The sequence below is a fragment of the Heteronotia binoei genome, chromosome 16 (assembly GCF_032191835.1).
Source record: "Heteronotia binoei isolate CCM8104 ecotype False Entrance Well chromosome 16, APGP_CSIRO_Hbin_v1, whole genome shotgun sequence".
Lineage (NCBI taxonomy): Eukaryota > Metazoa > Chordata > Lepidosauria > Squamata > Gekkonidae > Heteronotia > Heteronotia binoei.
Window position 1 is genome coordinate 55,703,372 of NC_083238.1, and position 71,361 is coordinate 55,774,732.

Sequence of the window (71,361 nt, forward strand, 5' to 3'; positions counted from 1 at the left end):
AGTGTAGATGACTGGGGAAGGCAATGGCAAACCGCCCCATAAAAAGTCTGCCGTGAAAACGCTGTGAAAGCAGCGTCACCCCAGAGTCGGAAACGACTGGTGCTTGCACAGGGGACTACCTTTACCTTTTTACGTTCACTTCATTGCCATAATACTATTTTCTTCTTTGATAATAGTATATATGTTTATATTGAATGGCTGATTTGTTTAAATACAGAAATTGTTTCCACAACTTTATTTCTACACGAATTCTGACCTCTCTCCATGAAAAGACATATTTTTTCATATGTAGTCAGTGTGTGTGTGATCCATCTGCTTTTTGCACACTGCTTAAAATCTGCCTGTATCTATATATCTATACGGTATTATATGTCTTATTGGATTTTCTTTTAATATATGTATGTAAGTATTCTTTCCCAGTTGTTGCACAAGAATGTAGGAGTGTATTGAGGGAAAAACCTCTCTAGGGCAGGGCAGGGCAGGGCGGGCGGGGAATGTATCCCCATGGCTGTTTTCCCCATTCCTTTGGATCCATTAGAATGGATGCAAATAATTCAGGGAGATAAGGGGTGCTTAACTCTTTCCTAGCCAGATTCAGGTGGGTAGCCATGCTGGTCTATGACAAAAGGTTACAATGCTTGGGGCTCTATAGCTTGGAGAATGAGGGGTGACATGATAGAGGTTTACAAGATTATGCATGGGATGGAGACAGCAGAGAAAGAAGTACTTTTCTCCCTTTCTTACAATACAAGAACTTATGGGCATTCAATGAAATTGCTGAGCAGTCAGGTTAAAATGGATAAAAGGAATTCCTTCTTCACCCAAAGGGTGATTAACATGTAGAATTCACTGCCACAAGAGGTGGCGGCGGCTACAAGCATAGCCAGCTTTAAGAGGGGATTGGATAAAAATATGGAGCAGAGGTCCATCAGTGGCTATGTGTGTGTGTGTGTATACACACACATATATTGGCCACTGTGTGACACAGAGTGTTGGACTGGATGGGCCATTGGCCTGATCCAACATGGCTTCTCTTATGTTCTTATAGTCTGAGGCAGCAGAACACAGTTGGAGTCTACTTGGCTCCTTTAAGATCAAGAAAGTTTAATTTTGGATATAAGTCCGTATAGTCAAAGCGATGGTATTCCCAGTAGTAATGTATGGCTGTGAGAGCTGGACCATAAGGCCGAGCGCAGAAGAATAGATGCTTTTGAGCTGTGGTGCTGGAGAAGACTCCCAAGAGTCTCTTGGACTGCAAGAAGAGCCAATCAGTTAGTCCTAAGGGAAATCAACCTTGACTGTTCCCTGGAAGGTCAGATGTTGAAGCTTAAGCTCAAATCCTTTGGCCCCCAAATGAGAAGGGAGCACTCGCTGGAGAAGACCCTGATGCTGGGACAGACAAGGCAAAAGAAGAAGGGGACAGCAAAAGTTGAGATGGCTGGACAGCGTGTAACAAATACGAATTTGAGCAGACTTCAGAGGATGGTGGAAGACAGGAGGGCCTGGCGTGACTTTGTCCATGGGGTCGCAGAGTCAGACTCGACTGTGTGACTGAACAACAACAAAACTAAGCTTTTGTGCGTGTGCACATTGCCTCAGTATTGGAAGACGTTTGGGGCCTGGAAGAGCCAGTTTGGTGTGGTGGTTAAATGCATGCTCTTATCTGGGAGAACCGGGTTTGATTCCCCACTCCTCCACTTGCAGCTGCTGGAATGGCCTTGGGTCAGCCATAGCTCTGGCAGAGTTGTCCTTGAAAGGGCAGCTTCTGGGAGAGCTCTCTCAGCCCCACCCACCTCACAGGGTGTCTATTGTGGGGGGAGAAGATATGGGAAATTGTGAGCCGCTCTGAATCTCTGATTCAGAGAGAAGGGCGCAGTATAAATATGCAATTCTTCTTCTACTGTGTACAATTCATTTGGAGTACTGTATACAATCCTGGTCAGCAGTGCACCTGAAAAAGGTGTTATAGCATTGGAAAAGTGCAGAAAAGGGCAACTAGAACGCCATCCATTTACTTTTCTTGCTCCCTCCCTTCCTCCCTCAGACTCTCAAACATCTGACATTCATAGAACAAAGTCAGAGTCCAGTAGCACCTTTAAGACCAACAAACTTTATTCACAAGGTAAGCTTTCGTGTGCATGCACATTTCATCAAACAATGAGATGAAGACAATCAGATATTCATGTTTTTGCAGCTCTTGACGTTTATTCTCCGTGGCTCTGAAGTTAAGCAAGTTTAGCCACCCCAGTTGTGATTAGGGTTGCCAATCCCCAGGTGGGGGCAGGGGATCCCCCGGTTTGGAGGCCCTCCCCCCGCTTCAGGGTCATCAGAAAGTGGAGGGGAGAGAAATGTCTGCTGGGCATGCCATTATTCCCTATGGAGACTGATTCCCATAGGGAATAATAGATAATTGATTAGCAGGTATATGGGACTCTGGGGGAGCTGTGCTTTGAGCTAGAGGCACCAAATTTGCAGCATAGCATCCCGTGCCTCTCCTCAAAACACCCTCCAAGTTTCAAAACGATTGGTCCAGGGGGTCCAATTCTATGAGCTCCCAAAGAAGGCACCCCTATCCTTCATTATTTCCAATGGAGGGAAGGCATTTAAAAGGTTACAGTCCTTTGAATGTGAGGGCCAGAACTCCCTTTGGAGTTCAATCATGCTTGTCACATGCTTGCTCCTGGCTCCACCCCCAAAGTCCCCATATATTTCTTGAATTGGACTTGGCAACCCAATGCCTTGCAGCTGTCAAACATCTTGACATTTATTCTCTGTGGCTCTTAAGAAGACGACGACATTGGATTTATATCCCACCCTCCACTCTGAATCTAAGACCGGCTCACAATCTCCTTTACCTTCCTCCCCCACAACAGACACCCTGTGAGGTGGGAGGGGCTGAGAGGGCTCTCACAGCAGCTGCCCTTTCAAGGACAGAGACTCAGAGCAGCCTACAATCTCCTTTATCTTCCTCATCCACAACAGACACCCTGTGAGGTGGGTGAGGCTGAGTGGGCTCTCACAGCAGCTGCCCTTTCAAGGACAGAGTCTCAGAACAGCCTACAATCTCCTTTACCTTCCTCCCCCACAACAGGCACCCTGTGAGGTGGGTGAGGCTGAGAGGGCTCTCACAGCAGCTGTCCTTTCAAGGACAGAAACTCAGAGCAGTCTACAATCTCCTTTACCTTCCTCCCCCACAACAGACACCCTGTGAGGTGGGTGAGGCTGAGTGGGCTCTCACAGCAGCTGCCCTTTCAAGGACAGAGTCTCAGAACAGCCTACAATCTCCTTTACCTTCCTCCCGCACAACAGGCACCCTGTGAGGCGGGTGGGGCTGAGAGGACTCTCACAGCAGCTGCCCTTTCAAGGACAGAGTCTCAGAACAGCCTACAATCTCCTTTCCCTTCCTCTCCCACAACAGACACCCTGTGAGGTGGGTGGGGCTGAGAGGGCTCTCCCAGCAGCTGGCCTTTCAAGGACAGAGTCTCAGAGCAGTCTACAATCTCTTTTCCCTTCCTCCCCCACAACAGACACCCTGTCAGGTGGGTGGGGCTGAGAGGGCTCTCCCAGCAGCTGGCCTTTCAAGGACAGAGTCTCAGAGCAGTCTACAATCTCCTTTACCTTCCTCCCCCACAACAGACACCCTGTGAGGTGGGTGGGGCTGGAGAGGGCTCTCCCAGCAGCTGGCCTTTCAAGGCCAACCTCTGCCAGAGCTGTGGCTGACCCAAGGCCATTCAGCAGCTGCAAGTGGAGGAGTGAGGAATCAAACCCACTTCTTCCAGCTAAGAGTCGGCGCACTTAACCACTACAGCAGGGGTAGCCAAACTTGCTTAACATAAGAGCCACTATAAACGTCAGATGTTGAGAGCCACAAGACACGAATGTCAGATGTTTGAAAGCTGCAAGGCAGGAAGGAAGGCAGGCAGGAAGGAAACTGCCGAGGGGAGGGAGAGGTGTAAAGAAAGCAACTGTAACTTTAAATGTATCCTCCAAGCTGCTGGCTGGCTTGGCTTGGAAGTGATTTAAAGCGACAGGTGCCTTCTCCAAGCCAGCTGATGGGGTGGGGGCTTTGAGAGCTACACAATATGCGAAAGATCTACGTGTGGCTCCCAAGCCATAGTTCGGCCCAGGGGTCATTTTGTAGAAAAACAGGTGGTGGAGCTCATCCCGGATTGTTATGCAGCTGCACCTGCCCTTCAATGGACAAGGAGGGGGAACTCTCACAAGGAGAAGGTGGAACTCTCAGGAAGGTTCCGGAGCGGCGCTCCTGTGAGCTCCCACTGAATCTGAGGCCTGGCTCGGCCACCCCTGCGCTACACCAAACGGGCTCTCGTGCTGTTAAGTTAAGCAAGTTTAGCCACCCCTGCTGTGATCCATGCAAAAGTTCTTCTTCTTCTTCTTCCCTCCCTCCGTCCCATTCTCTCTGTCTCTCTCTCCAGTTTTCATGCAGGGAAAAGCAACCCGGGGCGGGAAGATCACCGCGCCCGCCCCCAGCCCAGAGGCGGTCCCCGCAGGAGGCCGCGCCGGCCTCGCCCACCCGCCCGCCCTTTCCCCCATGAAGTCATGAGCGAGCGATGCCATTCGGCGCATAAAGGGGCGAGCGCCGAGGGGAGGCGCTCCCAATCGGAGAGGCTGCAGCGGCGCAGGCAGGAGGGCAGGAGGGAGTCCGCGCACAGCCGCGGGCCGGGAGGTGGCAGGAAAGCGGCCAGGCTCTCCGCCGCGAGGGCCCTGGGGCAGAGTTGCTGCGTGGCCGGCCCGGAGGGCGCCCCTTCGCGCTTGCCAAGCTGGACCCCATGGGCGAAGATGCGGCGCAGGCGGAGAGGGGCGCCGGGCCCGAGGGCGCGCTGGACGGCGGCAGCCCCAGCCCAGTGCCGTCGGGCAGCCGGAGTCCCAGCCTGCAGCCGGTGGCTCCCGCGGGCGCGCCGTCGGCGGGCGAAGGCGGGGCGGCGCAAGTGAACGCCATCACGGTGCTGACCCTGCTGGACAAGCTGGTGCACATGCTGGAGGGGGTGCAGGAGAAGCAGCAGCGCATGGAGGGGCGGCAGCAGGAGCTGGAGGCGGCCGTCAAGGGGGTGCAGGGCGACCTGGGCAAGCTGTGCAAGAGCCACGCCTCCACCAGCAACACGGTGGCCAAGCTGCTGGAGAAGTCGCGCAAGGTCAGCGCGCACACGCGCGAGGTGCGCGACCGCATGGACCGCCAGTGCGCCCAGGTCAAGCGGCTGGAGCACAACCACGCGCAGCTGCTGCGCCGCAACCACTTCAAGGTGCTCATCTTCCAGGTGGGTCAGGGCGCAGGGGGCACCGCGCCCCCGTCCACGGTGGCCAAACCCAAGTCCAGAAATGGCGGGGGGCTTCGGGGGGGGAGCCAGGCGCAGGCCTGGGACGCGCGGGATCGAACTCCAAAGGGAGTGCCGGCCATCACCTTGAAAGGGACCGCGCGCCTTTTAAATGCTTTCCCTCCACTGGAAATAATGAAAGCTACAGGCACCTTGGGGGTGGCGCCGGGAGACTTTGGGGGTGGCGCCGGGAGACTTTGGGGGGTGGAGCCGGGAGACTCTGGGGTGGAGCCAGGAGACTGGGGGTGGAGCCAGCAACAAGGTTGTGACAAGCATCATTGAACTCCAAAGGGAGTTCTGGCCTTCACCTTGAAAGGGACCGCACTCCTTTTAAATGCGTTCCCTCCACTGGAAATAATGAAGGCTACAGGCACCTTTGGGGGGGGGGCGCTGGACTTTGGGGGTGGAGCCAGGATACTTTGAGGTTGGCGCCGGGAGACTTTGGGGGTGGAGCCAGGAGGCTCTGGGGGTGGAGCCAGGTGCAGGGGACGGAGCCAGGAGTAAGGTTGTGACGAGCATCATTGAATTCCACAGGGAGTTCTGGCTCTCACCTTGAAAGGGACCGCATTCCTTTTAAATGCCTTCCTTCCATTGAAAATAATGGATGGAGCACCTTCTTTTGGGGCTCACAGAACTGGACCCCCCTGGTCCAATCCTTTTGAAACTTGGAGGGTCTTTTGAGGAGAGGCTCTGGATGCTATGCTGAAAATTTAGTTCCTCTAGCTCAAAAAGCAGCCCCCCTAGATACCCACAGATCAATTCTCCATTATATCCTATGGGAATCGATCTCCATAGGGAATAATGGAGTGCCCAGCAGACATTTCCCTCCTTCCCGCTTTCTGATGACCCTGAAGTGGGAGGAGGGCCTCCAAACCGGGGGATCCCCTGCCCCCACCTGAGGAATGGCAACCCTATCCCCACCCCTGGATGGAGGGGTGGGGCCTGGAGAGGTCTACTTGGGAGCAAGCCCCTTGCTGTGGGATTGGGGCTGGGGCTCCCAAAAACAGAGGTGTCTGCTGCGTGTGTGAGGCTGTGGCTGCAAAATAGTCAAGAGTCTAGTAGCATCTTTTGGGGGCAGGACCTCACAGGAGCGCAGCTCTGGAACCTCCAAATTGTGCCCTTTCTTTCTCCCCCCCCCCCCCAAAAAAAAATACTTGCTTCTGGGCTCCATTGTTGAAACCCCCTGGGAGAATTTTGCTGAACTCTTAAGATTGGACAAACTTTCTAATATTCCCCTTTCCTGCCCCCCCCCAAAGAAAATGGGGAAATAACCAAAACAAATAAAGCAGACCCGGGGAAATCTTCATCATGCGAATGTGGTCATGTAAGAGAAAGTAATTTAAAAAGTATGGTGGGAGGAAGGTTATTATGACAGTTATAATTCAAGACGCATTTTTAAGTAGACACTGAGCTGATAGAATTGAGTCCGACTTCCGGTGATGTCAGGGCGCGTGGCACCTGCAAATGAGTTAACGAGCCCTGGCACCTCTTCTTCTACAAAACGACCACCCGTTTAAGACTACCGTTTGTCATAGCATGCTTTTGAGAAACACAGCTCTCTTTTGGCAGATGAAGAGAGCTGTGCTTCTCAGAAGCTTACGTCACAATAAAATCTGTTGACATTTGTTGAGGTGCTACTCGACTCTTTACTTTCTCAGGAAACCAGGATTGCAGCTTTGCTCTCCTGACTTAGATCCAGGTGGGCGGCCGTGCTGGCCCGAGAAGCCGCAAGAACAAAACTGGAGTCCAGTGGGCACTTTTAAGACCAGCAAGGTTTAATTCTGGGTCTAAGCTTCCCTACACGTGCACACTTCTTTAGGTGGGTAGCCTTGTTGGTCTGAAGCGGCGGAACAAAGTTTTTGAGTCACGGGGCACTTTTAAAACCAGCAAAGTTTAATTTGGGTGTAAGCTTTTGGGTGCGTGCTCACTTCTTCAGATACTGATGGAGCGGGCACGCGCACAAAAGTTTGTGCCCGTAATTAAATGTCGCTGGTCTTCAGGGTTCCCCTGGATTCAAAACTTTGCTCTCCCAACTTAGATCCAGCAGGAGTCAAGTGGCACCTTTTAAGACCAAGAAAGTTTTATTTAGAACGTCGGCTTTCGTGTGCTAGAAGCTCACTTCATCAGACAAAAGTGTGGTATGGCCAGCAGTCTTACGTGTAGAGAAAGCAGGCAGTGAGTTAGTATTGCAGAATCATGGAAATGTTTTTTTAGCAGATTAAAAGAGTCACAAGTTGGGGCCTGGTGTTTGTTAGTTTATGTTAACTGGGCTGAAACAACAACAATTAAATTGGAACAGCAGGTCCATGTACTAAACCCATTGCGTATCCTGGGTGTGAAGTGCAATAAATAAGAGTTGTTGTAATGTTAAAAAAGGTAAAGGTAGTCCCCTGTGCAAGCACCAGTCGTTTCCGACTCTGGGGTGACGTTGCTTTCACGTTTTCACGGCAGACTTTTTACGGGGTGGTTTGCCATTGCCTTCCCCAGTCCTCTACACTCCCCCCCCCCCCCAGCAAGCTTAATGTTAGCTCTGGGTTAAAATGAGGGCATAGGTTTCTCAGAGGTTTGATGTAAGCATATAACACACATATAAACATGATTTTAGTTTTCCATTAGTCTCCCAACTTAGTTAGAGGTTGCATTGACCGAGCACTTCCCCCACTGCACGTATCTGTTTATTGCATTTTTATGACGCAGTTTGCAAACATGCCCTCTTTATCCGTTCTGTATTTATTTCTTGACATTTATTCTGTGAGGCAGGTTTGGCCACCCCTGTGCTAGTCCAGCACTCGTAACTGCTGCACTGTGCTAAATCTGTCTTACGTGTTCATTGCGTTTCTGTGGCCCCTTTAAGACCAACAAAGTTGTGCATGCGCGCTTCCTTCAGACTTTTCGTGCGCACACCCGAAAGCTGATGCCCAAAGCTAAATCTGTGCTGCTCTTCAAGGGGCTGCTGGACTTAGACTTCGTTCTCTTGCTTCAGACCAACACTTGCGACCCGCCTGAATCTGTTTGCTTCTTTGTGTTTGTCAAATGCATTTAGACCAGGGGTGGCCGGACTTGCTTAACATTAGAGCCACATGATAGAATAAATGTCAGATGTTTGAGAGCCGGAAGGAAGGAAGGAAATCTTAGCCGTCCTGAGCCCGCTAGGGGAGGGCGGGATATACGTAAATGCAATAAATAAATAAGGAAGGGAGAGGAAGGAAGGAAAATAGGTGGAGGGGAGGGAGAGAGAGAGGTGGGAAGAAAGCTACTTTAAATACATTCTCCAAGCCGCTGGCTGGCTTGACTTGGAAAAGCGATTTAAAGAGAGAAATGCCTTATGTAAGTCGGCCAACGGTGCAACAGGGGCTTCAAGAGCCGCAGGATATGCGTGAGAGAGCCACACTTTGGCCAGCCCTGATTTAAACAGATCCTGGCTCCTTTGCATTATCTCCAGGAATACTCATTGTGTGTATATCCCACTTTTCTTCTCTGGCATGTGAGCTTCCTTAAAAGGTTTCCTCTTCAGGCGCTGAGCAGACCCAGCCCTCTCTGCCTTGGCAAGATCCCCAGCCGGCACCCTCCGGCCATCTCCCGAGATCTTCCCCTTACAGATCTCTGGCCTTAATTGAGACATCTATACTCTGGAGTAGTTTGGGAAGCCACGTTCCTTTCTCCAGAGCCTCCAGGCTGTGCTTGTAAGCTTATTTACTTCTTCTCTTTCCCCTGCTGAAATGGCCTTGGGTCAGCCATAGCGCTTGTAGGAGTTGTCCTTGAAAGGGCAGCTTCTGGGAGAGCTTTCTCGGCCCCACCCACCTCACAAGGTGTCTGTTGTGAGGGAGGAAGGGAAACAAGATTGTAGGCCGCTCTGAGACTCTGTCTCTGAAAGGGCAGCTTCTGGGAGAGCTCTCTCAGCCCCACCCACCTCACAAGGTGTCTGTTGTGGGGGAGGAAGGGAAACAAGATTGTAGGCCGCTCTGAGACTTTGTCCTTGAAAGGGCAGCTTCTGGGGGAGCTCTCTCAGCCCCACCCACCTCACAGGGTGTCTGTTGTGGGGGAAGAAGATATAGGAGATTGTGAGCCGCTCTGAGTCTCTGATTCAGAGAGGGCAGGGTATAAATCTGCAATTCTTCTTCTTCCTCCCACCCACACGCAACATGCCCAAGAATCCACTATAAATTTCTTATAAAAACCCCCAAAACCAAGGGCCTGTGCCAACGGTCTTGAAGGGCAGGAAACCATTTCATAAGGGATTTCCATGGCGTAGGCTGTGGTTACTCTGCACATGCACAGAGGCACTCCAGATTGCCTTACAGATAAGCAGGGCATTTTTTTAGTAGCAGGGACTCCTTTGCATATTAGACCGCACACCCCTGATGTAGCCAATCCTCTTGGAGCTCACAGAAGGCCCTGTAAGAAGAGCCCTGGAAGCTCTTAAAGGATTGGCTACACTGAAGGGCGTGGCCTAATATACAAAGGAGTTCCTGCTACAAAAAAGCCCTGCAGATAATCAAGTACCCACCTAGAAAGGAAAATGGAATCTAGAATCTGGCTTCCTTGTGAGCCATCCCTCGGGAGTCCACCCCTTTCCCAGGGTCTGGACGCAGTGTTCCCTCTAAGCTGAGTTAGCGTGAGCTGGCTAACCATTTCGTAGCCTCCAGCTCACACATTTTTGTCTCAGCTCCGGGAAAAAGGCCCTAGAGCCAGCTAACCGATGCAGCAGCTCACCACTTTAATGTCACTCGCCACTTGAATGCCAGCAGCTCCCAAAGCAGAATTTTTGCTCACAAGACTCCACAGCTCAGAGGCAACGTTGGTCTGGAGCTAACCTAAGCGGGTCTACTTGGAAGTAGTTCTATTCTGCCTCAAGTGTTGGAAAGAAAACCGGGATATTTTAAAAAAAATATTCATCGAGGCTTATATGCTTGAAAGTGTTCTTACGGGAAGCTGCTAGATCCCGTCTCCTCCTTGCCACGAAAAAAATCAGCTAGGGGTGGGTTGTCACAGAATACGAATCCGTGCTCCAAAATTCCACCAAGTCAACAGAAGTTTGCATTTTTCCACTGCGGAAAGATCTGTTCATGGCTGGCACCGGAGGCCCGAACTTAACTCCTGCTGAATTGTAACTCGTTTCATTTCAACAAACGATCACTCCTCTTCACACGGTTTGTTTTAGGAAGTCAGATATGATGTACAAAGTGCTGACTTTAACTGATCCTTCGGTGTGATGAACTTCCAAGTTGGGTTTAGATGTTCCAACAGCTCTTGGCATGACGTTCAGTAGGTCGTGAGGGGTTACTTTGTTTTGAAAACGTCTTATTTGGGATGGTTCGCTGTGGTTTCCTGTCACGTGGAAACAGCGCCCAAGGGGCATGGTTGTCGTTCTTAAAAGTGTCTCATTCTTGATTCCACCGTCTATTTGTTCCAAATTTTCAAGCCATTGAAATCAGCAAAGTCAGGCTTTCTCTCATGGGAAGGAAAGTCCCTGAAAACGCTGTGGGGCTTACTCTAAGTTACCGTAAGTAGGGTAGGAAGGGTTAGTTAGTCACTATATCTTTGGTCCTATAAAGTCCAGGAAAGGGCAGCTAGAATGATTAAAGGGTTGGGACACTTCCCTTTTAAGAAAGTTTAAAACGCTTGGGGCTCTTTCACTTGGAGACACTTCGATTGTGGGGTGACGTGATAAGTTTACAAGATTATGCATGGGATAGAGAAGGCAGAGAAAGAAATACTTTTCTCCCTTGCTCGCAATACAAGAACTCGTAGGCATTCAATGAAATTGCTGAGCAGTTGGGTTAGAATGGATCAAAGGAAGTCCTTCTTCACCCAAAGGGAATTCACCGCCACAGGAGGTGGTGGTGGCTACAAGCATAGACAGCTTCAAGAGGGGAATGGATACGGAGCAGAGTTCCATCAGTGGCTCTTAGCCACAGCCTATTGTTGGAACTCTCTGTCTGGGGGAATGATGCTCTGTATTCTCGGTGCTTTGGGGGCACAGTGGGAGGGCTTCTAGCCGCACTGGTGAACCTCCTGATGGCACTTGGGTTTTTTGACCACTGTGTGACACAGTGTTGGGCTGGGTGGGCCATTGGCCTGATCCAACATGGCTTCTCTTCTGTTCTCTTATCTTTACTCTGTGCTCCCAAGAAGTTAAAGATGGTACACCCTGGTTTCCCCTCCCCTGTTTTCTGCTCACAGCTGCTCTGGGAGGTGGGGTACGTGGAGAGCATGTGACTGGTTACACAGGAAGCTAAGTGGTAGAGCAGAGATTCCAGGAAGGGTCTTCCAGAGTCTACTCCTGTGCTTTAATCACCACCCCAAGCTGGTGCAGATGTTTCAGGGTGGCTAGCTCAATGGCAAACCACCCCGGAAAGTCTGCCATGAAAGCGTTGTGAAAGCAATGTCACCCCAGAGTCGAAAACGACTAGTGCTTGCGCAGGGGACTACTTTTGCCTTTAGCTCCAGAGTGGGAAATTCCTGGAGATTTTGGAGGTGGAGTCTGGGGAAGAGGGCCAGGTTTGGGGAGGGGAGATCAACTGCATTTCTGGGAGATCTCTGAGCCCTACCTGGAAGTTATGAGTCCTGAGGTACTTACCAGGCCAATCTTAAGTAGAGTTACCCCTCTCTGAACCCATTGAAGAAGAAGTCGATATTGGATTTATATCCTGCCTTCCACTCTGAATCTCAAAGTCTCAGAGCAGCTCACAATCTCCTTTACCTCCCTCCCCCACAACAGACACCCTGTGAGGTGGGTGGGGCTGAGAGAGCTCTCCCAGAAGCTGCCCTTTCAAGGATAGCTCTGCGAGAGCCATGGCTAACCCAAGGCCATTCCAGCAGCTGCAAGCGGAGGAGTAGGGGAATCAAACCCGGTTCTCCCAGATAAGAGTCCGCACACTTTACCAGTACACCAAACTGGTTCTATGAGGTCGGTGGGGCTGAGACACCCTGTGAGGTGGGTGGGGCTGAGAGAGCTCTCACAGCAGCTCCCCTTTCAAGGACAGCTCTGCGAGAGCCATGGCTGACCCAAGGCCATTCCAGCAGCTGCCAGTGGAGGAGTGGGGGAATCAAACCTGGTTCTCCCAGATAAGAGTCCATACACTTAGCCACTACACCCAACTGGCTCTCTTTAATGGACTTCAAAGGGCACGGTTCTACTTAGGACTGAGTTGTAGCTCCATAGCCTGGACTTAAAGCCTGTCCTTTCCTTTTTGACTTACCTAAATGATAATGCTTTAACGACTGACTGGCCACAAGCAGTAATCACAATGAAACAGCTGTATATTATCCCGTGTTCTGTTTAATAGCAGCTGGCAAAAAATTGGCAACTAACAATATGATCCTATTATCTGGCTCCAGCAATAACATCTGAATTTTCCCTTTTTAATGCTGGTGTTTTTCTTTTAAAAAGCAATAAAAATCACATGCTGTTTTTAAAGTATTCCTAAAAACAGACCTCTTGCCTGGATTGTTGTTCCTAAGGATATTATTTTGGGGCCCCGGGCGATAAAAGCAAAGGTTCGATGCGGCCAAGAACATTTTGATACATTTCCCCTCCCTAGAGTCGTGCCCTCTTCAACAGCACTTTCTTTGTTTCTCAGAGTGCAGGGAAAGTAAAGGAAAGGTCCCCTGCTCAAGCACCAGTCATTTCTGACTCTGGGGTGATGTTGCTTTCACAATGTTTTCACGGCAGACTTTTTACGGGGTGGTTTGCCATTGCCTTCCCCAGTCATCTACACTTTCCTCCCAGCAAGCTGGGTCCTCATTTGACCAACCTCGGAAGGATGGAAGGCTGAGTCAACCTCGAGCTGGCTACCTGAAAAACCCAGCTTCCGCCGGGGATCGAACGCAGGTCATGAGCAGAATGCAGGGAGTTCAGCACAGTTGGGGTTGGATCCCACCAGCTCTGCCGCTGGTGGAAAAGGGAGGAGGGAGTCCCCTTTGACTCTCTCCCCTCAAATGCTAGACAGGAAGGGCTGCCAGGTCTGGGTTGGAAAAATGCATGGAGACTTTGGGGGTGGAGTCAGGAGAAGGCGGGGTTTGGAGAGGGGAGGGGCCTCAGCAGGGTACGATGCCATTTTCTCCAGGGGTAGACAACCACAAGTACTGGAATCACGGGAGTAACAAATCCGTAATATCAAACAAATGCTCCATGCTAACCAATTGTTATGTCTGTTGAACAGTATTCAGTTCTTTTGCATAGTAGGCCACACCCCCTGACACCATTGTTCCACACAGGGCTTTTTTGTAGGAAAAGCCCAGCAGGACCTCATTTGCATATTAGGCCACACCCCCTGACACCATTGTTCCACACAGGGCTTTTTTGTAGGAAAAGCCCAGCAGGATCTTATTTGCATATTAGGCCACACACCCCTGACATCACCATTGTTCCACACACGGCTTTTTTGTGCATGCAAAAGATTTCAGAAAAGCCCTTAAGTGTTATTTCTTCTCCCCTCCAACTGTTTCCTAGAGATGCTGTCAAGATCGGCATCTGGTCACTTCAGAAATAATTCCTTTGAAGTGTTGTTAGGGCAACAGTGCAATCCTGCAACAAGTTACTCTTGACGTAAGGCCGTTCAGATGAGGGGGCGTAGACTGGAGTAACTCCACACAGGACGGCCATGTTGCTTTTGAGCTTGGTGGAGTTTTTCAAATTCAGCTGCTGCTGCTGTGACAACCCTTATTTTAAAGTTGTGCAAACAACACGACTCTGTGGGGTAAACACTTGCAAGAGCCCGTTCAATCCTGCATTTAGGAAACGCGTATTAAGAAGAGAGGTTGAAAGTTTTAACTGTCCCTGGAATGAATACTTATAAACAAGGGTTTTTAAGAACATAAGAGGAGCCATGTTGGATCAGGCCAATGGCCCATCCAGTCCAACACTCTGTGTCACAGCAGCCAAAAAACCCAGGTGCCATCAGGAGGTCCATCAGCGGGGTCATGACACTAGAAGCCCTCCCACTGTGCCCCCCCCCCGAAGCACCAAGAATACAGAGCATCACTGCCCCAGTTAGAGAGTTCCAACAATACGCTGTGGCTAATAGCCACTGATGGACCTCTGCCCCATCTGTTTATCCAACCCCCTCTTGAAGCTGTCTGTGCTTGCAGCCGCCGCCACCTCCTGTGGCAGTGAATTCCATGTGTTAATCACCCTCTGGGTGAAGGACTTCCTTTTATCCATTCTAATCCGACTGCTCAGCAATTTCATCGAATGCCCACGAGTTCTCGTATTGTGAGAAAGGGAGAAAAGTACTTCTTTCTCTACCTTCTGTATCCCATGCATAATCTTGTAAAACTCTATCATGTCACCCCTCAGTCGACGTTTTTCCAAGCTAAAGAGCCCCAAGCATCCATCAGTGGCTATTAGCCACAGCGTATTGTTGGAACTCTCTGTCTGGGGCAAGTGATGCTCTGTATTCTTGGTGCTTGTGGGGGGAGGGGCAGCAGTGGGAGGACTTCTAGCATCCTGGCCCCACTGATGAACTTCCTGATGCCACCTGGGTTTTTTGGCCAATGTGTGACACAGAGTGTTGGACTGGATGGGCCACTGGCCTGATCCAACATGGCTTCTCTTATGTTCTTATGTGACACAGAGTGTTGGAGTGGATGGGCCACTGGCCTGATCCAACATGGCTTCTCTTATGTTCTTATGTGCAGAATACAGGAGAAATCCCAAGTCTTTTGGTCAAGATGTACGGAAGGGAGGGAAACCAGAAAGCTGATGTGACACATCGTCGGTGCATTGAAAGCCAGTTTGGTGTGGTGCGCAGACTCTTATCTGGGAGAACCAGGTTTGATTCCCCACTCCTCCACTTGCAGCTGCTGGAGCGACCTTGGGTCAGTCATCACTCTCGCAGAGCCGTTCTGCTCCAAAGCAGTTCTCTTGGAGCCCTCTCAGCCTCGCTTGCCTCACAGGGTGTCTGTTGTGGGGAGGGAGAGGGAAAGGAGATTGTAAGCCGCTCCAAGCGAAGGGTGGGGTATGAATCTGATCTTCTCTTCTTCAGTCCTAAACACAGATACTCAGAAGTCCCCTCAAGTTAGGGTTGCGAGCTCTGGATTATGAAATTCCTGGAGATTTTGGGGTGGAGCCTCAGGGCAGGGATGGATTAAACTCTGCGGAGGTTCTTGGCACTTTTTGAATTCTCAGTGTAAAGAAGAGGGTTAATTCCTTAATTGCTAGTGGACTCTCTGTGTGTGTATATATTCCAACAAATGAAATTGCTTTAGTACTGTAGTCGGAGCCCTCTGTTCACGACCTGAGTTCGATCCCAGCGGAAGCTGGGTTCAGGTAGCCGGCTCCAGGTTGACTCAGCCTTCTATCCTTCCGAGGAGGGTCAAATGAGTCCCCAGCTTGCTGGGGGTAAAGTGTGGATGACTAGGGAAGGCAATGGCAAACCACCCCGCAAAAAGCCTGCCGTGAAAACGTTGTGAAAGCAACATCACCCCAGAGTCGGAAACAACTGGTGCTTGCACAGGGGACCTTTCCTTTGCCTTTTTAAATTATTGGCAGAACATGGCTTCTACGTTGCGTGGGAGAACCTCTCGAGACTTGCCAAATTGATCACTGTTGTTAATTGTTAATCTTTGCGTTGTGATAGAACATGAATGTGCGTTACGTTAGCCCATATTCTTTATTAATCGCATAAATTGATTCATGTGAGCAGCAACAGCGTCGAACGATAGAGTGTTCTGGTTAATATTGTAGATTAAGTCATTATTTAACACGGTTATCTCCAGGTCCTCAACGTGTTCCTTTCCCCTGTTTACACCACCTGGGTTCTTCAGCCGTGGCAGCTCTGATGGGAAAAACAGGGGGATCCCATGGGGTGCCGATACGGGGCCAGCCCCTGCAGTAACTTTGCATAAACGCCTGTTTGGAATTCAGATCCAAGCGGGCAGCCGTGTTGGTCTGAAGCAGTCGAACAAAGCAGGAGTCAAGTGGTACCTTTAAGACCAACCAAGTTTTATTCAGAACGTAAGCTTTCGTGTGCTCTCTGAGCACACTTCATCAGACGAGGGGATCAGGTATTGTGGGCCGTTAAAACTTGCACCCTATCTTTTTAACACGCCGTGTTTCCTGAATGCTGGATTGAGCCGGCATTTGCAAGCGGTTACCCCACAGGGTCGTGTTGTTTGCACAGCTTTAAAATCCCTGAGCCCCTCGTCCGATGGAGTGTGCTTAGAGAGCACACGAAAGCGTACGTTCCGAATGAAACTGGGTTGGTCTTAAAGGTGCTACTTGACTCCTGCTTTGTTTGGAATTCAGTATGCAGGAGGTCTGTCTCTGCCCCTCCCTAGAAACCCAAATCAGAGAGAGAGAGAGAGAGAGAGAGAGAGAAATCAGCTGCACCCAAATTGCGAATTATTTTGCAGGCCAAGAAAAGCTCTTTGAAACATGCAAACCCCTACTTCATTTTTTTTTTTAAAGAAGTTAAACCAGTTTTTGAGAGAGCTGTTGTAAACCGGGGGCCCGCTTCCCAATTTCATCAGGCTCGTCGTAGCTTTGCTCTGGCAGGGTGTCCTGTTCGGGCCTCCCAGAGAGAAGGTTTCGTTCATTCCCCACCGTCGTTTCTATACCACCCGGGTCGAACACCCGAGGCGGGCTGCCAGTGCTTGGAACGCCAGCTCCATTCCCACTGGAGGGAGAAGCAAAGGATTGTGGGAAATTCTCTCACTGGCAGGCCTTGAATTCAGCAGGAGCTCCCAGGGGCACAGCTCCTGAATCTTTCTGAGGGTTCCCCCTCTTCCTCCCCACCTACCTTGTCCTCTGAATAGTAGGTGCAGCTGCATAACAATCCCTGGATTAAGATAACAGGCAGCCAGCCAGCCACAAGGGGCTTTGCCACGCGCCCAGCAGCCCTCATTAACCCTTGGAGAAGCCAACGCCACCCTTTCTCCACTTCTGATGTGATTTTGGGCGGTGGGTGGCTTGCTGGCCTTGTGACTGGGGAGGCTAAGGAGAGCCCCAGGTGAGTGAGGCCTGCTTGGGCTGGCTGGATCTCTAGCCAGTCCATGTAGGCCTCGCTCGCCCTGGGTTCTCCTTTCTTGTGTTGGGTTGTTTTCAGGTGGTGGGGGGGCAGCATATGCTAATGAGTTATGCTAATGAGCTCACATATTTTTCTGCAAAACGATCCCTGCTCACTGGGAAGAACTGCCAGCTGCAAACCTTTATGCATTTTCTGAAGCGAGTGCGAATTCTGTGATATTTGCTTTCAAGTTAACAGGCGATTGGGTAGTCAGATGCATTTCCGGCTTTAGTGTTGCATTTTTAAGTCATGGCGTTCCTTCTGCAAAGCACACCCACACTGGAAGGGCACATCTTATTTGTTTTTCCTGCCATTAAAAAGTAGCTATTTTTTGACTGCCCTGCCTATAAGGATTTACTCAGTTCATTTTATCCCACCCTTTCTCCAAAGGCGTTCAAGGTGGTGGACTTTGTTCTCATCTCTTCTGTTTTATCTTCCCAACAACCCTATGAGGTGGGTTAGACTGCGAGTGTGTGACTGGTCCAAGGTCGCTGTGAAACAGCTGGGATTTGAACCTGGGTCTCCCAGATCCTGGTACGACTCCATTTTATCTTCGCAACAGTCCTGTGAGGTTGGTTATGCTCAGAGGGAGAGTGATTGGCTTGGTGTCAGCTTCCAGTGACCTTCCAAGACAGAACAGGATTCGAACCCAGGCTTCCCACATTGTAAGGCAGTGTATGTGGTATAGCCAGGAGCAGGGGTGGAATTCTAGCAGGAGCTCCTTTGCATATTAGGCCACACACCCCTGATGTTACAATCCTCCAAGAGCTTATGAGGCTCTTTTTCATAAGCTCTTGGAGGATTGGCTACATCAGGGGTGTGTGGCCTAATATGCAAAGGAGCTCCTGCTAGAATGCCACCCCTGGCCAGGAGATCCTAACATTGTCTGGCAGCTGGAACTCTAGCTCTTTTAGTGTTACGCACCGCTAAGTGGCGAGCTAACCTTGTTTTTTAAGGCAAGAGACATTTCAGCTGTGCTTTGCCATTGCCTGCCTCTGTGCCCCAGCCGTGGTATTCCTTGGGGGTCATCCTTCCAAATACTTGCTAAGGCCAACCCTGCTTAGCTTCTGAGATCTGACAGAAGCAGGTTAGCCTGGACTAGCCAGATCAGGCCGCAAGCATTGTGTGCTTGGTATTTTATAACTTGGTTAGCAGCTGCTGGTTGCTGTTATCTGTTTTTGTTGTATCATATTTTGACTTTAAGGAGCTGTTTTATCATTTACTAGCTTTCAGCAGCTGTTGGGATCGGCTTCGTAGCTGTTGCTTTGGTTTGATTTTCCACGGTTTTATTGCAACGTTGCATTTCAGCTGGTTGAAAGCTGCCCCCAGCCGCTCTCGGGAACGACACCCAAGAACAGGCCAAAAGAAATAAAAAGAGCTTCACTAAATAAGTATGTAACCGAGATTTCACTTCATGCGTCTGACAGAGCGAACTCAAAGGTTACAAAGGCTTCAATAAACTTGACCCTAGAAACTCTTCTTGGGTCTGTATGTATATGAAGTACCGTTTATGTCACTAACTTGCAGAAGGGGTGTTTGTTTTCGCTGTCAGTCGGGAACGCAGAAGTGGCCAACACGAGTAGATTTCAGTGCGTCGGTTATTATTTGTCATGCTTTAGAATATTCAGAGGGCCCTGTGTGCTTTGTATTCCGTACGACGACCCTGCAAGGACAGGCCAGTAATGTGACGTTCAAGTTCCATGAGAAGTCAAGACCAAGAAAGGATGGTTTAGTTGGCACCGGTGTTCTCTCTGCGCTGAGTTAGCTACCCCCCCCCCCGCCCACACACACACTTTCTGATAAGCCTGAAACGAGGGGAGGAACTCCAAACTGGGGGATCCCCTGCCCCCACCTGGGGATTGGCAACCCCATACCTACACCAAAACCCATCACCCCCGGGGTTCCAGCCCCAAATTCATTGGAATTTCTCACCTGGAGTTTTTCAGTTCCCCACACCCGGCACCATTTTCCATGCTCGTGTGTCCCCTACTCTGAGATGCCCTTTACCCCTTTGAGCAGAACGTTGAAGCCCTCTGTGTGTTTCCCCCAAGACAGCTCTGGGTAGGGTTGCCACCTCTGGCTTGGGAAATTCCTGGATATTTGGGGGTGGAGTCTGAGAAGGGCGGGGTTTGGGGAGGGGAGGGACTTCAATGGGGTAAAATGCTAGAAGAATTTACCTTCCTTAGCAGCGGTTTTCTCCAGGTGAAGCAATCTCTGTTGCTTGGTGATCCATTGTAATCAGGTAGAATTCTAACAGGAGCTCCTCTGCATATTAGGCTGCACCCCCCTGATGTAGCCAATCCTCCAAGAGCTTGCAAAAAAGAGCCTTGTAAGCTCTTGGAGGATTGGCTACATCAAGGGGTGTGGCCTAATCAGGGCTAGAATTCTAGCAGGAGCTCCTTTGCATATTAGGCCACACCCCTGATGTAGCCAGTCCTCCAAGAGCATACAAGGCTCTTTTTTGTAAGCTCTTGGAGGATTGGCTACATCAGGAGGTTTGGCATAATATGCAAAGGAGCTTCTGCTAGAATTCCACCCCTGGCCTCGGCAAGAGTGCCAGACAGTCTAGGGCCGGCCCCGGAGATCCATTCACAGATTTCCAGGTGCGTCATCTGGTTTGGCTCTGGAGTCTCCCAGTCCCTCGTGTCAAATTTTAGTTCGGTGCTTATTTTTCTCCGAAGAAGTCCATTCTTTCCATAAGGCTGAAACAATGTGGAATTTGTGTGGCGACAGAATAGGCTAAAGCATTCCAGCTCAGTGCTTCTCTCCGTATAACAATTTCGTCGTGATTCCATTATAACGCTTTCCCCCGCCCCAGACTTTCGGGGACGATGGCTGACCAAAGTTATTGAGTGCGACAGCTGAAAGAAACACGTGTTTTGTGCGCGCCTTCTTCCTGCCCACCAGATATTGTTCCATTTTCCACATCAGTGCTTATAAATAAGACCCATTCTCTTGCTCTTTTTATGGTACGGTGCAGTCAAATGGATATACATTTCCCCTGATCAGAGTAGCTACTGATGCACAGGCAAATGGCTTTGCATGGTTTTCTAGTGTGTATGATTTTGCAGAATAGGCGCACATGGAAATTTCTCATGCGGAACATGCAAACGCAACAGCACGATCGAAGAACCATTTTTCTTCTTTCTCCTCCCTACTGTGTAGAAAATTAGAAAAATATTGGGGGAACCCCTGTAGGCCATTAAGTAAAGGAAAAGGAAAGGTCCCCTGTGCAAGCACCAGTCGTTTCCGACTCTGGGGTGACGTTGCTTTCACAACGTTTTCACGGCAGACTTTTTACAGGGTGGTTTGCCATTGCCTTCCCCAGTATCTATGCTTCCCTCCCCCCCAGCAAGCTGGGGGCTCCTTTGACCGACCTCAGAAGGATGGAAGGTCAAGTCAACCTCAAGCCGCCTACCTGAAAACCCAGCTTCCGCCGGGGATCGAACTCAGGTCGTGAACAGAGTTTAGGACTGCAGTATGGCAGCTTTAACACTCTGCACCACGGGGCTCTTAAACTGGAAAGACCACCTATATAATTCCCATTTTGCTGTAATAAAAAGGGAAAGGTAGTCTCTTGTGCAAGCACCAGTCGTTTCCGACTCTGGGATGACGTTGCTTTCACAACATTTTCACAGCAGACTTTTTTACAGGGTGGTTTGCCATTGCCTTCCACAGTTATCTACGCTTTCCCCCCAGCAAGCTGGGGACTCATTTGTCCAACCTCGGAAGGATGGAAGGGTGAGTCAACCTCGAAAGGATGGAAGGCTGTGTCAACCTCGAGCCGGCTACCTGAAAACCCAGCTTCCACCAGAGATCGAACTCAGGTTGTGAGCAGAGCTTAGGACTGCAGTGCTGCAGCTTTAACACTCTGCGCCACGGGACTCTTTTGTAGGCCGTTAAGGGTTCATTAAAAAGAGGAAGCTGTGGCCTTTTTTGTTTCTTAGATGCTGTTTATGATTTGATTTGATTTATTAGATTTATATCCCGCCCTCCCCACCGAAGCAGGCTCGGGGCGGCTCACAAGAATAAAATCACAATAAACATTAACTATGCATTTTAAAATATTGCAATATTCAATAATATAGCGGTTAAAACCAGTTTGGTGCTATGCTTATTAATTTCCGATGGCGTTCAGTGCTCTTAGGTATCTTTTGTATTACAATGGGAGGAATTCAGTCGAAGCCTAACCGGAATAATACTGTCTTGCAAGTCTTGCGGAACTGGGCGAGGTCTAGCAAGGCTCTAACCTCCTCCAGTAGTTGGTTCCACCAACAGGGGGTAGTGATCAAGAAGGCTCTCTCCCTAGTGATTTTTAATCTTGCCTCCTTCGGCCCGGGGATCGAGTGTAGATTTTGTGTTCCAGATCTGAGTACTTTCTGGGGAACATGTGGGGAGAGACGGTCCCTAAAGCAGGCAGGTCCTCGGCCATAACATTCAGATAATGTTGTTTAGTTCAGCCCTTTTATTGGCGTAAGAGGAGAAGAGAAGATTGGATTTATACCCAGCCCTTCACTTGGGACTCTCAGAGCAGATCTCCTTCCCTTCCTCTCCTAGGCTTCCCAATCCCCAGGTCCCAGCGGGGGATCCCCCGGTTTTACAGGCTTCCCCCCTCCCGCAGCCAGCTGGCTGGCGGGGGAAGCCCCTCCCCCACAGCCATTATGCACCTCCATGAACAATTCCCATAGGGAATGATCTGTGGGTATCGGGGGCTCTGGGGGGGCTGTTTTTTGAGGTAGAGGTGCCAAATTTTGAGTATAGCATCTAGTGCCTCTCCCCAAAATACCCCCCAAGTTTCAAAAGGATTGGACCAGGGGATCCAATTCTACAAGCCCCAAAAGAAAGTGCCCCTATCTTTCATTATTTTCTATGGAAGGAAGGCATTTTAAAAGGTGTTCTGTCCCTTTAAATGTGATGGCCAGAACTCCCTTTGGAGTTCAATTCTGCTTATCACACCCTTGCTCCTGGCTCCGCCCCCAAAGTCTCCTGGCTCCACCCCCAAAGTCCCCAGATATTTCTTGAATTGGACTTGGCAACCCTATCCTCTCCCCACAACACCCTGTGAGGGAGGTGGGGCAGAGAGAGCTCTGAGAGAATAGCTCCGTGAGAGCTGTGGCTGACCCAAGGTCACACCAGCACGCTGCGTGTGGAGGAGTGGGGAATCAAACTCGTTTCTCCCGGATTGGAGTCCACTCCCTTCACCGCCGCACTAAACTGGCTCTGCACTACACTGAACTGGTAAAAGGAGAGAATTATGTTTTAGCTTCAGGTGGGTCCGTCAGCCTGAAGCAGGAGAGCAAAGCTAGAGTCCCGTGACACTTTTCAGACACACAAAGTCTTAATTATGGCGACCACCAGGGCTTTGTTTGTAGAGAAAGCCCAGCAGGAACTCGTTTGCATATTAGGCCACGCACCCCTGACATCACCATTGTCTCACATAGGGCTTTTTTTGTAGGAAAAAGGCCAGTAGGAACTCATTTGCATAGTAGGCCACAGACCCCTGACACTGAGCCAGCTGGAACTGCGTTCCTGTGCGTTCCTGCTCAAAAAAAGCCCTGGCTACTACAAGCTTTTGTGTATATGCGTGCTTCTTCAGCTGTTACACTCCCGTTCTCTAAGGGACTCGAGGAATCATTGTCCACCCCAACACATACGACCGGGGGTTTTGGGTAGCAGGATCTCCTTTGCGTATTGGGCCACACACCCCTGATGTAGCCAATCCTCCTGGAGCTTCCAGTAGGCCCTGTACTAAGAGCCTTGTAAGCTCTCGGAGGATTGGCTACATCAGGAGGTTGTGGCCTAATATGCAGAGGAGCTCCTGCTAGAATTCCACCCCTGTAGCCAATCCCCCAAGAGCTTAGAGGGCTCTTCGTACAGGGCCTACTGGAAGCTCCAGGAGGATTGGCTACCTCAGGGGTGTGTGGCCCAATATGCAAAGGAGTTCCTGTTCCAAAAAAAAAGGCCCTGCATACCCCTGCCCCATTTTATTATCACAACAGCGTTGTGAGGTAGGCTAGGCTGGGAGACAACAGCGACCTGAAGACCATCCCGCCATCTTCGCAGCCAAGCAAGGTTTTCTCAGTTCATCCCTTCCGCCTACCGCGCCAAAGTAGTCTTTATGCGCTGCCAGTATCATCTTGTGAATAGACAGGGGTGGAATTCTAGCAGGAGCTCCTTTGCATATTAGGCCGCACCCCCTGATGTAGCCAATCCTCCAAGAGCTTACAAAAAAGAGCCTTGTAAGAAGTGGAATTCTAGCAGGAGCTCCTTTGCATATTAGGCCGCACCCCCTGATGTAGCCAATCCTCCAAGAGCTTACAAGGCTCTTTCTTGTAAGCTCCAGGAGAATTGGCTACATCAGGGGGTGTGGCCTAATATGCAAAGGAGCTCCTGCCATAACCTCATTTTCTGGTGAGCTCTGTCTCCTGCGGTGGCCATTTTGCAGCTGCAACCGGACCTCATTTCGAGCAGGAGCTCACAGGAGTAGAGCTCCAGAACCTCTAAATTGTATTGTGTTCTCTCCTTCTCTCCCCCACCCCCCCTTCCCACCCTATAATGGCGTCTGGACTCCATTGTTTAAACCCCCTGTGAGAATGTTGCTGAACTCTTAAGATTGGACAAACTTTCTAATATCTTTCCCCACAAAACATGGGACAATAACCAAAACCTATAAAGCAGACAGATGGAAATCTTCCTCATGCCACTGTGGCCACAGAGGCGAAGGGAATTTTAAAAGTATGATGGGAGTAAGGTTTTATTCTGACGGTTATTATCCAAGAAGCATTTGAAGGTAGATGCTGAGCTGCTACAATGAAGTACAACCTCTGGTGATGTCAGGGGCGTGTGGCATATGCAAATGACTTGTGCTGATGAGCTCTGGCACCTCTTTTTCTGTGAAATGACATCACCCTGTGTCACAATTCCAAAGGTCACCGCAGGTTCAATAAACCTTGCAGGAACCCTTGGTTCAAAGTCTTCTAGGAAGGAGGCCCGATTGAAATCGACCAGAGACAGGGCCTTCTCAATTGTAGCCCCCTGCTGGTGGAACCAACTGCCAGATGAAGTGAGGGCCTTGCGGAACCTTGTGCAGTTCCGCAGGGCCTGCAAGACTGTCCTCTTCCGGCTGGCATTCAATTGACTCGGCACCAGCATTTAAGAGAAGTGGAAGAAGGCCGTCGCCACCAGAATAGCACCAACTCAATATTCTGTTGTATATATATTTTATTATTGAATGTGTAATTTTAATACTCATTAATTTAATTGTTTGTGGGATTTTATGTTGTGAGCCGCCCTGAGCCTGTTTCGGCGGGGAGGGCGGGATATAAATCAAATCAAAGAAAGAAAATAAAGAAATAGGACCACCCTGAGCTATTCAGTTGCAAACTTTGTTGTAAAAGAAAGGAGGAAGAAGAAGCTATGCTTGGCTCTTTTTTTATAAGGCCATCCATGCGCATTCCATGTCCTTTTTTAGCAGCGGCTGGGATTATACGAACACTAAATTTGAACCAAGTATGCAAAACATTCCGCTCCGTTCTGAAAAACTGCAGCTCTGAGCGCGGGCGGGGAGGGGACGAAGGGTTGGGTGCGACTTTGGCCAGAGGCAGATGTGCATTTCCTTGTTCAGCTTCTCTGAGTTGGGATTTTAAATACATCAAGAGGGCCTGAATGGGAAACACTGGGGGGGGGGGGGGGATGGGAAACGTGCCAACCAACCTCCGCTCCTTTCCCTCTGGGAGGAACCGGGCCCACCTGAATCCCGTTGTCCTTCTTCAACCCCGTGTTTATGAAACCAGCTCAGGGAAGCGTTCCAGCACATGTGGAATTGCTGCATTCCCCTTTTTACCGGTTCCTCTCAGGAGCAAACTTCCACGTCTCTCCTTTTTTAAAACATAATGTCAGGGCTTTTTTTTGTAGCAAGAACTCTTTTGCATATTAGGCCACACCCCCTGACGTAGCCAATCCTCCTGGAGCTTACGGTAGGCCCTGTACTAAAAGCCCTGTAAGCTCTTGGAGGATTGGCTACATCAAGGGAAAGGAAAGGTCCCCTGTGCAAGCACCAGTCGTTTCCGACTCTGGGGTAACGTTGCTTTCACGACGTTTTCACGGCAGACTTTTTTACAGGGTGGTTTTCCATTGCCTTCCTCAGTCTTTTACACTTTCCCCCCAGCAAGCTGGGGACTTATTTCACCGACCTCGGAAGGATGGAAGGTTGAGTCAACCTTGGGCCAGCTACCTGAATCCAGCTTCCACCAGAATCGAACTCAGGTCGCGAGCAGAGAGTTCAGACCACAGTACTGCAGTACTGCTGCTTTACTACTCTGTGCCACAGGGCCGCTTATATCAGGGAGGTGTGGCCTAATATGCAAAGGAGATCCTGCTACAAAAAAAGCCCTGGATACTGTGCACAGATTGGGGGGGGGGGGGCAGCCAGATTCATGTATGTTTGCAAGGAACAAAAGAGGGAGGGGAGAATTTCAACCCAGAGCAAAGCAGGAAAACAAAGAGGTTGAAAATAATAGAAAATCCTTGCATGTAGAAATATTCGGTTTAAAAAAAGAAGCTGAAACCATATAGAATCACAGAGCCTTTAATCAAATTGCGCTTATTTAAAACGGTGCGTAAACATCATCAGCTTTCGTTACAGGTGTAGGGTTTGCCAAGTCCAATTCAAGAAATATCTGGGGACTTTGGGGGGTGGAGCCAGGAGACATTGGGGGTGGAACCCGGAGCAAGGGTGTGACAGGCATAAGTGAACTCCAAAGGCAGTTCTGGCCATCACGTTGAAAGGGACCTCACACCTTTTAAAATGCCTTCCTTCCATAGGAAATAATGAAGGATAGGGGCTCCTTTGGGGGCTCATAGAATTGAACCCCCTAGTCTAATCTTTTTGAAACTTGGGGGGGTATTTTGGGGAGAGGCACTGAGTGCTATGCTGCAAATTTGGTGCATCTACCTCAAAAAAACAGCCTCCCCAGAGCCCCAGATACCTGCAGATCAATTATCCATTATTTCCTATGGGAATGAGTCTCCATAGAGAATAATGGAGTTCCCAGCAGACATTTCCCTCCCCTCCCCCCGCTTTCTGATGACCCTGAAGTGAGGGGAGGGCCTCCAAACTGAGGGATCCCCTGCCCCCACCTGGGGATTGGCAACCCTATGGTATCTTCCCCTCGTGTTTAAAAAATAAACTTGGGGAAAGTGCCAGTAAATTAAGTTGAGCTTAGCAACCCTCCCGCTAAGCTATGGAGTCTTGTGAGCAAAAATTCTACTTCGTGAGCTGCTGGCATTCGTGTTGTGCACCGCTGCATGAATTAGCTTGCTCTGGGATCATTTTTCCTGAGCTAAGGCAAAAACGTGAGAGCCGGAGACGACAAAAACAGTGAGCTAGCTCACGCTAACTCCGCTTAGAGGGAACGCTGGGCCCTAGATAAGAGCAAGCGTAGCCGTAGCACCTTAGAAATGAACCAGTTTTAGAATTTAGCCTCCAGGCCACCAGTGTACCCTCTAAGCTGTGGGCTACCGGCAGTAAAGTTGTGAGTTCCTACACCAATTAGTTTGCTGTGGGGCCATTTTTCCAGAACTAAGACAAGAATGTGAGCTGGAGGCTAAAATACTGTGAGTTAGCTCACACTAACTCAGCTTAAGGGGAACACTGACCCCTACCTGAATTTCCCCAGGCAGTTCCGCTACTAGTGTCTGATGAAGGAAGTGTTGACTCATGCTCTGGTCCGTGGACCAGTACCGGTCCATGGCCTTACAGCAATCGGGCCATGAGTTGTATAATTATTTCATTGTATATTACAATGTAGTAATAATAATATGACATTGGATTTATATCCTGCCTTGCACTCCAAATCTCAGAGTGGCTCACAATCGCCTTTATCTCCTCCCCCCACAACAGACGCCCTGTGAGGGGGGTGGGGCTGAGAGAGCTCTCACAGCGTCTGCCCTTTCAAGGACACCTCTGCCAGAGCTCTGGCTGACCCAAGGCCATTCCAGCAGCTGCAAGTGGAGGAGGGGGGAATCAAACCCAGTTCTCCCAGATAAGAGAGCTCTGGCTGACCCAAGGCCAATCCAGCAACTGCAAGTGGAGGAGTGGGGAATCAAACCTGGTTCTCCCAGATAAGAGTCCGCATACTTAACCACACCAAAATAAAGTGCACAATTGTATCATCCCAGAACCATCACACACACACACCCCAGTCCGTGGAAAAACGGTCTTCCACAAAACCGGTCCCTGGTGCCAAAAAGGTTGGGGACCGCCGCTCTACAGTGCTCCTTGGTTCAAATCTGACCGCTACTCCCTGAAAGTACCCAGGCAGAGTGATACATGGCCTGGCATTTTGTTTCCTTTTTTCATACATGTAGTACCCTCTCTGTGTTACAGCACTCCCACACCAGGAATCTTAAGCCCAGAGGGAAACCGCACGGGTTGTTTTTCGTGCTACTTGGATTTCCTAAATACCAGCCCAAAGATACTGTTAAGATTCTGGGAGTGGTTGAGATAATTCAACCCTGGAGTCTACAGAACAGACCCGCCACACCCTGGAAAAGATCTCGGCAGGGCGTTCTGGCTGGGGTTTCCCAGACAAGCCTCTCTCAATGGTCTCTTTTATGCGCTTTTCAAAAGGGAAAGGGCTCTTGAGCTTGTTAAGGCTGCCCTCTGGTTTAAAAAGAAAAAGAAATATTTGAACCTGGGACGAAAAGCCAAAAGAAGAAAAGGTGGAGCGAAGCAGGGAGTGTTTCGACTTTCTGAGAGACAAACAAGTTGGGTGTTTCTCCAGAAGAAAACACAATATTAGCCTTAGGGTTTTTGCAGGCAACAAAGAATCTGTGTCTGCACCGGGTCTGAGGTTTCCGTGTAGCTTTCCGCATAGAAAAGATAAGGCGGAAATTTGAAACTGCGTGTGCTCCTAAATAGCTTGTTTTCGCCATCCAGAGTAACTAAGGTTGCCAGGTCTGGCCTAGAAAATACCTGGAGGCTTTGGGGTCAAGTTGCCAAGTCTAATTCAAGAAATATCTGGGGACTTTGGAGGTGGAGCCAGGAGAGTTTGGGGGTGGAGCCAGAAGCAAGGTTGTGACAAGCACAGTTGAACTCTGAAGGGAGTTCTGGCCATCACATCTAAAGGGCTTGCCCACCTTTTAAATACCTTCCCTCCATTTGGAAAGAATGAAGGATAGGGGCACTTTCTTTGGGGGCTCATAGAATTGGACCCCCCTGGTCCAATCCTTTTGAAACTTGGAGGGTGTTTTGAGAAGAGGCATTGGATTCTGTGCTGAAAATTTGGTGCCTCCAGATAAAAAAAAAACGTACCTCATAGAGCCTGGGATACCCACGGATCAATTCTCCATTATACCCTGGGAATTTGTCTCCATAGGGAATAATGGAGTGCCCAGCAGACATTTCTCTCTCCCCGTCCCCCACTTTCTAATGACCCTGAAGCGGGGGGAGGGCCTCCAAACCGGGAGATTCCCCTGACCCCACCTGGGGATTGGCAACCCTACCCTAAATCCACTTCAGTGACCACTTTCAAGTAGATTTTGCCCTTCCACACAGTAAAATTCAGTTGCAAACAGTGCTCCCTCTAAGCTAAGTTAGTGTGAATAAGCTCATAATTTTTTTGGCTTCCGGCTCACACGTTTTTGTCTTGGCTCAGGGGGGGGAAATAGCCCCAGAGCAAATTAATTTATGCAGTAGCTCACAACTTTAATGCCGGTAGCTCACAAAGTCGAATTTTTGCTCACAAGACTCTGCAGCTTAGAGGGAACATTGGTTGCAAAGTGCGCTGAAAGTGGATTGAAAGTGCGTTATTTAGCATGCGTGAAAGCGTCATTTCGTTTTTCTCAAAACGCTGTTCGGAATTGCTTTCGGCAATCTCAGTCGCTTATCTCACTTCTTTTTTAAAAAATCCTCTAGAGCAGCGGCGTCAAACATGCAGTTCAGGGGCCAAATCAGGCCCCCGGAGGGCTCCTATCAGGCCCCCGAGCTACTGGCTGTCATCTGCTTCCTTCTCCCTCTCTCTTGCTTCCTTCTACATCACAGCTTGCTTTGCATGGCTTGCTCAATTGCACAGGAGCTACGGTGCAAAACCTCGGTTTTCTCCATTGGCTGAGGCTCCTTCCCCTCCCGGTCCTCTGGGAAAGGAAGGAAAGAAGTCAGAGTTTCCTTTGCCCAGTTCCCAGGATCCCATGGGAGAAATACAATGAAAGCATCTTTAAGACCAATGAGTACTAAGATTTTACGCATGTTTTAATTTTTATAAAATATACAGTATATTTGTGTGTTCTTTATAAAAATTGTATCTCTGCTACCTAATCTTAAATAGGTACACACATGGCCTGGCTCAACATGGCTCGGCCCAACAAGGTCTCATTTATGTCAGATCTGGCCCTCATAACAAATGAGTTTGACACCCCTGAATAAGAGAAGCCATGTTGGATCAGGCCAATAGCCCATCCAGCCCAACCCTGTGTCATACAGTGGCCAAAACCCAGGTGCCATTAGGAGGTCTACCAGTGGGGCCAAAACTCTGGAACCCCTCCCACTGTTGCCCCCCAAGCACCAGGAATACAGAGCATCACTGCTCCAGACAGTTGCAACCCTTGTTGTTGTCGTAGAGCCAGTTCGGTGTAGTGGTTAAGTGTGCAGACTCTTATCTGGGAGAACCGGGTTTGATTCCCCACTCCTCTACTTGCACCTGCTGGAATGGCCTTGGGTCAGCCATTGCTCTGGCAGAGGTTGTCCTTGAAAGGGCAGCTGCTGTGAGAGCCCTCTCCAGCCCCACCCACCTCACAGAGTGTCTGTTGTGGAGGAGGAAGGGAGAGGAGATTGTGAGCCTCTCTGAGACTCTTCGGTGTGGAGGGTGGGATATAAATCCAGTATCTTCATCTACCTCACAGGGTGTCTGTTGTGGGGGAGGAAGGTAAAGGAGATTGTGAGCCTCTCTGAGACTCTTCGGAGTGGAGGGCGGGATATAAATCCACTATCATCTTCTTCTTCAGACATAAGAACATAAGAAAAGCCATGTTGGATCAGGCCAGTGGGCCATCCAGTCCAACACTCTGCCTTTATTATTTGTTGTTGTTGTTATTCCCGGTCTGACATGACTCAGCCCACCCAGACTGACATGGCCTGGTCCAACAAGGTCTCATTTATGCCAGATCCGACCCTCATAACAAACGTGTTCGACACCCCCGCTCTAAAGGCCTCTGTTGCTATCTCATCTAGATTCCCTGGATCCTTTTTTCCCTTTGGCTCTTTTCTGTTTTCTTTCCAAGATGGCCACGGGACTCAGAGCTGTTGCAAACGCGGGCGGCGCAGAGGCCTAACGAAACACTGAAAGGGCTGTTTGCAAAGCCTGATTAAGGCTTGGCGTTCTTCCCTTTCTGCTGGGTTGGAACCATCTGACCTCCGTGTTCCCCCCACACACATACACGCGGGTTCAGAACAGGCTTCAGCTCTTCCGGCTGCGCACCGAGACTCAGCAAATGAACCAACTCACGTTGCCGTCCAAAGCAGAAAGGAATACAGTCGGGGTAGTTGTGTGTTTCCCCCTTATTAAAAAAAAAACACAATGAGCTCTTTTAATAACAGGCGGGGAACAGAAAACTCTCGTTAAATTAGAGCCGGTCAAGTGAATTGAAATTAAAACCTGTTCCGGACGTGGCGGTTGGTAAATATTTGATCTCAAAATGAGAGCGCGAGGAGGGCAATGGAATATCAGAAGTTTTTAATAGTCTGGATGCATTCTCCCCCCCCCCCCTTTCTTGGGGCAGACAAAATGCTGTCGTGCGCTGAAATCAGTGATGGACGGGTGTAGAGCTGCCAGGTTTATGTTGGAAAATACCTGGAGACTTTGGGGGTGGATCCGGGAGAAGGTGGGGTTTGGGTAGGGGAAGGACCTCAACAGGGCTATTTTTGTAGCAGGAGCTCCTTTGCATATTAGGCCACACATCCCTGACGTAGCCAGTCCTCCAAGAGCTTACAGGGCTCTTACTACAGGGCCTACTGTAAGCTCTTGGAGGATTGGCTACATCATGAGGGTGTGGCCTAATATGCAAAAGAGTTCCTGCTACAAAAAAAGCCCTGGGCCTCAGCAGGGTAGAATGCCATAGACTCCACCCTTCCAAGCCACCATTTTCTCCAGGCGATAATAAAAGGGAATCACCGGAAACAATGTAACTTTCACAAAACGGTGTACAAATAGAACAGAACACTGAATATTCAGTATGAATAATCAAAGGATTTTGCCCACCCCTGTGTCTGTTATAAGAAGCCGACTTTCAGGCTGCGGAAAGATCTGGGTCCCCTCTCTGCTGTGGAAACCTGCCAGTGACCGGAGCCCAGTCACCTGACCTACTTCTCAGGGTTGGTGGGGAGATAAAATGGAGAAGAGAGGGACATAAGCTGCCTTGGGATCCCCATGTGGGAGAAAAGCAGGGTATATATGTAGTGAATGGTGTTGTTGTTAGGGTTGCCAAGTCCAATTCAAGAAATATCTGGGGACTTTGGGGGTGGAGTCAGGAGACATTGGGGGCGGAGTCAGTAGCAAACTGAACTCCAAGAGAGCCAGTTTGGTGTAGTGGTGAAGTGCGTGGATTCTTATCTCAGAGGACCAGGTTTGATTCCCCACTCCTCCACTTGCAGCTGCTGGAATGGCCTTGGGTCAGCCAGAGCTCTCGTAGGAGTTGTCCTTGAAAGGGCAGCTTCTGCGAGAGCTCTCTCAGCCCCACCCACTTCACAGGGTGTCTGTTGTGGGGGGAGAAGATATAGGAGATTGTAAGCCACTCTGAGTCTCTGTCCTTGAAAGGGCAGCTGCTGTGAGAGCTCTCTCAGCCCCACCCACCTCACAGGGTGTCTGTTGTGGGGGGAGAAGATATAGGAGATTGTATGCCGCTCTGAATCTCTGATTCAGAGAGAAAGGCGGGGTATAAATCTTCAGTCTTCTTCTTCTCTGTAACCTGGAGACCGATTGTGTTACCAGGAGATCTCCATCCATCACCTGGAGATTGGCAACCCTGCTGCCTTGCAAAAGGAACGCACTATGCACAAAGGGCTGAACATGAAAATAATCTCTTGGAGATTAAAGTACCACTGTGGCTGTCTTTTCTTTTTTTTTTGTAAAGTGGGGGAAAGTATTCAAAGACTAAACACCCCAAGCTGAAGATGAAAACATTTTTCCATTGCTCTCCTCTCAGTTTGTTGCTACATACACTTTTTTTTCTCATCAAGACATTTCGCAAGCTTAAAGTGTAATTTGTAAAAAAAACGGCACTGAATGTATCCTAATTGGAACAGCGATCCCTACACTTTAACTTTGCCAAAGGAAATGTGATTGAAGAATAGCTTTGATTGCAGTCTCCGTAAAGGTAATGGATGCCCTGTGTTTTTTTAAGTCAACATTTAAAAGAAAAATTAATGCCGGAATTGAAAGGCACAGTTATGTTGCTAGTAATTGCAACTGAAACCAGAAGGGTTTCCTCCCAGGTGAAACGTGGTTAAATCCACTTCGGTGCATTCTTGTTTCTTCCTCAACTTTGGCTTTCCAGGTGGAACAGTTTTTACATTAGCATTCTAGGCAGGATCATGTTTTAATTGTCCTCCTGTATTACCAGGTTGCTGCTTCTCAAGCAGTCCAGTTTGTGTGGGGAGAGCCAGTTTGGTGTGGTGGTTAAGTGCGCAGACTCTTCTCTGGGAGAACGGGGTTTGATTCCCCACTCCTCCACTTGCAGCTGCTGAAATGGCCTTCGGTCAGCCATAGCTCTCGTAGGAGTTGTCCCTGAAAGCTCCTATCAGACCCCTGAGCAACTGGCTCTTGTCTGCTCCCCTCTCCCTCTCTCTTGCTTCCTTCTGCATCACAGCTTGCTTTGCAAGGCTTGCTCAATAGCACAGGAGCTACAGAGCAAAACCTTGATTTTCTCCACTGGCTGAGGCTCCTCCCCCTCCTGGGGAAGGAAGGAAAGAGCCAGAGTTTCCTTTGCCCAGTTCCCTGGATTCCAGGGGAGAAACACAAAGAAAGCACTTTTAAAAGCAACAAGTGCTAACATTTAAAGCATGTTACATTTTGTTTTAGTCATGTTTGTCTGTGTCCTTTAAAAAGTTTATACCTCTGCTACCCAATCCTAAATAGGTACACACCTGGTCCAGCCTGATATAGCCCGGCCCGACAAGGTCTCATTTGGGTCAGATCCGGCCCTCATAACAAAAGCGTTTGACACTCCTGACTTACAGGATCCATCCCAGCTGACAGTTTTTTGTGAGGTTGCGTTCTTGTGTAAAGTGCCGTGAAGTCACAACCAATTTAAGGCCACCCCCCCGTGAGGGGCTTTCAAGGCAAGTGAGAAATAGAGGTGGTTGGTCATTGCCTTCCTCTGCAGAGCCTTCTTGGGTGGTCTCCCAGCAAGGGGCTTTCAAGTCAAGTGAGAAGCAGAGGTGGTTGGCCACTGTCTTTCTCTGCAGAGCCTTCCTTGGTGTTCTCCCATCCAGGGGCTTTCAAGGCCAGTGAGAAGCAGAGGTGGTTGGCCATTGCCTTCCTCTGCAGAGCCTTCCTTGGTGGTCTCCCAGCAAGGGGCTTTCAAGGCAAGTGAGAAGCAGAGCTGGTTGCCCATTGCCTTCCTCTGCAGAGCCGTCCTTGGTGGTATCCCAGCAAGGGGCTTTCAAGGTCAGTGACAAGCAGAGATGGTTGGCCACTGTCTTTCTCTGCAGAGACTTCCTTGGTGGCCCCCCTTTTGAGCTTCCAAGATCTGATGAGATGAGGTATGCCACTCCGCCTTTCCTCCTTCGTTTAAGTTCCCAAGATACAGCATAAAAACTGAAAGTCCCTCAACCAAATGAGAAATTGACGTTTGCAGCCCTTTCGTCGACTTCTCCGCCAGTAACCTTTCCTCCAAGAAAACATTTTGGCAAAGGGATGGTGCTCTGTGTTCCAGTGACTAAAAGGCTACATTATATCTTGAGCGTATTGCAGTTGGTTTCCCACTGGGAGAAAATCCGAGACGATTGCAATGCTCTGCATTCGGCACCCCCCCCCCCCTTCCCTAGTCTGTCTCTAACGATTCTTTTCCCTCCCTCCCTTCCCTCGCAGTGGGAAGTTCATCTCAAGAACTTTATCTGGTTCGAAACGATAAAGTGAGTACATCACGGGGACAATAAGCATCCAGGAACTGGCAGATACTGCAAACGGCAACGGGAGAAAACAAAGCAACCAAACAGAACCTTGTTGAGCTTGCTAGATTTTTCTCAGAAGCAAAGCCAGGCCAGCGTCCAACTGAGAGCATTGCTAACTTTTGGAACCCGCCGTTTAGAAACTCTTGAGTTTTTCCCAACACAAAGTTGTGTAAGAAATCTGCCAAAGGAGGGCTTTAGTTGACCCTCTACCTTCTCCTCGTCCTTCAAAAGATAGTCTTTCTGGGGTTTTTTCCCCTCCTTTTGCTGATGTTATCCCCTCAACCTTGTTCCAGAATTGCTTTTTCTTATGACGCATTCCTTCCACCGACTTTGCTTCCCTTCACATTGGCATACGGTTTATATGTTCCATCTGTGGCTTTATTTTTCACTTCTGTTGCTTCGGCGTGAGCCTCATTTTTACGCCTTCGAATCCCGGCCAACGTTTCGGCCCCTTCCACATCTTTGCCTCCTGCCAGGGAGTCTACATCTGGGATGGGGGGGTGGCCAGAGAGAGCCAGTTTGGTATAATGGTTAAGTGTGCAGACTCTTATCTGGGAGAACCAGGTTTAATTCCCCACTCCTCCACTTGCACCTGCTGGAATGGCCTTGGGTCAGCCATAGCTCTGGCAGAGTTGTCCTTGAAAGGGCAGCTTCTGTCAGAGCTCTCTCAGCACCACCCACCTCACAGGGTGTCTGTTGGGGGGGAGGAAGATAAAGGAGATTGTGAGCCGCTCTGAGACTCTTGAGTGGAGGGTGGAATATAAATCCAATGTCGTCATCTTCTTCTTCATGTAAGAGCCATGCAGAATAAACGTCTGGTTTTTGAGAGCAGCAAGACACAAATGTCAGATGTTTGGAGAAGAAGATATTGGATTTATATCCCATCCTCCGCTCTTAATCTCAAAGTCTCAGAGTGGCTTACAATCGCCTTTATCTTCCTCCCCCGCAAGAAACACTCTATGAGGTGGGTGGGGCTGAGAGAGCTCTGACAGAAGCTGTCCTTTCAAGGACAACTCTTGCAAGAGCTATGGCTGACCCAAGGCCATTTCAGCAGGTGCAAGTAGAGGAGTGGGGAATCAAACTCGGTCCTCCCAGATATGAGTCCGCGCACCTAACCGCTACACTGAAGTGGCTCTCAGCAACCAGGCTGTGCTTTTTGGGGTTGTTATTTTGTTCCCACCCACCCCTTCCCTCTGCCTACAGCCTTGAGAGCCAATGTGATGTAGGGGTTGAGAGTGTCAGACTGGGATCTGAGACCAGGGGTTGAATCCCGACTCCATCAACAGAAGCCTGCAGGGCTTCTAGCCCCACTGGTGGACCTCCTGATGGTGCTTGATGGCACAGGGAGTCAATGGGCCAGACATAAGAACATAAGAGAAGCCATGTTGGATCAGGCCAGTGGCCCATCTAGTCCAACACTCTGTCACACAGTGGCCAAAAAACCCAGGTGCCATCAGGAGCTCCATCAGAGGGGGCAGGACACTAGAAGCCCTCCCACTGTTGCCCTGCCCTGCCCCCAAACACCAAGAATACAGAACATCACTGCCCCAGACATAAGAATATAAGAGAAGCCATATTGGATCAGGCCATTGGCCTATCTAGTCCAACACACTGTGTCACACAATGGCCAAAAAACCCAGGTGCCATCAGGAGGTCCACCAGTGGGGCTAGAAGCCCTCCCACTGTGCCCCCCCCCAGCACATGAACACAGAGCATCACTGCCCCAGACGGCGAGTTCCAACAATACGCTGTGGCTCATAGCCACTGATGGACCTCTGCTCCATATGCTTATCCAATCCCCTCTTGAAGCTGTCTGTATGCTTGTAGCCGCCACCACCTCCTGTGGCAGTGTGGCTCAGCAGAAGAGCCTCTGCTCAGCACGCAGGTCCCAGGTTCAATCCCCAGCATCTCCAATTGAAGGATCTTACAGGAGGTGATCAGAAAGACCTCTCTGCCTGAGATTCTGGAGACTGATTTTGATGGACCCAGTAAAAGGCAGGTTCGTGTACTAGGGGATGGCTTGTGGCTCAGGGGTAGAGAACCTGCTTTGAATGCAGAAGGTCCCAGGTTCAATCCCCAGCAGCTCCAGTTAAAGGACCTGGCAGGAGGTGATGGGAAAGACCTTTCTCTCCCTGAGACCCTGGAGAGCAGCTGCCAGTCCGAGTTGACAATACAGAAACTGACGGTCTGATTCAGGATAAGGCAGCTGCATGTGTGTTCGTGTGTGCCCTGCCTCAGCCTATCCTACCTCACAGGGTTGTTGTTGTGATGACTAAGTGTAGGCGTAGAGACCTTTTGGGTCCCCGAGGAGGAGAGAATGGATTTATACCCCATCCTTTGCTCGGAGGGGCTTCCAATCTCCTTCCCTTCCTCTCTACACAGCAGACACCCTGTGAGGTAGGCGGGGCTGAGAGAGCTCTGAGAGAATTGCTCTTGCGTCGAACAGCTCTGAGAGAGTTGTGATGCACCCGAGGTCACTCCAGCAGGTGCAAGAGGAATGGGGAATCAAACCCAGTTCTCCCAGATAAGAGTCTGCACACTTAAACACAACATCGAACTGGGTGACAAGAAAAGTGAGGCATAAATATAGATATTCCAGTACTTTGGCAATCAAGTGGAGGGTTTCAGGGCTCGTGTATGCATTAGTCAGCGCGTTCTTGATGTGCAAAAAAAGGTTAGTTATTTCTCTGAGGATTTGCTGTCCACTTGAGCCCCATGGCGCAGAGTGCTAAAGCTGCAGTACTGCAGTCAGAGCCCACGACCTGAGTTCGATCCCAGCGGAAGCTGGTTCAGGTAGCCGGCTCCAGGTTGACTCAGCCTTCCATCCTTCCGAGGTTGGTCAAATGAGCACCCAGCTTGCTGGGGGGAAAGCGTAGATGACTGGGGAAACCACCCCATAAAAAGCCTGGGCAAATCACCCTGTAAAAAGCCTGCCGTGAAAACGTGACAGCAACGTCACCCCAGATTTGAAAATGACTGGTGCTTGCACAGGGGACTACCTTTAAGAGCCTCGTGGTGCAGAGTGGTAAAGCTGCAGTACTGCAGTCCTAAGCTCTGCTCATGACCTGAATTCGATCCCGGTGGAAGCTAGGTTCAGGTAGCCAGCTTCAGGTTGACTCAGCCTTCCATCCTTCCGAGGCCGGTCAAATGAGGACCCAGCTTGCTGGGGGGAAAGCGTAGATGACTGGGGAAACCACCCCATAAAAAGCCTGGGCAAATCACCCTGTAAAAAGCCTGCCGTGAAAACGTGACAGCAACGTCACCCCAGATTTGAAAATGACTGGTGCTTGCACAGGGGACTACCTTTAAGAGCCTCGTGGTGCAGAGTGGTAAAGCTGCAGTACTGCAGTCCTAAGCTCTGCTCATGACCTGAATTCGATCCCGGTGGAAGCTAGGTTCAGGTAGCCAGCTTCAGGTTGACTCAGCCTTCCATCCTTCCGAGGCCGGTCAAATGAGGACCCAGCTTGCTGGGGGGAAAGTGTAGAAGACTGGGGAAGGCAATGGCAAACCACCCCGTAAAAAGTCCGCTGTGAAAACATTGTGAAAGCAACGTCACCCCAGAGTCGGAAACGACTGGTGGTTGCACAGGGGACTGCCTTTACCTTTTTACCAACTCAGATAAGTTCTCAAAGTTACACTTTCCTTTGTCATCTGCCTTTCCCTGTGATCCTTCTATTTGTTTCTACTTCCGCCAACCGAGGGTAGTACTTCACATGTCTCTTGGAGCTAGGGTTGCCAGCCTCCAGGTGGGAACTGGAGGTCTCCTGGAATTAGGACTGATCTCTGGATAGGGTTGTCAGGACCCATTCAAGAAATATAATAATAATAATAATAAATTTATTCTTATATCCCGCCCCCCCCCCCCCCGCCGAAGCGGGCTCAGGGCGGCTCCATGACATGGTTTACACCATGATTACACTAAAATCCATCAATACATTAAAACAATTATAATAGTTAGATACAGTTCAGATTAAATTACTTAACAATTAAAATTTTATCAAATATAAATTAAATTAAAGTGCCTAGGGACTTTGGGGGTGGAAATATCTAGGGACTTTGGGGGTGGAGCCAGGAGACTTTGGGGATGAAGCCAGGAGACATTGAGGGTATACAGGAGTAAGGTTGTGATAAGCATACTTGAACTTCCAAAGGGAGTTCTGGACATTACATTAAAAGGGACTGCACACCTTTTAAATGCCTTCCTTCCATTGGAAATAATGACGGATGGGGGCACCACATTTTGGGGGCTTTTTGAAACTTGGAGGGTCTTTTGAGGAGAGGCATTGAATGCTATGTTGCAAATGTGGTGCCTCTACTCAAAAAACAGTCCCCCCCCAAAGCTCCAGATACCAACAGATCAATTCTCTTTTACACCCTATGAGAATTAGTCTCCATAGGGAACAATGGAGGGCCCAGCAGACATTTCCCACCCACACTTTCTAATGACCCTGAAGCGGGGGAAGGGCCTCCAAACCGGGGGTGGGGGGGGGGATCCTGGGGATTAAGCAACCAAACAGAGTAATGTGAAAAAGTAGAGCAGGAGGAGAAAGCCATCCTGGCATTCACGTTAAATCAACCTCAAACCCTTAGAAATTCAATTATTTATATCGCAAATTAGTCATAGAAAATACAGTATATCACAAAGTGCAAAGAAAAACTATTCCCGAAACAACCATTCCTCTATTGATATCCGACAGTCTGATCCTTGCGATTGGAGTCGGGAAGTCGTGTGCAACATTGTGGAAACAGAGTCCAACGTTTCAGTTCTCTGTTAGCCAATATCTGGATGGAATGCAGCAAGGTGATAAGACGCGACAGGAACGCGCTCGATGCCGTTTCACGCAAGGCTTTGCCAAGCATGGAATTCTCTATGGAAACCCAGTGCACATCTTTGACTGAACCTCCCAGCACAAACCCACGAAGATACCCTTTGCAAACCAAAGAAGATTTCTGTCTTCTTTGGTTTGTAAAGGGAGAACGGGTGCTTTGGAGGGCAAACTCTACAGCGTTATACCATGCTGAGGACTCTAGCCTTCCCAGAAGTCCCCAGGAATTTCCCCAAGTTGGAGGTGGTAACGCGAATTGAAGCAGACTGTGGCTTACGAAACATTGGTTTGTCTTGCAGGTGCCACAAAACAATTTTGTTGTTGAAGCGAACAGTATATTTAAAGAAGCAATACGGCATCAAGGGGAAAAAATACAAACAAAACAATCACCTCTTGATGGCACCAGGGTTTTTGGCCGCTGTGTAACACAGAGTGTTAGACTGGATGGGCCATTGGCCTGATCCAACAGGGCTTCTCTTATGTTCTTATGTGACACAGAGTGTTGGACTGGATGGGCCATTGGCCTGATCCAACATGGCTTCTTATGTGACACAGAGTGTTGGACTGGATGGGCCATTGGCCTGATTCACCATGGTTTCTCTTATATTCTTACGTGACACAGAGTGTTGGACTGGATGCTCCATTGGCCTGATCTAACAAGGTTTCTCTTGTGTGACACAGAGTGTTGGACTGGATGGGCCCTTGGCCTGATTCACCATGGTTTCTCTTATGTTCTTACGTGACACAGTGTTGGACCGGATGGGCCATTGGCCTGATCCAACATGGCTTCTCTTATGTGACACAGAGTGTTGGACTGGAAGGGCCATTGGCCTCATCCAACATGGTTTCTCTTATATTCTTATGTGACACAGAGTGTTGGACTGGATGGGCCATTGGCCTGATCTAACAGGGCTTCTCTTATGTGACACAGAGTGTTGGACTGGAGGGGCCATTGGCCTGATCTAACAGGGCTTCTCTTATGTGACACAGAGTGTTGGACTGGATGGGCCATTGGCCTGATCTAACAAGGTTTCTCTTATATTCTTATGTGACACAGAGTGTTGGACTGGATGGGCCATTGGCCTGATCTAACAGGGCTTCTCTTATGTGACACAGAGTGTTGGACTGGAGGGGCCATTGGCCTGATCCAACATGGTTTCTCTTATATTCTTACGTGACACAGAGTGTTGGACTGGATGGGCCATTGGCCTGATCTAACAAGGTTTCTCTTGTGTGACACAGAGTGTTGGACTGGATGGGCCCTTGGCCTGATTCACCATGGTTTCTCTTATGTTCTTACGTGACACAGAGTGTTGGACGGGATGGGCCATTGGCCTGATCCAACATGGCTTGTCTTATGTGACACAGAGTGTTGGACTGGATGAGCCATTGGCCTGATCCAACATGGCTTCTCTTATGTTCTTATGTGACACAGAGTGTTGGACTGGATGGGCCATTGGCCTGATCTAACAGGGCTTCTCTTATGTGACACAGAGTGTTGGACTGGAGGGGCCATTGGCCTGATCCAACATTGTTTCTCTTATATTCTTACGTGACACAGAGTGTTGGACTGGATGGGCCATTGGCCTAATCCAACATGGCTTCTCTTATATTCTTACGTGACACAGAGTGTTGGACTGGATGGGCCATTGGCCTGATCTAACAAGGTTTCTCTTATATTCTTATGTGACACAGAGTGTTGGACTGGATGGGCCATTGGCCTGATCTAACAGGGCTTCTCTTATGTGACACAGAGTGTTGGACTGGAGGGGCCATTGGCCTGATCCAACATTGTTTCTCTTATATTCTTACGTGACACAGAGTGTTGGACTGGATGGGCCATTGGCCTGATCTAACAAGGTTTCTCTTGTGTGACACAGAGTGTTGGACTGGATGGGCCCTTGGCCTGATTCACCATGGTTTCTCTTATGTTCTTACGTGACACAGAGTGTTGGACGGGATGGGCCATTGGCCTGATCCAACATGGCTTGTCTTATGTGACACAGAGTGTTGGACTGGATGAGCCATTGGCCTGATCCAACATGGCTTCTCTTATGTTCTTATGTGACACAGAGTGTTGGACTGGATGGGCCATTGGCCTGATCCAACAGGGCTTCTCTTCTGTTCTTATGTGACACAGAGTGTTGGACTGGAGGGGCCATTGGCCTCATCCAACATGACTTCTCTTATGTTCTTAACCGAGACTCCACAATAGTTTTCCCACATGCATCCAAGACCCACGTTAAATGTTTTAGTTGTGGGGAAAACATTCATTCCGTTTATTTTTTGTACTTTCCAGCAGCCAGGAAAGTTATCTTCCTCGAAGATATCAAGGGCCAGATTGTCCCTTGCCTAGAACAACTTGCATGATAAATTTGCTCAGAGTGTTTCTCCATCCCCTCTCACACCCCATGTAACGTATTTTGGAGGAGGTAGAACAGGTTGTTTTCTTCCTTATCAGGGAATATTTCGGAATGGCTTCCAGAATCAAGAAAGCACTGAAGGAACTGGGCCAGGTGTGTGTGTGTGTGTTTGTGTGTGTGTGTGGATACTGTAGGATTCTCTCTGTAAAATTCTCACGTGAGGAAACCAAAGTGACCCGATATAACAGATCACTAGTATTTCCAGATTTGGTCAGAATTCAGAGCCAATGAACTGCCAGAGGTGTCGAACTCATTTGTTATGAGGGCCGGATCTGACATAAATGAGACCTTGTTGGGCCAGGCCATTTGTGTACCTATTTAAGATGAGGTAGCAGTGATATCAATTTTATAAAAACACACACACACACATATATATATATAAAATTAAAATATGCTTAAAATGTTAGCACTCATTGGTCTTAAAGATGCTTTCTTTGCATTTCTCCCATGGGATCCAGGGAACTGGGCAAAGGAAGCTCTGGCTCTTTCCTTCCTTCCCTGGAGGACTGGGAGGGGAAGGAGCCTCAGCCAGTAGAAGGAAGAGAGGCTTGGCTCAGTAGCTCTGCTGTGCGATTGAGAGAGCCTGGCAAAGCAAGCTCTCCCTCCCCCTCTTCTCCTCAAGGAAGGAGCCTCAGCCAGTGGAGAAAACAGAGGTTTTGCTCTGTAGCTCCTGTGCGATTGAGCAAGCCTGGCAAAGCAAGTTGTGATGCAGAAGAAAGCAAGAGAGAGGGAGAAGGAAGCAGACGACAGCCAGTAGCTCAGGGGCCTGATAGGAGCCCTCCAGGGGCCCTATTTGGCCCATGGGATGCATGCTTGACACCCCTGAACTGTACTTATCTGCAGGTATTTCCATACACAACACACGCTCATGTTTTTCCCCCACAACGTAATTATGCTGTTTGGACAAGAGAAAGTTTGGAGAGCTGCCTTTTTCTTTTTTTTTATGTGCCGCCATTTCTTGAAGGAACTCAGGCCAGTATAGGTAGTTTTGTGCTTCTCTGACCAATTTCCCACTCGCTTTACGCCGCCCTCATGCTCCTCTCCTCTGTGGGGCCTCCGTCAGATTTCACACTGTCCGCCCCGGAGTTGCAACTCGCTTTGCCTTTTTAGCGCTGCAAACAGAAACCAGTTTTTAGAAGTTCCTGCTTGCTGCGCGAAAGAGGTGGAACGAGTTGCAGCCCCCGGGGCAGAGAGTGTGAAATCCAACGGGGCCCCGCGGAGAAGAGGATACTGAGAGCGGCGTAAGGCGAGTGAGAAACTGGTCTCTGTTTCATCCTCGCAAAACCCCTATGAGGCGGGTTAGGCAGAGAGAGAGCCACTTCCTCAAGTCCACCCAATGAGATTTGAAATTGGATCTCCCAAGACTGCCCCAAAGCCATCCTTCTGTGTTCGCTACAGCATACTTTCTCGCCGATGTAGGTTTTGCAGTCGCTCTGGGAACCGATTCAGAATGAAACCAACATAGGGCGAGGACGGCCTCCTTGACACCGCTCTCTTTTTAGGTTTGTGCGTTTATGCATTTCTTTGAGCGGACAGCAAACGCAGGGGATATTTGTTTTTCAGTTTGTTTGTTTCGTAGTGGCACAGCCCTCTAGGCCAAAAGCTTTTCACAGGTTGTCCAATGCATGCATTGTCAGCCACAGGGTCAGAGTAGTGGAGTCCAAGAGATAAAGACTATTTAGCTGGGCTATGTCATGCGTTATCAGGCTAGCCCGAGCTTGTCAGATCTTGGAAGTTAAATTGGGTTGGCCCAGGCTAGTATTAGGAATACCGGGGTCGTGATATGAAGGCAAGCAATGAAGAAGACGACGACTGAAGATTTATACCCCGCCCTTCTCTCTGAATCAGAGACAGAGCGGCTTACAATCTCCTATATCTTCTTCCCCCACAACAGACACCCTGTGAGGTGGGTGGGGCTGAGAGGGCTCTCCCAGCAGCTGCCCTTGCAAAGACAGAGGGGCTTACAATCTCCTATCTCTTCTCCCCCCCTCCACAACAGACACCCTGTGAGGTGAGTGGGGCTGAGAGAGCTCTCCCAGAAGCTGCCCTTTTAAGGATAACTCCTGCCAGAGCTATGGCTGACCAAGGCCGTTCCAGCAGCTGCAAGTGGAGGAGTGGGGAATCGAACCCAGTTTGATATAAAGTTTATATCTCTGCCATCTAATGTTAAATAGGTACACACATGGCCCGGCCCAACATGGCCTGACCCAACAAGGTCTCTTTTATGTCAGATCCGGCCCTCATAACAAATGAGTTCGACACCCCTGGCCTAGAGCATCCCTCACAAGTGTTTGTCCAGCAGCCACTTTAAGACTGCCAGTGAGGGGGTCTCCCCACCTCCCAGTTTGGTGTAGTGGTTAAGTGTGCGGACTCTTATCTGGGAGAACTGGGTTTGATTCCCCACTCCTCCACTTGCACCTGCTAGCGTGGCCTTGGGTCAGCCATAGCTCTGGCAGAGCTGTTCTTGAAAGGGTAGCTGCTGGGAGAGCTCTCTCAGCCCCACCCACTTCACAGGGTGTCTGTTGTGGGGGAAGAAGAGAAAGGAGATTGTGAGCCTCTCTGAGTCTCTGATTCAGAGAGAAGGGCGGGGTATAAATCTGCAATTCTTCTTATCTGGGAGAACCAGGTTTGATTCCCACTCCTCCACTTGCAGCTGCAGAAATGGTCTTGGGTCAGCCATAGCTCTGGCAGAGCTGTCCTTGAAAGGGCAGCTGCTGGGAGAGCTCTCTCAGCCCCACCCACTTCACAGGGTGTCTGTTGTGGGGGAAAAAGAGAAAGGAGATTGTGAGCCTCTCTGATTCAGAGAGAAGGGTGGGGTATAAATCTGCAATTCTTCTTATCTGGGAGAACCAGGTTTGATTCCCCACTCCTCCACTTGCAGCTGCTGAAATGGTCTTGGGTCAGCCATAGCTCTGGCAGAGCTGTCCTTGAAAGGGTGGCTGCTGTGAGAGCCCTCTCAGCCCCACCCACCTCGCAGGGTGTCTGTTGACGGTGGGGAGGAAGGTAAAGAAGATTGTAAGCTGCTCTGAGATTTGGAGTGTAGGGCAGTATATAAATCCAATATCTTCTTCCAGTATCTTCTCTCTTGGTAGCTGATTCCGCTGCTGAACAAGTCTTGTAGTCAAAAAGTTTTTCCTAATATGCAGCCAGTACCTTCCCTCTCTTCTGCTGCCAAAAGGAACAGCTCCTTGCCCTCCTCTAAGTGACAACACTTCAAAGATTTCAAGGGAGCCATCGTGTCCCCAGTCCCTCAGCCTTTCCTCACAGGGCTCGGTCTCCGGGTCTCTCGTGTAGCCAAACCGTTCCTACAGCCACGACCTCTGGTTTTAGACAACTTCAGTCCCTCATTCGTTCTCCCCTCTCGTAATCCTTTATACCCAAACCAAGGATATCATGTTCTAAGGAACGTGGGGTTAGGGCGGGCTGAATTCCTCCATTGTTTATTTGGACTGTGCTTTTTAAAGATGCTAACAAAGTCCATAAGCAAATACCATCTGGGCAAATATTTACTAAAATCGGTGAAGGGTGAAGTGCCAGTTCAACTATAGCTTGTGTTTCATTATCTAGTCTCCACCAATATTATCTATTACCTCCCTACATGGTATCCTAGAGGTGCTTTGGGGTACTGTGTGAGCCCTCAAAAGCGGATTGGACCAACATCTGGAGCAGAGGTCCATCAGTGGCTTTTAGCCACAGGGTATTGATAGAATTCTCTTTCTGGGGCAAGAGATGCTCTGTATTCTTGGTGCTTGGGAGGGGCAACCAGAAGCTCTTGGAGGATTGGCTACATCACGGGGGGGGGGGGTGGCCTGATATACAAAGGAGCTCCTGCTACAAAAAAAGCCCTGCCTACTACCTGATCCTTTTAAATGTAAGGTGCCGGGGATTGAACCTGGGACCTTCTGCGTCCCAACCAGATGCTCTATCACAACCACAGTCCCTCGTCGAACAGCTACACATTTTCCCATAGTTGTCATCTGATGAGGGTTCACATATTCTGATGAGAACATAAGAACATAAGAGAAGGCATGTTGGATCAGGCCAATGGCCCATCCAGTCCAACACTCTGTGTCACATAAGAACATAAGAGAAGCCATGTTGGATCAGGCTAATGGCCCATCCAGTCCAACACTCTGTGTCACATAAGAACAGAAGAGAAGCCATGTTGGATCAGGCCAATGGCCCATCCAGTCCAACACTCTGTGTCACATAAGAACATAAGAGAAGCCATGTTGGATCAGGCCAGTGGCCCATCCAGTCCAACACTTTGTGTCACATAAGGACATAAGAGAAGCCATGTTGGATCAGGCCAATGGCCCATCCAGTCCAACACTCTGTGTCACATAAGAACAGAAGAGAAGCCATGTTGGATCAGGCCAGTGGCCCATCCAGTCCAACACTTTGTGTCACATAAGGACATAAGAGAAGCCATGTTGGATCAGGCCAATGGCCCTTCCAGTCCAACACTCTGTGTCACATAAGAACATAAGAGAAGACATGTTGGATCAGGCCAATGGCCCATCCAGTCCAACACTCTGTGTCACATAAGAACATAAGGGAAGCCATGTTGGATCAGGCCAATGGCCCATCCAGTCCAACACTCTGTGTCACATAAGAACATAAGAGAAGCCATGCTGGATCAGGCCAATGGCCCTTCCAGTCCAACACTCTGTGTCACATAAGAACGTAAGAGAAGGAATGTTGGATCAGGCCAATGGCCCATCCAGTCCAACACTCTATGTCACATAAGAACATAAGAGAAGCCATGCTGGATCAGGCCAATGGCCCATCCAGTCCAACACTCTGTGTCACATAAGAACATAAGAGAAGCCCTATTGGATCAGGCCAATGGCCCTTCCAGTCCAACACTCTGTGTCACATAAGAACATAAGAGAAGGCATGTTGGATCAGGCCAGTGGCCCATCCAGTCCAACACTCTGTGTCACATAAGAACATAAGGGAAGCCATGTTGGATCAGGCCAATGGCCCATCCAGTCCAACACTCTGTGTCACATAAGAACCTAAGGGAAGCCATGTTGGATCAGGCCAGTGGCCCATCCAGTCCAACACTCTGTGTCACATAAGAGAAGCCATGTTGGATCAGGCCAGTGGCCCATCCAGTCCAACACTCTGTGTCACATAAGAGAAGCCATGTTGGGTCAGGCCAATGGCCCATCCAGTCCAACACTGTGTGTCACACAGTGGCCAAAAAACCCAGGTGCCATCAGGAGGTCCACTAGTGGGGCCAGGACACTAGAAGTCCTCCCACTGTGCCCCCTCAAGCACCCAGAATACAGAGCATCACTGCCCCGGACAGAGAGTGCCATCTATACCCTGTGTCAAAGCAAGCTGTTATGCAGAAGAGGAAGCAAGGTATAGGGAGAAGTAGATGACAGCCAGTTGCTTGGCAGCCTGATAGCAGCCCTCTGGGGGCCTGATTCGGCCCCCAAACTGCATGTTTGACACTCCTGCATTAGAGTTTTCAAGGCAAGAGACGTTCTGATGCGGTTTGTCATTGCCTGTCTCTGCATAGTGACCTTGGACCTCCTTGGTGGTCTCCCATCTGTGTATTAAGCGGGCTTGATCCTGGCTTAGCTTCCAAGACCTGACAAAGTAGGACTAGCCTGGGGCATCCAGGGAGGGGCGTGTATTGACTGTACTTGTAGTTTACTCCCGTCCGTCCTTTAGCCCCAGCTCCTAAAAGAAGTAACCACTTCGTTTCTCTCTCCGGTTCCTCCTACTTCTTGTTCTGCAGGCAAAAACTATTTTTTGCAATTCCACATTCCTTTCCAGGTGTTGAGTCCAGGGGCATCTTTCAGACCAACAAAAGTTTATTTAAGAACCAATGGGAATGTGTTTGGGTTGATTTCTGTGCTTCCAGCCGTCTTGTTTTGACATTACTCCAATGCGAAATCTGAACCAGAGTATCGTATCAAATGGGGCTCGCTTCTTTCTCAGTGACGGGGATTTCCAACCAGGATTAAACCCGGATTAAGAATCCACTTTACTGGAAAAGAAAGAAACTTCAGTTTGTGATCTGTATACCAACACTTGGGCGCAGGCCTCAGATTCAGCAGGAGCTCACAGGAGCACAGCTACTGAACCTTTCTGAGGGTTCCTCCTCCTTCTCCCCACCTACCTTATCCAGTGAATAGTAGGTGCAGCTGCACAACAATCCCTGGATTAGGAGAGCGGGCAGCCGGGCAGCCAGCCAGCCACCAGGAGCTTTGCCGCACCCCCAGCAGCCCTCATTAACCCCTGGAGAAGCCCACGCCACCCTTTCGCCACTGTGTATGTGATTTTGGGTGGCGGGTGGCTTGCTGGCCTTTTGACTGGGACGGTGGTGGCCCAGGGAGAGCCCTAGGTGAGCGAGGCCTGCTTAGGCTGGCTGGATCTCTAGCCAGCCCAATCAGGCTTCGCTTACCCGGGGCTCTCATTTTTGCATCGGGTTGCTTTTGGCTGAGGGGGGTGGTGGCATATGCTAATGAGTTATGCTACACCACCTGTGTACGACCCCTGCTTGGACGTAACAACAAACTGGCGTTAGATCCAGTAGGGAAAGCGCTAACCTTTACTTCTCATGAGGAGGGAGGATTGTGAGCCGGAGAATCCCGCTCCTCAGGAACAAACTCTGATTTGTTTGCAGTGTCTGAATAGCGCCTGAACCTTTCTGCTGACGTTAACCGCTAAACTTGGCAGGTGTGACCAGGATTCCGAAAGGGAAGGGGTGGGAGGAAAGACCAAGGGATCCTGCATCCTGCTCTCTGTTGCGTAACCATGGTTAAGAAGTTGGCAATGGTCTGTCTGCCCCGTCCCTGGTAGGAACGCGGCCCAGAATGAATCCTGCTGTAACTGTTGTTGACAGCTCATTAGTCTTTCCCTGCGTAACAGAACAATTCCATAGGAAGTCGGCAATTGTCGCTGTTTAAATGCACTGAGGCAACAACCGAGTGTTTAACTTCCTTACCTCATTGTCCCCAAGAAAAATATTGATGTTGTTTGGGCAGGGCTGCATGTTGTTTATCAAGTTGGTGTCCTGCAAACTCTGAACAAACACATGTCGCCTTCTTTGCAGGAAGAAAACGAAATCCCTGCCAGCGTGTTTGTGAAGGAACCTGTTCCCAGCATTACCGAGGGGAAGGAAGAGCAAGTTGACGAGAACAAGGCTTTGGAAGAGACCATGCATACCGTGGAGCTGTCCTCCGAGGATGAGGCACCCCATGAGGAAGACGGCGCGGAGGACAGCCTGGATGAGAAAATGGAAGAATCGAGGGCTGAGAAAATCAAGAGGTCGAGCCTCAAGAAGGTGGACAGCCTGAAGAAAGCGTTTTCCCGCCAAAACATCGAGAAGAAGATGAATAAGATTGGCACCAAGATTGTCTCTGCCGAACGGAGGGAAAAGATTAAGAAGTCCTTCACCCCTAACCATCAGAAGTCCTCCACCTCGAAAAGCTCGTCTTTCAAAGTCTCCCCCCTGACATTCAACGTGAAGAAAAATCGCGAAGGAGAAGCTCCCGCAGAAATGCAAGAGAAACCAGCAGAAGCAGCCAGCGGTGAGCAGGTGGCAAATGACGAGGAGACCTCCTTCACCGAGGTCCACTCCGATCTGGTCTCTCCCACTTCTCCAGCCGAAGAAGGGAAGGCCTTTGCTGATTCCCTCGAAAAAGAAACCAGGAGCGAAGAAGAAACAGCCATGATCAATAACAACATTGAGCTCGCCATCGTCGAAGAAGACGAAGACTATGGGCGTCCATGCAGAGAAGAAGGGAGTATTATGAAGAAAGAAATGTGCCAGCCGGCAGGGAAACAGAACAATCGGATGAAGAATCGAACCAAGCTGCTGTCCTCCAGTTAGACCAAACAGCGTAGATCATCCAACCCTTCGTTGGCCTTTTTAAATACACATGGTGTGTTGTTGGTTTTCTTTAGTTACGTGAGTAACTAGGGTATATGTCTGTTACACAAGAAGAGGCATGGAGCAATATTAATTCAAGGCAGAGGGTTTCGAAAACGAACAAAAAAATGTAGATTTCCACACCAGGCTAATTTCTAAAACCCTGACTGAAATCCATGATGGAAAGGTCTGATGCAAATATAACTTTAATGCAATTCTGTTTTGCTCCTATCTCACAGGAAACTCCCACAATTCCATTATGAATCAAACTCCCACAATTCCATTATTGGTGCAGTTAATGGTAACCAGGGGCACTGGTAAAAGAACCCCCTGGAGGCATGGGAGGGTATATCTGCTGTTGAAAAAAATAGACCTTGGTTTTGTATCAGTTTAAGAGCCTCGTGGCGCAGAGTGGTAAAGCTGCAGTACTGCAGTCGAAAGCTCTGCTCACGAGTCACGACCTGAGTTCAATCCCCAGCAGAAGCTGGGTTTTCAGGTAGCCGGCTCGAGGCTGACTCAGCCTTCCATCCTTCCGAGGTCGATCAAATGAGTACCCAGCTTGCTAGGGGGAAAGTGTAGATGACTGGGGAAGGCAAAGGCAAACTACCCCGTAAAAAGTCTACCGTGAAAATGTTGTGAAAGCAACGTCACCCAAGAGTCGGAAACGACTGGTGCTTGCACCTTTGCCTTTTTATATCAATTTAGTCATGTTTGGTGGGCATGCTGAGAATTATCAGGGGTCCCTGAACAGAACTTTAGCTCCTAGAGTTCCCTGGGGAAAGGGGATAGGCTAGCAAACCAGAGTATGGTATAGACAGGCTTTTTATGTCTCATTGGGGAAGAAGTCGCCAAGCAATGCACTCATTCAAAGTCCTCGTTATTTTTCCCAGGCCGCATCCTTGTGTCGTTGGACGCTGAGCTCCAGAAATCACTCGCAACTGGATTTTCCTGTGCAGACAAGACAACCCAGGAAGTGACTGATTGCTAGAGTACAAGGATTAGCCCGATATACAATGCTGTCTGGATGTGGCTTCAGCCATGGTGCTTGGGAAGAGTTTATTTCTGGGAAAGAGTAAACCCATGTTTTATGGGCCACAAATTATATTCTGCTTTGCTTTCTGGGGACAGTTGACCCTAGAAATATTCTGATTGAGGAGGGAAAGTGATGGATGTTCACTCTCTGCCTTCTTAGCAGATTCTGTCGATCAGGGGTCCCCAAATATATTCAGCCCGCAGGCAGTTTTGGAATTCTGACACAGTGTGATAGACACGGCTATAAAATGGCTGCCTCAGCAGGTGGAGCCAGCCCCAAAATGACCGCTGCCGCAGCTTACTTTCAGCCACGCAGAGAAGATCCTTGTGTTGTGGCGGCAGCTGCTGCCAAAGCAACATTTTGAAAAATCTGCACAGCCAATCAGATTTCCAGTGGCCAGTCAGAAGTCTCGCTGGGCAAAAGCCCCCTCTGGCCCTGCCTACTTTTAATAGACGTTCTGCAGGTGGCTACCTTGGTGCCTGCAGGCTCCTTGTTGGGGACCCCTGCTGTCGATAGTGAACTCTGCGTGTTCCTCTCTGTGCAGCATTCCATGTATGCTGTCGTCTATGAAACACATGAAGGCCTGATCCCCGAAGTTAACGTTTTTTGTGTAGTAAGTCTCAGTGAGGCCCAGTGACTTTTTTCGTTTAAGCATCACAGGCAGAGCGGTGACATCACGCCAGGGCGAGTTGCCAAAAACTGGGGCACATTCCCCAGGAGATGGCTGATAACCTCTTGCTCGAGGACTCGGATCGTAAAATCTTTGACGAGTGTGGATGTGTGATCGAGAGATACTGTTCCAGGCCAAACGGATGTGGTAAAGACTGCCTTGGGGTGACCTTTACCGCATCAAAAAAAAATTAATATGAACATTGGGTTTTAGCTACAGTACTGTTAGCTTGTAACTACTGAGACAAAAGCCATCCGGTTATTGTCTTGTCAACTTCGGAAGGGACCGTATTAATCATATTCGGGCTGTATAAACAACATTCCTCAGGCAACATTATTTTAACCCCCACTTGACCGTAGAGGATGTTTTGGTAAGAAGAGGGTCCACCGAAAAGCTAATGTTCCTAGAACTTCTAGATTTGAATTCAGTAGCACCTTAGAAAGCTAGCATGGTTCTTAAAAGTGGCAGACTCAAATCTGGAGAACCGGGTTTGATTCCCCATTTTTTTTTCCTCCATCTTGAAGCCTGCTCTGTCACTGTTCTCTCAGGACTCTCTCAGCCCCGCCTGCCTCACAAGCTTCCCATTGTGGGGAGAGGAAGGGAAAGGGATTGTCAGCCACTTTGAGACATCTGAGGCCTGTAGGATGACCTTGGGCCAGTCACGTTCTCTCAAAGTTCTCTCAGCTGCACCTGCCTCACAAGATGTCTTGTTGTAGGGAGAGGGAGGGAAAGAGATTGTCAGCCGCTTTGAGATACCTGAGACCTGCTGGGTGACCGTGGACCAATCATGGTTCCCGCAGAACTCTCTCAGCCCCACCTGCCTCACAAGGGTGCTTGTTGTGGGAAGGGAAAGGCAATTGTAAGCCACTTTAAGACTCCTTAACAGAGAGAAAAGTGGGATGTGAAAACCTACTGTTCTTCTTCCGACAAGATTTTTGCGGGGTATGAGTTTTTTGAGTCCTTAAATCTGACGGAGGCCGAGTCTCAAATCCTCATATCCTACAAAATCTTTTTGGACTCGAATCTAGTGTAGCAACACAGCTGTCTTCTGAAACTAGTAGAACTATGTTACTAGTGAAACAAGACTGAATTGGATGGGAACTACTGAAGACTAGTTTGGATAAAGATCTTTGTAATGAGTCCGCTCCCCCATTACAGAGAATTCAGAGGAAAGTGAGGGGAATGGGTAAGATTGTAAGACATGTGGAATTGTCCACGGGATGTATTTAAAACATTCACCCACCTTAAAAGCACCTTAAAGAACACAAAGTGGAACAATTGCTTCCTCTGCTTACTGAAGGGGTCCTTAAGAGACCTCTGATTGAGGGAAGAGATACGCAGGGAATGTTTATCACTGGGGAAACTTGTGCTTTGATGCCCTTCGCTCCCACTTTTGCTTCCCCTCTCCAGGAGAATGACGGTGCCATGCTAAAAAGAGTTCCTTCCTTCAAAGCCCATTGATGGACTTAAGAAGGATACAACTCTCTTTGGGATCACACAGGCTATTCTAATGTCAGAACTGATGATCAGGAACTGAGCGAGAAAAACAGAAGTGAATGTACATAGAATAAACTTAGCATACATCTAAGAGCCAGTTTGGTGTAGTGGTGAAGTGCGCGGACTCTTATCTGGGAGAACCGGGTTTGATTCCCCACTCCTCCAGTTGCAGCTGCTGGAATGGCCTTGGGCCAGCCATAGCTCTCGCAAGAGTTGTCCTTGAACGGGCAGCTTCTGGGGGAGCTCTCTCAGCCCCTCCCACCTCACAGGGTGTCTGTTGTGGGGGAAGAAGATAAAGGAGATTGTGAGCCGCTCTGAGACTCTGAAATTCTGAGAGAAGGGTGGGGTATAAATCTGCAGTCTTCTTCTTCAGCAACATACCTGGCTCTAGTTTAACTCTGCGTTCTTGTTTTCTGTGTGTGCTGATTCAATAACGACTGTGTATATATACATGTATTATTTTGGTCTATTTTAAGAGTAAGGTAGATTTTTTTTAAAAAAAAATGCTATTTGCTTAATCAGGTATGTTTAAGTGGTAAAAGGGAGAGGTGTAAAGCATAAGTAGATTATAGACTGATACACGCTAAACTACTGTATTTAAGAGTGAAACACAACAACGTTTGCAATATAATATATGATTTAAACTGTTCTGACGAGCTTCTAAGAGATAAAGGAAAGGATGTATAATAAGAGAATATTTGAAGAAAATACAGGAGGGAGTCAAATAGTAAGATTCCACCGAACGAATGAAGATATATTTGCAAGTAGTACATCTTGAAAGATACATTTTCATTCCACCCTTACAAGCAGAGGTGTTTTGGAACACACATCGATATAGTCTTTTGAAACAGATTGAACAGTAGCTGGCCACGATCCAGCCTGTAGTTGTGCATGTTTTAACTTCATAGCTTTCCATGAGGATTAAGTGTGCATCGTCCGATAGTATGGAGGCCACTGTGCATCATGAAGGAATCTCGGAAATCTCTCGCGTGGTCTTGCCCATATCCAGCCGTACGAAGTTAACAGTAGATAATGTTGACCGTGCCTGCCAAGCAGACCGGTGAATTTGAACCGTATTCATATTTGTGGACACTCATCAGATGCTTAAGCAATTGTCAACATTCTCTGGTAGTCTTCTTAACAGATTTTGAGTCCAGCAGCCCTTTAGAGATTAACAAAATTTTCCAGGCTGTAAGCTTTTGTGCGTCAAAGTTCAATTCATCAGACAATTTCAGGTGCGTAGCTGTATTGGTCTGCGGTATAAGAGCAACATTTGAGTCCAGTAGTGGTAGACTGAATTACTGCAGTCCAAACTCTACTCGTGACCAGAGTTTGATCCCGGCAGAAGCTGATTCAGGTAGCCAACTCAGAGTTGACTCAGCCTTCCATCCTTCCAAGGTCAGTCAAATGAGTCCCCAGCTTGCTGGGGGTAAAGGGTCGATGACTGGGGAAGGCAATGGCAAACCACCCCGTAAAAAGTCTGCTGTGAAAACGTCATGATGTGACATCACCACATGGGACAGTAACAACTCAGTGCTTGCCCAGAGGACTACCTTTACCATTAACACCATAAAAACCAACAAGGGTATAAGTTTTCAAGAGTCAAATGCCCTTAGTCCGATACAAGTCATCTGCCGAAGGGAACTTTGATTTCGGAAAGCTTATACCTTGGAATTCTTGTTGGTCTCTCCATGGTTCATGAATCCTGCTCTTCATCAGACGAAATGACTTCTGACTCATCCCAGGAAACTTCACTAGCCTTGACGGTGCTGCATGACTCCCAAGTTTGTTCTGCTGCAGACTAATATGGCCACCCACCTGAAACTATCTTGTATTCTTGACAATCAGCACATTTTGAAAATTTCGCTGTAATGGTTCGGATTAATGTTCACACGGGGGGGGGGCGGGGGGAAGTGTGGACTGTTTTGGGGGAAAAATGGAACAGTTTTTACCTTTCCAGTTAGCGGTGTCAGAAAATGTTCTACCGCCTTGTATTTGTATTGTGTGACATGCTGGTTACAAACAGCAACGAACACAGTTCTCTGCAGCATACCAGTTACGAAGAGCAGCGAACCAAATTCTGTGCAACGTACCATTTACAAGTAGCAATTGAGCCCAGTTCGGCTCAACATTCCAGTTACAAAGAGCAGCTGGCACAGTTCTGTACGACATTCCGGTTACAAACAACAATAAACACGATTTTGTGAAACATACATGTTACAAATAGCAGTGAACACCTTTCTGTGGAACATACCAGTGACAAACAGCAATGAAAGCAACCCACGCGGAACTTGTGTGCAAGCTTAGTGGGAACTCTGCTCACACCCAGTTCTGATGCATTTCAGCAGGGTTTTGTACCTGCCCCAATAGGGGAATTGTCTCGGTAGCTTTTTTCAAACCTTGCATTTTACATTTTATACTGGACTTTGCAATGCTATAGCCTCTGAGTATTACGGTTTGCAAGCAGCGCTGGACTTGGCCAGAAATGAAAATGCATTCCTTTTGCCTATTGAATCTTTTTTGAATAATCCATTCCACTTAATTATAAAAGCAAACCAGCAACAAACCTACAAGTGCCTGCCAGTCATGTTTTGTTTGTATGTATTCTTTTCTCCTTTAATGCTGTTAAATCTGCTTTTATATAATGTTGCACTAAAGCCTTGTGTTCTCCCCTCCCCCAAGATATATTTAGTACCGCAAATTAAGGAAGTCTTGTAAGAAAAGATATCTGTGTTGGCAAGCTATGCAAACAAAGGCAGCTTCCTGCAATCACTTAAGTGCCACTGGATGTTTCATCAGTGTTGATTTCTTAAGCCGGACTGTTGGTAGTTGATTTTTTAAAAAATAAATAAATAAATGCAATATTATGAGAGAGCTGCAATCAGTAGAAACGACTGTGATATAATCTGCACGGATGCATCGTACTTTGCATTAACAACGCTGTAACGTCGTCTGATAACTAACTGAAGATGTGAGCGATTCAATAAAAAAACAATCAAACTTAAGCAAGTTCATTTTGTCTGGGCAAAGTCATTGCAGAATTCGCAGAAGACCGTTCTGATCTTAGTGTGCTTGCGTTTCAGAGACAGAGCCATGCAAAGAAGAAGACCATAGATTTATACCCCGCTCTTTTCTCTGAATCAGAGTCTCAAAGCAGCTTACAAACGCCTTCATCTTCTTCCCCTACAACAGACGCCCTGTGAAGTGGGTGGGGCTGAGAGAGCTCCCCTAGAAGCTGTCCTTTCAAGGACAACTCCTGCGATAGCTGTGGCTGACCCAAGGCCATTCCAGCAGCTGCAAGTCGAGGAGTGGGGATCAACCCCAGTTCTCCCAGATAAGTTCGCACACTTAACCACTACACCAAACTCGCTCTCAAAGAAGCTGAATATGCAATACGCTTCCTCATTGCGATATTCCTCTGGCTCCTGTTAAACTTGCTGGAACCCTCGATGTAGATAGAACTGGAAACGGCAGTGCCATCCAACTGCGGGTCTAGAGCAGGGCTCCCCAACGGCACCACGGCTCCCTTCGACACCTTTCTTGGTGCTCACCAAGTGGGCGGGGCTCCTGCCCAACTCCTGATTGGCCATTGGAGAGCTGATTGGCGGTGCAAATTTCAGTGCCAGCAGCCTCTAGTGTTAATTTTGTTTTCTGTCTCGCTGCTCTTCCGCAGTATTTTTTTTTTTAATGCACCTCTTGTCCCCTGTCCTTGGGCTCTTTTTGAATGCGGGTCCTCTCGCAGAGTTGTCCTTGAAAGGGCAGCTTCTGGGAGAGCTCTCCCAGCCCCACCCACCTCACAGGGTGTCTGTTGTGGGGGAGGGAGATAAAGGAGATTGTGAGATGCTCTGAGATTCGGAGTGGAGGGCAGGAGATAAATCCAATATCTTCTCATGGCCGTCATTTTGTGATTGGCTCCACCTCCTACGGTGGCCATTTTGTAGTTGGACTCTCCACCTTGTGTCATCATTCCAAAGTGGCCCACAGGCTCAAAAAGATTAGGGACCCCGATTGTAAACATGTTTCTCTGAATCCCAGTGCCTGTTGTTTTTTAAAAAATCACAAGGGATTTTGAGCAGAAAAATGAGATGAGGGTTTGTTTAAAACCCCTCCCTGTGCTGCTTTTTGACTAAGAATCCTTCTGAAGCGGCTTTTCTGTAGATCTAGAAAACTGGAGCTCCAATGTACCAAGTTTGTTGATGATGTCCTTCTTGTATCTATTGCATTTTCTTTTTTAAAAAAATAAGGGAACAACACTGGTATTGTTAGAGAAAGTGGGAGCACCAAATCGCTGATTTAACTTCCAATAGGGCACCTTCCAGATGCCTAAGTATCTGCATTTTTCATTGCATTGCACTAGACTTTTTAATACGGTACCTTAAAAGAGATCTCTGAGCAGAAGGGAATTGAAATGGACATTCTTGTTTATTCACACTGATAAACTTACGTCTTGCGGAGTGCCACCCGGTCTTTAGGAGGCTTAATTTTACTGACAGGCCGAGGCATGTACATTTAACCTTCTAAGGATCCCTGTCAACTCGCGGCAGCTTTCAAACGCTTGCGAGGGAATCGAGCGTCGTGTTTGCATTGCGTTCTCTGCTGTGGCCGAATGGTTTCTATCCTTGCGAGCTTTAAAGTCCAACAAAAGTGGCTATGTGGGAGAAGTGGCTATCGACGGACCTATTCCTTTTGGGGGTTTCATCCATGCTAGGGCAAAATGAGCACTGTTTTGAGATTTTTTTTTTTAAATTGCAGTTGCAATAAATAAGAGTTGCCATTTAAAAATAAAAAAAGCAATGTGGGTTTGGAGGCTATAAGATAGCAAAGCTGTTTCTGGAAATCCCGCCCCCCCCCCCCCCAAAAAAAATCAACTTTCCAGCAGGCACATTAAGCAAACTTTAAGATATCATATTTAGTGGGGTGATTGAAAAATTATATAAAAAGAAAGAAGAAGCAGTCCTTCGATTCCTACCATATGATCTCTCGCAATCTACTAATTCCTCTCAGTTTCTGCCTTCTTTTATTTTTAGCAAACATTTTCATTACGGAGATGTAAAGGGAAAGGTACCTTCTTTGACAATTAAAAGGATTAGAGCAGGGGTGTCAGACATGCAGCCCGGGGACCGAATCAGGCCCCCAGCAGGCTCCTATCGGGCCCCTGAGCAACTGGCTGTCGCCTGTTTACTTTTCCCTCTCTCTTGCTTGCTTCTGCATCATAGCTCGTTCTGCCAGGCTCACTCAATCGCACAGCAGAGCTTCTGAGCCAAGCCTCTCTCCCTTCTAGTAGGTCCCCTGAGGAAGGAAGGAAAGAGCCAGAGCTTCCTTTGCCCAGTTTCCTGGATTGCATGGGAGAGATACAAAGAAAGTACCATTAAGACCAACAGGTTCTAATGTTTTACAAGTACATTTTAAGGTTTTTTTAAAAAAATGTGTGTCCTTTATAAAGTTTACATCTCTGCTCCCTGGCATTGCATTTTATGACACACATGGCCCCACCCAACGAGGTCTCATTTATGTCAGATCCGGCCCTCATAACAAATGTGTTCGACACCTCTGGGTTAGTGACTGTTAAAAATAAAAGCATTGAATTATAGCAATGCCATTTTTTTAAGTACTCCAAAGGCCACTTGGTAGTGTGGCAGAGAAAATGCCATCTACGAGGGGCTGGTGGAAGGAAAAGAGGTGTCGATACTGTTGGAACCTTCAGTGAGGTGAACCTTCCAATGCAAACAGCTTCCTAATGGAGTTGGAACTGCGTTGTCCCCAGAAAGATCACACCAAACCAGGTCTGAGAAAAGATGTGCCAAGCAAAGGGAAGGGCTAGAAAATGGATGCTCAAAGACAAAACCCATTGCAGTTTAGAGGCCAAGATCCAGTCCATATTGTTCAGCGATTGTCGCAGAGGTTGGCTGGTGCGATGCTCAGCATTCTTGACACTCTGGGGTTTTTTAACAAATTCTCCTTTCCATTTTTGGGAGTGGATCACAAGGATTCCACAACCACTGTTGCAGGATTCTGCAACAAATTATTGTTCTTTTCATTTTGGGGGAGTAGACCTAGGGGGATTAACCCAATTAACACATGCTCCTTGCATGCCCTACTACCTGTCTGCAGTTATTTTGGGGGGGAGGGGAATGGGAGAAGAGGGGGAAATGTGTAGAAAGATCAGTTAAGCCCAAGTCCAGCAGCACTTTAAAAAACAAGAGTTTCAGAGTCTGCATTTTTGAGAGTCAGCGCTCCCTTCGTCAGACAGAAGCAAAGCAGAAATTGAGTCCTTTTATCCTAGCCAGAAGACGGGAGAAATATTTGTAACGAAAACTTGTGAATTTCCATTGTACCTTTCCATCTTTTACAAGCAGTCTTGGCCCCCCCTCACACCTTCTGGCTAGGATAAAAGGACATAGAGACCTCCTTTCTTACTTGCTTCGTGTCTGATGAAGGAAGTTTTAACTCTTGAAAGCTGAGCCCCTGAAACTGTTTTCCGTCTCTGAGGTGTTTCTGGACTCTAATGCAGAAGAATATGACTCCCCTCTGAAAAAAAGAGAGGTTCTTCTATACAAAATGTAGGCGCTTTCAGAGATGCCAAACGATGCAGTTTCAATCCACTTCAGCAACAGTCTGCAAATGGGTTCCAGTTTGCTGTTTCACCCAGACCGATTTCGCACTCAGTCACATTGATCTTCTCAGCGCAATTTCCTTCTGATTTCCCTCTTATCTGCCCCAGGGCTGTAGCAAGGATCGGCGTTTCCACGCAGCAAACAGAAACGGGTTCTTAGCGGTTTCTGTTTGCTGTGCAGAAACGCCGATGCTTGCCGCAGCCCTGGGGCAGATAGTGGGAAATCGGAAGGGAGCGGTGATGAGAAGACAAACGCGAGAGCAGCGTAAGGTGAGTGCGAAATTGGTCCCAGTGAAATCCGGTTGCAAAGTGTCTTGAAAATGCACCATCCAGTGTGTGTGAAAGCACCCGTTATCCGAGTCTGTCGTCCTGAAAACTTCCTTCGCCAGATGTAGCTCAGAGTCGGGTAAAGGTGGAAAAGGAGCAGGTCAAAGGTCGGTTGCCAGATGTTCATCCAAATAAGCTAAAGTGCATCGCAGGGTGGAGAAGATCCCCCCCCCCAAAAAAAATTCCTTTTAAAAATCTTTGCAAGTCAAGCGCCAATTGCAATGAGGGACGGCGTTCGAAACGACTGAAAGTGGGACAAAGGTAGGATCCGTATTGCATCGGCCAAGGGCTCCTAGAGAAGGAAACCTCTCCTAACGGACGTGTGTCCTTTCAAAACCCCAGGGACGTAAGTGGAAGGCTTCCAGGAACAAGAGAGAGATCCGTTTCATTGGGGCTCTGGAAATTCATCTGCCAGATGTGTCGTACATGCTGATGTGCATCACTGAACTCTGGGCAAGTACAGGGGGCTAGCGGTGCCATGCAGCGCCTCCCAAATCCTGTCTCTCTGTTTCATAAGCCAAAAAATATTTTTATTAAAAAAAAAATTCCGTTTGGTCAGCAAAGCAAAGCCCGAACTCCCAATGGAAACACATTTCATTTCTGCTCCTGTTGCCTCATTGGCATCACAGGTAAGGTTGCCAACTTGCAGGTAGCATCATCAGCAACCAAGAATCACAGTGTCCCCTCTAAGCTGAGTTAGGGTGAGCTAGATCACCCTTCTTTAGCCTCCAGCTCACCCATTTTTGTCTTAAGAGAAATGGCCCCAAAAGCAAATTTGTGCAGTAGCTCACAACTTGAATGCCAGTGGCTCACAAAGTAGAATTTTCGCTCACTAGACTCCACAACTAAGAGGGAGTATTGATCACGAACAGAAGTGAAACCAACAATTATAATATCATGATGAACCAAAGTGCCACCTAACATATAATTATACAGAATATGGAGCATCACTGCCCCAGACATAAGAACATAAGAGACGCCATGTTGGATCAGGCCAATGGCCCATCTAGTCCAACACTCTGTGTCACACAGTGGCCAAGAAAACCAGGTGCCATCAGGAAATCCACCATATAATTATATTCACAAATATAAGGCGTTTATAATTTGCGAATTCAGAATACATTCCATAACAGACTATTTATAAATACATCAATACACAATGCCGAAGTTCGTGAAAGTGTGATAAATTCAGTCCCAAAATTCATAAAGGTCATAGGTTTAATCCCAAAGTTCATGAAAATCCATCCCAGGGCTTCTTTTTTTGGGGTAGTAGGAGCTCCTTTGCATATTAGGTCCCACCCTCCTGATGTAGTCAATCCTCCTGGAGCTTACAGTAAACTGTGTACTAAGAGCCCTGTATGCTCTTGGAGGATGGGCTACATCAGGGGTGTGTGGCTTAATATGCAAAGGAGTTCCTGCTACAAAGGAAGCCCTGATCCCTCCAAACTCAACAGGCAGAAAATGCTTGCAATGGAAGGTACTTGTAGCAAAAAAAAAGTGCTCATTTATCTTCTCTTCAGATGGGTAAAGAACTTCTCGTGCCTCCTTTCACAGAGACGTTAGCTTCAGTAATACTCCGTTTAAAGAGAGTTTTCTCAAGGAGAGGAATCTCAACACCCCCATATTTCTTATACTCGAATCCTCCTTATTCTCTTTCTCATACAAGAAACCATTCCTTGAAGAGAATGATCTCCAGGTAGCACCTGAAGATCTTCTGCTGTGACACATAAGAGAAGCGATGATGGATCAGGCCAATGGCCCATCCAGTCCAACACTCTGTGTCATACAGTGACCAAAAAAAACAGGTGCCATCAGGAGAGCCATCAGTGGGGTCAGTACACCAGAAGCCCTCACACTCTTGCCTCCCCAAAGCACCAAGAATACAGAGCATCACTGCCCCAGACATAAGAACGTAAGAGAAGCCATGTTGGATCAGACGAATGGCCCATCCAGTCCAACACTTTGTGTCACACAGTGGCCAAAAAACCCAAGTGCCATCAGGAGGTCCATCAGTGGGGCCAGGACACTAGAAGCCCTCCCACTGTGCTCCTCCCCAAGTTGGTCTCCACGCTATGGAGGTCAGTTCCCTTGGAGAAAATGGCTGCTTCAAAGGGTGGACTGTATGGCATTGGATCCTATTGAAGTCCCTCCCCTCCCCAAACCCGCCTTTCCCAGGCCCCACCCCTCACGTCCCCAGGTGTTTCCCAACCCAGAGCTGGCAACGCTATATTCACAAGCTATGATCTCATTCCTATGGCTTTTTATTTTCGCCAAAGGTACAGCTAGAGTTGCTAGCTCCAGACTGGGAAATACCTGGTGTTTTTAGGAATGGATTCTGAAGAGGGCAGAGTTTGGGGAGGAGATGAGAGGGTCTTCAACTGAGGTATAATGCCATAGAGCAGGGATGGCCAACGGTAGCTCTCCAGATGTTTTTTGCCTACAACTCCCATCAGCCCCAGCCAGCATGGCCAATGACTGGGGCTGATGGGAGTTGTAGGCAAAAAAACCTCTGGAGAGCTACTGTTGGCCACCCCTGCCATAGAGTCTAACTTACAAGGCGGCCATTTTCTCCACGGGAACCAGTCTTTAACAATAATAATAACAATAATAAATTTATTTTTATATCCCGCCCTCCCCCGCCAAAGGCAGGCTCAGGGCGGCTCACAGGACATGGTGTGCACCATGATTATGATTAAATACAATCAGTACTATAAAACAATTAGAATAGTTACATTAAAATAGTTAAATTACATTCATAAATTATGTTAAAATTAAATAGACAGTTAAACCATTATAAATTATGAGTTTCGGTGCTACAGTTCAGACTATGTGTAGGATGGCTAGATGTCGTTTCCCGGGTTTCATCTTAAAGCAAGCTGAAAGAGGACAGTTTTGCAAGCCCTGCGAAACTGATTTAGGTCTCGCAGGGCTCGCACCTCCTCTGGTAGTTGATTCCACCATTGGGCAGCCATTGTTGAGAAGGCTTGCTCCCTCTTTGCTGCCCGGAGATCAGTTGTAATAGCAGATCTCCAGCCACCACCTGGAGACTGGCACCCCTAGGTACAGCAGCAGATTCTGGATCCTGGCACACAGGGAAAACCCCCTTTGAGTTCCTCTCTAGCACACGTCCTGTTTTTTCCTTCAATAACTGGGTGCGGCGCTCACTCCATATTTTTTTCTAAAAGTTTTTCCTTTCAAAGCGATGTAGTGTGCTTTGAGCCCTTGTTGATTGAACACTTTTTCAGCCCCCCTCGGCTCGCCTGGTTCAACAAGATACATTTCCACTGTTGACACAAAAGTTCGTTTGGTTTTTGGTGAAAGCAAAGTTTGGCTATTTATCTTCCTTTCAAATCAAGGGGATTAATATCTGCGCGACGGTTGGCACGGGTTCCCTTCGCCATGGCAACCCTCCGGGGAACATAAACTATGAGTCACGATTCTTCCGTAGAAGACATTTTTCATTTCTAATTAGGATCGGCCGGGAGATCTCAAAATACATTCCCCCAACCGTTGCATACTTTCGACTGTACCGACTTCTGATTCCGCCTCTAATCTGAACGTACGAGGGTGGGGAGAGAGCAGAGGTCTCTCTTCAGTAGAGTCATGTTGGGTTAAACGGTCTTAAATTCAGCATTTGGTCCCCTCCCCCCCCCAGCTCTCGAGGGATGGGAGCTGCAGGCTGGGACGGATCCCAGATTTGTGCTACCTAATAAGACTACCCTCAGGGATAATTCGTATCAGCATGGCAGGAAACCTCATTAGGCAGACAGGGCTGTAGGAGACTCCCTTCAGAAACGATCCGAACGAGTCCCATGACACACACGCTCATTAGAAACCGCATTTATTCCGACCTGTAGCCAGCCCAAATTCTGACTGCAGGTGTCAGGGAGAACCAAGCAGCTGCATAATGGTAGAGAAAGTGTCCAGGTTTCTGCGGTTCATTACACTCCTCAGCTGCTGTCACGACTCAGGAGGGTCTTACCAATTGCTGCCACGACTCTGGGATAAGGGTCTCCCTTGAGAAGGCCCAGAGTCCCCACCCGAGCCCTTCCTGGCCTCCCTTAGCTTAGGCCGAAGAATAGGCGTGAGGACCAGGCAGCGTGAACAACAGAAGGGGGGAGAAAAGGTTTATTTAAAAGATCAGTCAGTGCGATATACGGTAACTAACAAAGTGCATTAAACCAGGGGTGTCAAACTCATTTGTTAGGAGGGCCAGATCTGACATAAAGGAGATCCTGTTGGGCCGGGCCATGTTGAGTTTGGCCGGGCCAAGTCGGGCCGGGCCGTGTGTGTAATTTAAGATTAGGTAGCAGAGATATAAATTTTACAAAGAACACAGAAAAGCACAAATATAGATATTTTTTAAAAATTAAAACATGGTTAAAACATTAGCACTCATTGGTCTTAAAGATGCTTTCTTTGTATTTCTCCCGTGGGATCCAGGGAACAGGGCAAAGGAAGCTCTGGCTCTTTCCTTCCTTCCCCAGGGGACTAGGAGGGGGAGGAGCCTCAGCCAATAGAAGGAAGAGAGGCTTGGCTCAGTAGCTCTGCTGTGCAATTGAGAAACTCTCACAAAGCAAGCTCTGCCTCTCCCCCCCTTCCTCCCCAAGGGAGGAGCCTCAGCCAATGGAGAAAATAGAGGTTTTGCTCCGTAGCTCCTGTGCAATCGAGCAAGCCTTGCAAAGCAAACTGTGATGCAGAAGGAAGCAAGAGAGAGGGAGAAGGAAGCAGATGACAGCCAGTTGCTCAGGGGCCTGATAGGAGCTCTCTGGGGGCCTGATTCGGCCCCTGAACTGCATGTTTGACACCCCTGCATTAAACAGTAAAAGGGGTGAAGGGAACATAAACAAATGCCCTAATGCAGGGTTGTCAAACTCATTTGTTCTGAGGGCCGGATCTGACAAAAATGAGACCTTGCTGGGCTAGGCCACGTGTGTCATAAAACATAATGCCAGGTAGCAGAGATAGAAACTTTATAAAGGACACACAAACACACACAAAGATTTTTAAACAACTTAAAATAAAATATACCGGTTCTCCCAGATAAGAGCCCGTGCACTTAACCACTAAACCAAACTGGCTCTGGAAGCGACTTGTTGCTTCTATGGAGGACTCAGCTCTGAGCAGGGGGCTAAATGGGCCTTTGGTGATGCTCCAATTACAAAACATGGAAGGAAAAGGAAAGGTCCCCTGTGCAAGCACCAGTCGTTTCCGACTCTGGGGTGACGTTGCTTTCACAACGTTTTCACGGCAGACTTTTTACGGGGTGGTTTGCCATTGCCTTCCCCAGTCATCTACACTTTCCCCCCAGCAAGCTGGGTACTCATTTTACTGACCTTGGAAGGATGGAAGGCTGAGTCAACCTCGAGCCAGCTACCTGAAAACCCAGCGTCTGCTGGGGATCGAACTCAGATTGTGATCAGAGCTTAGGACTGCAGTTTTAACACTCTGTGCCACAGGGCTCACCAAACATTGAAGCTCCTGGTAAAACTCAGGACAGCGATAACCTTCTCCATAGGAGTGCATAAGAACATAAGAGAAGCCATGTTGGATCAGGCCAATGGCTCATCCAGTCCAACACTCTGTGTCACATAAGAACATAAGAGAAGCCCTGTTGGATCAGGCCAATGGCCCATCCAGTCCAACACTCTGTGTCACATAAGAACATAAGAGAAGCCATGTTGGATCAGGCCAGTGGCCCATCCAGTCCAACACTCTGTGTCACATAAGAACATAAGAGAAGCCATGTTGGATCAGGCCAATGGCTCATCCAGTCCAACACTCTGTGTCACATAAGAACATAAGAGAAGCCCTGTTGGATCAGGCCAATGGCCCATCCAGTCCAACACTCTGTGTCACATAAGAACATAAGAGAAGCCATGTTGGATCAGGCCAGTGGCCCATCCAGTCCAACACTCTGTGTCACATAAGAGAAGCCATGTTGGATCAGGCCAGTGGCCCATCCAGTCCAACACTCTGTGTCACATAAGAACATAAGAGACGCATTGTTGGATCAGGCCAATAGCCCATCCAGTCCAACACTCTGTGTCACACAGTGGCCAATATATGCACACACACACTGTGACTAACAGCCACTGATGGACTTCTGCTCCATATTTTTATCCAGTCCCCTCTTGAAGCTGGCTATGCTTGTAGCCGCCACCACCTCCTATGGCAGTGAATTCCACATGTTAATCACCCTTTGGGTGAAGAAGTACTTCTTTCTATCCGTTTTAACCTGACTGCTCAGCAATTTCTTTAATTGGAATTTGCAGGAAACGCTATGGCTTCACACGGGGATGCTCTAGCAGTTTGTGGGGAAACTCATAGAGTTCCCTCCCCCAAATTGGTACCATAGAGTTTTCCCCAAAATTGCTAGAGCATCCCCGTACGAAGCCATAGAGTTTTCCACAAAGTCCTAGAGCATCCCTGCATGATGTCCCTGGTGTGATACGTCACTTCCGGGCACCACACACGCAGTGACGGGACTCATTGGTTGTGGGGATCCCCCGGCAGCCTCCTCCCCGCTGGCAGGTTGGGGCCTACCAAACCAGGGGATTCCCTGCCCACAGAAGGAATTTGAAAGCCCTACAGTTTGATCCAACAAAGTATGTTAAAACCAGGGCTCTTTCTCTAGCAGGAGTTCCTCTGCATATTAGGCCACGTCCCCCCTGATGTAGCCAATCCTCCAAGAGCTTAGAGGGCTCTTCTTGCGGGGCCTACTGTAAGCTCCAAGAGGATTGGCTACATCAGGGGGGCGTGGCCCTAATATGCAAAGCAGCCCCCTGCTACAAAAGAAGTCCTGCATCCGGGCGATGTTCAGTCTAAGCTGCGGAGTCTTGTGGGCAAACTTTCTACTTTGTGAGCTGCTGGTATTAAATGTGTGAGCTACTGGAAAGATTCATTTGCTTCACGGTTGCTTCAAGGTCATTGCTCAGCGTTAAGCACCAAAAGCAAGACCCAAGAAAGAACTGAAGGAGTTGGTGACATATCTAAAGTTCGGAAACTGCGCTAGAGGTAAGTCTACAGCACATGAAAATAATATTGTTTCAAAGAATCCCATATGTTTCTCCTCCATTTCCCCTCTTGAGAGTTCTGGTTTCTCTTTTTCAGGATAAAAAGCCCCTGAAACCATCTAATTAATCCCGAAAGCCATCTGTGGAGAAACTGATAAAACCATCAAGCCCTAATTAAAATAATTATTAATTATAATACTTTTTTATTAATATTTAGCCATTGATGAACGTTAACTATAGCCATATGCACTTACGCAGTAAAGCACAAGAAAATGTAGATCTATTTTAAAAGCATATTCCTCCATCTCAAATTCATGAAACGATCAATAAATACCAAAAACCATCTGTGGAGCAATCGCTAAAATCCTGTGAAAACTGTCCAAGAATCTAAATAGCTGTGCATTTTTAAAAAATAACATTTAATATTAAGAAACAGTAAAACTGTGAAGTAAATGTGAGCTGCTGTTGCTTTGCGTTTCAGTCACATAACGTAGGAAACTACTGAACACACAAGTGAGTTGGCATTTGAGACTTTTTTCCACCCCGGAGAGTTATCTTTACTTCACTTTTCTTTACTCCAGCAGGGCTCTTCTGATTAGGGTGGCCATAATGTCTGAAGGCCAGCCAGGGACACCCTTGGGGGGGGGGGGAAGGGCAGGAGTTGCGCGCGCGCGAAGCGCTGTGCGTCGCCGGAAACAGGAAGTGACGTCACTTCCGGCGACGTCACTTCCGGCGACGTCATACCACCGCCGGAAACAGGAAGTGACATCACTTCCTGTGACATCATTTCCCCCGCGCCCACCTGCCGGAAGCAGGAAGTGACATCACTTCCTGTGACATCATTTCCCCCAAATGGCATCATTTCCCCCAAATGCCACTGCCGGAAACAGGAAGTGACTTCACAGCACTTCCTGTGACGTCCCCAAAAATCCCCCAAATATCACCGCCGGAAAACAATTTTGTTCTCAAATCCTGTATATACTTCATCAGTATATGGGATAAGGCACTTTCTCAACTGTGCTGCATAATGCAGCCTATCTTTTTGTCCTGTTGGCTCTGTTGGCTCTATCTGCGCCACCTTCATCACTTTCGGGTGTGGATCCCCAGTGGGGTGGGCTCCCGACTCCTCCGCCGGCTGTTTCTGATAGCCCTGCGCCCCTCTTTCATTTGATATGTGTCCCGTGCGGGTGCCACCCTCCTGCCGGGAGATGCCGCAAAATGAGCCCCCTTGAGGCTTATGGCGGCAGGGCTCGGGGGAAGCAAGCTAGACTGCTGTTCTTTTGAGGGGTTATAGAGTGTTTCGAGCCCCTCCTGTGGCATTGGTCCCATCGTCGTGGGACCCAGGGGGCCGGCGCAGCAGCCTGCCGAAGCAGCCTGTCACTAATAACACAGGTCGAGATGCGGAAGTGACTGACAGGGCTGCTTCAGCGGGCCGCTGCGCCGGCCCCCTGGGTCCCACAACGATGGGACCGATGCCACAGGGAGGGGCTCGAAACACTCTATAACCCCTCAAAAGAACAGCAGTCTAGCTTGCTTCCCCCGAGCCCTGCCGCCATAAGCCTCAAGGGGGCTCATTTTGCGGCATCTCCCGGCAGGAGGGTGGCACCCGCACGGGACACATATCAAATGAAAGAGGGGGCGCAGGGCTATCAGAAACAGCCGGCAGAGGGAGTCGGGAGCCCACCCCACTGGGGGATCCACACCCGAAAGTGATGAAGGTGGCGCAGATAGAGCCAACAGAGCCAACAGGACAAAATAAATAGGCTGCATTATGCAGCACAGTTGAGAAAGTGCCTTATCCCATATACTGATGAAGTAAATACAGGATCTGAGAACAAAATTGCACCAGAAGACACAAACACAAAGCTCCCTTACACTGAATCAGTGCTTGGGTCCACCAAAGTCAGTATTGTCACATAAGAACATAACAGAAGCCCTGTTGGATCAGGCCAGTGGCCCATCCAGTCCAACACTCTGCGTCACATAAGAACATAACAGAAGCCCTGTTGGATCAGGCCAGTGGCCCATCCAGTCCAACACTCTGCGTCACATAAGAACATAACAGAAGCCCTGTTGGATCAGGCAGTGGCCCATCCAGTCCAACACTCTGCGTCACATAAGAACATAAGAGAAGCCCTGTTGGATCAGGCCAGTGGCCCATCCAGTCCAACACTCTGCGTCACATAAGAACATAACAGAAGCCCTGTTGGATCAGGCCAGTGGCCCATCCAGTCCAACACTCTGCGTCACATAAGAACATAACAGAAGCCCTGTTGGATCAGGCCAGTGGCCCATCCAGTCCAACACTCTGCGTCACATAAGAACATAACAGAAGCCCTGTTGGATCAGGCAGTGCCCATCCAGTCCAACACTCTGCGTCACATAAGAACATAACAGAAGCCCTGTTGGATCAGGCCAGTGGCCCATCCAGTCCAACACTCTGCGTCACATAAGAACATAAGAGAAGCCCTGTTGGATCAGGCCAGTGGCCCATCCAGTCCAACACTCTGCGTCACATAAGAACATAACAGAAGCCCTGTTGGATCAGGCCAGTGGCCCATCCAGTCCAACACTCTGCGTCACATAAGAACATAACAGAAGCCCTGTTGGATCAGGCCAGTGGCCCATCCAGTCCAACACTCTGCGTCACATAAGAACATAACAGAAGCCCTGTTGGATCAGGCCAGTGGCCCATCCAGTCCAACACTCTGTGTCACATAAGAGAAGCCCTGTTGCATCAGGCCAGTGGCCCCTCCAGTCCAACACTCTGCGCCACATAAGAAGGAGGGAAGGAAGGGAGGAGGGAAGGGAGGAGGGAAGGGAAGGGAAGGGAAGGGAAGGGAGGAAGGGAGGAAGGAAGGAAGGAAGGAAGGAAGGAAGGAAGGAAGGAAGGAAGGAAGGAAGGAAGGAAGGAAGGAAGGAAGGAAGGAAGGAAGGAAGGAAGGAAGGAAGGAAGGGAGGGAAGGAAGAAAGAAAGAAAGGAAGGGAGGGAGGAGGGAGGGGAGGAGGGAGGGAAGGAAGGAGGAGGGAGGGGAGGAGGGAGGGAAGGAAGGGAGGGAAGGAGGAGGGAAGGGAAGGAGGAGGAAGGGAAGGGAAGGAAGGAAGGAAGGAAGAGGAAGAAGGAAGGAAGGAAGGAAGGAAGGAAGGGAGGGAGGGAGGGAGGGAAGGGAGGGAAGGAAGAAAGGAAGGAAGGAAGGGAGGAGGGAGGGAGGGAAGGAAGGAAGGGAAGGGAGGGAGGGAAGGAAGGGAGGAAGAAAGGAAAGAAGGGAAGAGGGAGGGAAGAAAGGAAGGCCGCCCCCCCCGCTTTCGGCCCCCTTACCTGCGGTGGTGGTCGGCGGCGAGTCGGGCGGCGGCGGCGGGTTGGGCGGCGGCGGCGAGTCCAGCGGCGGCGGCGAGGCCAGGGAGGCGTCGGAGAGGCCTTCCTTGGCCGGCGCTGGCCCGGGAAGGCCTTCCAGAGCCTCTGGAAGGCCTTCCCGGACCAGCGCCGGGTGCTCCGCGGCCTCCCCGCGGCCTCCGCTGGTCGCTGGGGGCCTTCCAGACACTCTGGAAGGCCCCCAGCGACCAGCGGAGGCCGCGGGGAGGCCTTCGCTGGCCGGCGCTGGCCCGGGAAGGCCTTCCAGAGGCTCTGGAAGGCCTTCCCGGACCAGCGCCGGGTGCTCCGCGGCCTCCCCGCGGCCTCCGCTGGTCGCTGGGGGCCTTCCAGACACTCTGGAAGGCCCCCAGCGACCAGCGGAGGCCGCGGGGAGGCCTTCGCTGGCCGGCGCTGGTCCGGGAAGGCCTTCCAGAGGCTCTGGAAGGCCTTCCCGGACCAGCGCCGGGTGCTCCGCGGCCTCCCCGCGGCCTCCGCTGGTCGCTGGGGGCCTTCCAGACACTCTGGAAGGCCCCCAGCGACCAGCGGAGGCCGCGGGGAGGCCTTCGCTGGCCGGCGCTGGTCCGGGAAGGCCTTCCAGAGGCTCTGGAAGGCCTTCCCGGACCAGCGCCGGGTGCTCCGCGGCCTCCCCGCGGCCTCCGCTGGTCGCTGGGGGCCTTCCAGAGTGTCTGGAAGGCCCCCAGCGACCAGCGGAGGCCGCGGGGAGGCCTTCGCTGGCCAGCGCTGGTCCGGGAAGGCCTTCCAGAGGCTCTGGAAGGCCTTCCCGGACCAGCGCCGGGTGCTCCGCGGCCTCCCCGCGGCCTCCGCTGGTCGCTGGGGGCCTTCCAGACACTCTGGAAGGCCCCCAGCGACCAGCGGAGGCCGCGGGGAGGCCTTCGCTGGCCGGCGCTGGCCCGGGAAGGCCTTCCAGAGGCTCTGGAAGGCCTTCCCGGACCAGCGCCGGGTGCTCCGCGGCCTCCCCGCGGCCTCCGCTGGTCGCTGGGGGCCTTCCAGACACTCTGGAAGGCCCCCAGCGACCAGCGGAGGCCGCGGGGAGGCCTTCGCTGGCCGGCGCTGGTCCGGGAAGGCCTTCCAGAGGCTCTGGAAGGCCTTCCCGGACCAGCGCCGGGTGCTCCGCGGCCTCCCCGCGGCCTCCGCTGGTCGCTGGGGGCCTTCCAGACACTCTGGAAGGCCCCCAGCGA

The 71,361-nt window shown here is 49.2% G+C and overlaps 1 protein-coding gene across 1 annotated transcript; it reads left to right on the top strand.

Annotated features, from left to right (window-relative positions):
- Positions 1–4,790: 4,790 nt before the first annotated feature.
- Positions 4,791–49,869, top strand: LOC132585352 (caveolae-associated protein 2-like). The gene is given in 3 exon segments (XM_060257211.1): positions 4,791–5,276; positions 48,836–49,505; positions 49,508–49,869. Coding segments are annotated over 3 exon segments (1,278 nt in total). The 3' UTR covers positions 49,630–49,869.
- The last annotated feature ends 21,492 nt before the right edge of the window (positions 49,870–71,361 follow it).